Consider the following 52,733-nt stretch of genomic DNA (forward strand, 5'->3'; position numbering starts at 1 on the left):
ACCATAGTTAATAAGTGCTCTGGTCTCTCTCATTAAATAGATTAAAAATATGGGGGGTGAGGGGTGGTGCACACAGCTAAGCACACATGTTACCATACACAGCAACCCAAGTTCAAGCCCCCAGTCCCCACCTGCAGGGGGGAGGGTTCAGGAGTGTGAAGCAGTGTTGCAGATAATCTCTCCCTCTCTCTCCTTCTCCTCAATTTCTCTCTGTTCTGTCAAAGAAAACAAAGTTTAAAAAAAAGACTACAATAAGCACAACAACAAGGGCAATAAAATGGGGAAAATGGCCTCCAGGAGCAGCGGATTCATAGTGTAGGCACTGAGTCCAGCGATAACCCTAGAGGCAAAAATAAATAAATAAATAAATACCCAGCCTACCTCTAAGATCCTTTGAGAACTGTGATGGTTATCATGGAGGGAGGGCTGTTTGGTGCAGTGTGCAACTGCACCCCTGTAATCTGAATTGTAGGTCATTATTAATTCACTAGTATAATTTAAAACACACAAGTTGGTGGGGGTCGGGCAGTGGCACAGTGGGTTAAGCACAGGTGGCACGAAGCACAAAGACAGGCATAAGGATCCGGGTTCGAGCCCCCAGGTCTACACCTTCAAGGGAGTTGCTTCACAAGCGGTGAAGCAGGTCTGCAGGTGTCTCTCTTTCTCTCCCCCACTCTATCTTCCCTTTCTCTCTCAATTTCTCTCTGTCCTATCCAATACAAAAAAAGAAAGAGAGAAAGAAAGAAATTATCACTTAAAAATCATCAAGAAGGTCTGGTGAACTAGCTCACTTGCATAGTGTGCTTTTTTTTTTTTTGGACCTGTATACAACCCAAGTTTGAGCCCAGCCCCCACCACATAAAAAAAAGTTTCAGTGCTAGACTGTAGATACACAGTCTCTCTCTCTCTCTCTCTCTCACACACACACACATACACCCTGTTTCTGTTAAAATGAAACTAAAATCAGCAAGGATACAATAAAATACAACCCTGTAGTTTAAAAAAGATGATACTGTCATTTGAAAGAAAAACTAACAGAACTGGTGACTATGCTCAGCTAGTAAGAACTGAAAGTTCAAGATAATAGTCCTTATATAACCAAAGCGGACAAATTTACAACAAAAAGATAACCACACAGAAGACCCTGCCCCAGACCTCTGGAACACAGAGCCCACCCAAATGCCCAGCTGTACTTCTCACCCATGTGCCCCGGAAGTAGTGTATAGAAATTAGTGCCAACGGCTTGTACCAGGCTCCTTCATGACACTTGTAAATCCTAAACCTAACCCTTCTTCCTCCTAGTGTTTGTAGAAGTCCTGACAGATTTAAAGCCAGCTTCTGGTGTTTGTAAAAGTCCTGACAGCCTCTGCCCATCTCTTGGTCCTTGTATGCATAATGTGAATCTTTTTTGTCAACCTTTCTTTCTGTATAAAAGGAAAACCTTACTGGACACCAGGGCTCAGACTTGTTTTAACATGAGCTGACTCAGTACCACGAGAATAAAAATCTGTTTTCCAGCGTTCTAGGTGTCCTGTACTTTGGTTCACAGTCCTCAGTTTAGGCCCCCACCAGGGATCTCCACCCCTCCACAAAGCAAAAAGCAGCTCCAGAGGGCTCTCCTGACCCAGAAATCCACCCAGAGCCTGACTGACCTGCTGGTGCGCGTGGTCTCAAGGCTGTAGACAAGTCAGAAAGCACCGAGTCTAAATCACTCAGTTCAGTCTCGCAGCTCACAGATCCTCCGAAGCAGAGATGGTGGCAAATTTGCCCCATGCCTGTGTCTGTGGCCCGGCAGCGGTGTTTTCTGGGGGTCAGCCATTTCAAAGCCTGCTGCCCTAACGCAGACCAAGCCTTGCTTGCCTCTCTCGGGAAAGCCTTCAAACTTCAGTCAGAACAGCCCCACTCACTACCAATTGCAAACACCTGGACTCCGGGCTGAGCCTTTACAGTGTCCACGGGGGCGGAGGCGAGCGTGAAGCAGGGAGGCTGGGCTCGCCTTCCTCAGTGTGCAGCTGCTCAGAAGCCGGCGGCTGCCTCCCCTTCACACAGGTTCCCGTGTGGGGGCTGGGGCGGGAATTTGACTCTCTTTTTCTCCTTCTCTTCCACTCCCTCCTCCTTTTTCTCTTTTCACCAGAAGCTGCTCAGCTCAGGTTTATGGTTGGGCTGAAAACTGAAGCTGGGCTTCAGAGCCTCAGACATGGAAGCCTTCTGCACACACTATGCAGCCCCCACAGCCCTCTGACTGGTCCTCATTCACATTCACTCCTGTGCAGCTTCACCTCTACTTGCCATTAGCAATAGCCGCTCAATGGGTCTTATTGCAGATTGTTAGTTTTCATCTTACCAGTTTAACTTGGGTCTTTCTATATATGTATGTATGTATGTATGTATGTATGTAGTATGTATGTATTTTTATTTTATTTTCAGCCAGAGCTCTGCTCAGCTCTGGCTTCTAGTAGTGCTGGGGGAGGGGTGCAGCTTGAACCTGACACTCTGAAACCCCAGGCAGGAGAGTCTCTTTGCATAACCATTATGCTAACTCTCCACCCTAAATAAATCTTGAAAAGAAAGGCCAGTAAAATATCTCACCTGGAAATGCACTGCTTTACCCTGTTAGACCCTGGGCCCCCCACCTCACTGAAGGAAGCTTTGGTGTTGTTGCAGCTCTCATTCTCTCTGCCTCTTTGCCTCTGTCTATATCAAAATTAAATAAATAAGGAGAAATCATCACAGAGACTCAGGGGAGATCTGTGGTGCAACAGGAAATGCGGTGTTGCATCTTCAGGACAAAAATGGATGAAGCTGGAGGTGACCCACCCTCTCCTGGAGCTTTCACGTGTGTCTGTCTGCCATTCACCGTCCCCATCCACGACCAGTGAATTTCTCTACACTGACAACTGCAGTTATTATTATTACCACTATTATTATTTTCCCCAGAGCCCTGCTCAGCTCTAGCTAGTGGTGGTGCTAGGCATGGAACCAGGGACAGCAGAGGCTCAGGCAGGAAAGTCTTTTTGCAGAGCCATTATATTGTCTCCCCAACCTTCTTCTTATTACTATTATTATTACTAACATTATTATTATTTCCCCCCAGAGCTCTGCTCAGCTCTAGCTGATGGTGCTGGGGATTGAACCTGGGGCCTCAGAGCCTCGGGCAGGAGCATCTTTTTGCAGAACCACTGTGCTCTCTCCCTCAGCATCATTTGCTACAAATCCTCGGGGCCAGAAGTCTTGCAAAGCAGCATGTCCTTACGAGGAAACAATTACAAAAAATAATCCACAGGAGGTTGGTGCAAGAGGCAGAGACAGCAGAAGCAGCTGAGCTGGGGCGGTGAGGGCAGAGGGAGACGACCATTCTGCCCCAAACAGTTCTGGGCCAGAGCGCCAGGGAGGGAGCAGGACATGGAGGTGGGGGGTCAGCCTGAGCAGGTGGCAGCCTTGCCTTTTGGCTGTATCCCCATATAGATGACACACAAGGGGAGGGGTGCTGGGGACGGCAGATGGCAGAGAACAGGGCCCCGCTCCACCACTCCACCATCCACGGAGCCACCCCAGTTACACTGGGCACTCCCACAGGGCTTGAACCCAGGGCCTCTAGTATGATGAGGCATGCCCCCCCCACACACACACACACACACTGTGGGAGCTGTCTCCAGGTCCCCAGCAGGGTGTGTGTCAGCAGGCCTCTTACCTGCGGCTTCCTGTGACCCGGCCCTCTACACCTGCAGTGCTGTCTCCCCTGACCGTCTTCATTTGCATCTGGAGGGTCAGCTTTCTGGAGCGGCGTGGGGCCCAGCAGCCCAAGGAGCACGTTTTCCTCAGGAACGGTGATGAGATTGGCCAGAAAGGCCATGGTCAGCACGTCCATGCCATAGTCTTTCAGCTGCTTGTCCCCGTGGGTCCTGGCGGTGTCCAGAGCCACAGAGCCAGTGGTGGCCTTGGCGCCGGCCCAGCTGCAACCAGCCTGGAAGGCCAGGACCAGCGTGCAGAGCTCCCCAGAGCCAGGCAGCCCCAGCCGCAGGCTGCCAAGCACACCCAGCACTGCCAACCCCAGGGCCAGGCCCGCCCATTTCCACATCATGGCCCCAAGATACATTAGTAACAGACACTGCAGCAATTAAGGAGTTCTATGGAGTGTTTTGTTGTTTGTTTTTTTGTTTGTTTGTTTTGTTTTGTTTTTTCTTGACTTCAGAATAAAGAATGAGCAGGTCACATTGAAAGGGCTGCTAGAACTTTGCTGCCAGGATGATGTACAAGTCACTTAGTTACTCAGTTTGGATAGACCTGTGTGACCAATGGTTCCAGGAGCCTCTCCACTACTAAAGTCTGTATTTCCAAGCTTTTGATGTTGCTGAAGTCATGCTTCCCCGGGGTGGTAGGACACATGTCACCTTCTCCTCAGGGGCAGCAGGTGGCCTCAGTGTGCGGGGACACAGGACACCCGGGGATGGCTCTGGCGATGGCTGGGATGCAGCCAGGGAGGGAGCCACCTGTCTGTCTCCACCTTCCTCACTGACTCCTTTCTCTCCTCCTCCTCCTCCTTATCCTCCTCTTCCTCCTCCTTCTTCTTCTTCTCCTTCTTATCCTCCTCCTCCTCCTCCTTCATGTTTCAGAGAGAGGAGCATTTACTGGGAGAAAGTAAGGACAGACAAGAAGAAGGTACACGCCACACAGGCATGTAGACCCCTGGAAAAGAGAGATACGAAGGACATTTACTTTTTTATTTGTTCATTTTTATAGAAGTGAGAGACAGAGAGAGGAAGAAACCTCCAGCACAGCTCCGTCACTGGGGAAGTGTTCCCCTTGCAGGCGGGGCCTGGTGCCTTGAACCAGCATCCTCCTGGATGGTGACACAGGTGCTCTACCAGCTGAGCCAGCCCCGGCCCCAGAGCACTGTCACTCTTGAAGGCTGAACATCGAGAAGCAGGAAAGCCATGATCGTTCTCTGGGTGCTGACCTGAATTCAGACTTTAGATGCTTTAAAGGTCATTTTAGGAAGTGACAAAACCCGGGGACTTGAGGGCTGTGCTTCTGTTTAATCTCCTTAGTCTTCTGCTGTTTGTTAGCTTCAAAATAGGCCAGAGCAGCCGCTGGCTGGGAGAGCCTCTGCTGACCTCAGGTAACACCCAGCCAGAGCTCTGAGCTCTTACCTCTGAGAGCAAATGAAAGCCCCTAATCAGCCAGCATGATGCCCACCACATGCCCACCGCCCGCTGTGCCTGCAAGACCACCCGGCACTACTCCAGCCAAGCAGAGCTGCGGGTTCCCAGTTCAGAGCGGCAGCTCCTGGAGACCCCAGACCACACCTTCTCTCCCACTTCACTTCAGTCTCAGAAGTGCCTCTCTAGAACGGCATCTCTCTCTCTTTTAAATTTGTGTTTATAAAATGGAATTATTGACAAGGATAAGAGGGGTGCAGGCCCACACAGTTCCCACCACCAGAACTACATATCCCATAATCTCCCTTGAAAGCTTTCCTGTTCTTTATCCCTCTGGGATATGGATTTTTTTTTTTTTTTTTTTTGTCTCCAGGGTTATTGCTGGGGCTCGATGCCTGCACTACGAATCCACTGCTCCTGGAGGCCCTTTTTTCCCCCTTTTGTTGCCCCTGTTGTTTATCGTTGTTATTATTATTGTTGTTATTGCTGTCATTGTTGTTGGATAAGACAAAGAGAAGTGGAGAGAGGGGAGCAAAGAGGGGGAGAGAAAGATAGACACCTGCAGATCTGCTTCAGCGCTTGTGAGGTGTCCCTGCAGGTGGGGAGCCAGGGGCTTGAACTGGGATCTTATGCCAGCCAGTCTTTGCGTTTTGTGCCATGTGCGCTCAACACCCCTTTTTTAAAAAATATTTTTATTATTGGATAGAGACAGAGAAGACTTGAGAGGGAAGGGGAGATAGAGAAGTAGAGAGATAGAGAGATAACTGTAGACCTGCTTCACCACTCATGAAGTTTTCTCCCTGCAGGTGGGGATCAGGGGCTTGAACCTTTAATGTGTGAGCTTAACCAGATGCACCACCACCTGGCTATAGCACTGTATTCCTTCCTTCCTTTCTTTTTTTTTTAATTAACTATTTTTTTATTTAATAGTTTCCAGTACAATCTTTGACACATAAGCACAATCTATGTGGGGGCCTTGAACCCAGGTCCTTGTGCATTGTAACATGTGTGCTCAACCAGGTGCGCCTCCATCTGACCCTGTTGTTGTTATTTTAACATAGAGTGAGAGAGAGAGAAAGAGAGGGAGAGGGAGAAGGAGAGAGATGGAGAGAGAGAGAGGCTGAAGCTTCCTTCACTGTGGTGGGGGCCAGGCTCAAATCTGGGTGTCCACATGACAAAGCAGAGCACTAGCCCAGTGAGCTATTTCAGCAGCCCTTAGCTGTCTTTTTCTTTATTATCTTTATGTATTGGGTAGAGACAGCCAGAAATCAAGAGAGAAGAGAGAGATAGAGAAGGAGAGGGACAGAAAGACACCTGCAGCACTGCTTCACCACTTTCAAAGCTTTCCACTTGCAGGTGGGGACCGGGGATTCAAACCCAGGTCCTTGCACACTGTAACATGTGCACCCAACCAGGTGCGCCACCACCCGCCCCCCCCCCCTTGCCATCTTTTCTCGCTGAATCCAATGTGTCCACTTGTTTATCTCTTTGCCATCTTTTAACTTGAAAGAACTGAAGAGAAATTCAAAATTGTCTCTGTCACTTGTCTTCTCCATTCAGAAGTTGCAAGATACATTTTAAACACGCCTGATTTTCATGACAAATACAAAAGTCTGTCCAGAACTCTTGATTTATGACCATGATTTTGTAAATGCAGCTCCATGTCTCACACATGCCTGTGAGATACCACTGTTGAATACTTTCCCCACTTATTCATTCTTATTTTTATTGAAAGAAAAATGAAGAAGTCAAAAGAGAGGAAACACCATAGCACCATTCCACCAACCACGGCCCTCCCCTGGTGCAGTCCGGTGCTCCCATGTGGTGTCAGGGCTCCAGCCCAGGGTTCTGCACAGGGTAAGGCAACTATCTCCAGCCCCCCAAAGCTCTGTCCAAAATATCACCCACAGACATGGGCAACTATGGCCTCAGAGCCTTCATTCTGTGGCAGAAGCTGTGTGGCACCCAGCGTGCCTCTGCTGTGACTACTCAGTGACAGTGTTCCAGTCTGGAAGCTCCACTTCTGTCAGTACAAGTCCTCTGAGAGTCCACACTTGGCCTAGAACAGAGCAGCAACTTTTCAGAGTCATCCCTGTGCCTTCGCGTCCAGAGCTCCCCTAGACTCTGAGATCGGGGGGACAGGGTCTCAAACTGAACGTAGGTCTCTTTGGCCAGGTCGTCATCCCACAAGGAATCCGACTTACACTGCAGACTGCAGACTTTGTACAGCAGGAGAAAAATCAAAAGCAGAAGGAGGACACAGGCCGTGCCACCCACCGCGACCAGCAAGGAGCCCGCTCCACCTCCCTCGGTAGAGAAGGTGACACACTGGCCCTGCCGGGGAGGGACTCCTTTCGGACACACGCAGGCCACGTACTGCTGGCCGGGCTCCAAGCCTGCGATGGTGACTTGCTCCTGGCTGGAGTGTGCGGGCAGCAGCAGCGGGTCCTGGTCGCCGGGCCTGAAGTACTGCACGGTGAGCTCCTGGCTCTGCGTGGAGTTGGCCACATCCCACATCAGGGTCACACTGTCCCGGGTCCGGCTGAACACCCTGAGATTCCCCACTGTGCCACTGGTCTCCAAGGGCTTCACTCGATCCTGTAACTCCAGCCCTTCCTTCTTACTGGCTCTGGAGGAGGGAAGCTTATTTCCAGCCGGCTCCACCACCTTCACAGGGCCTTTCCCATCCTGCTGGCTGGCGGGGGGGCTGCTGGTTGGCCTTCTGGCTCTTAGAGTCGCTGCTGAAGGAGTAGTGGAGGAGAAGGAAGGAGAAGAGGAGAGTGAAGCAGTCGAGGCAGGAGAAGAGTTAAAAGCAGAAAGGGTGGGGGAGGTCGGGGAAGAAGGAGGCCAGGAAGATGCCAGGAAAGCCAGAATGGCCGTGGAGTTTCTAGATTCCGGCGGGAGCTGCGCGGGGGGCTCTTCAGCTCCTCTGGAAGTGTCTGACGACTCAGTAGTTGTGACAGCGCTCACCACCATCACCGTAACCACAGCCTCGGACGTCCCAGCCAGATTTTTAGCCTGGCATTTATAGTCCCCGGCATGCTTGTGAGAAATGCTTGTCAAGCTGATGATGGACCATCTGACTCCTTCCTCCGGAGATTCCTGGATGACTAAAAGGAAACAAAGCAATACTCAGCGAGAAAAGCAGAGACTCATGCAACACGCCAACGGGAAAGGAAGCCCCTGTCTGATCACACCATCGCCTGGCCCACAGCCAAGAGGGCAACAGATGGTACTCGGAGAGTACACCAGGCGCTGGTGGTGGCTGGTGGTTCTGAAAGATGGTTCTCCATCTTCCACGTACATGAAGGTCTAGGCCACACAGGGGCCATGGGGTCTGTAAGGGGACCAGCATCTTTTACAAATAGGGCTGAGAAATAGATTGGGATGCCTAGGTAGTATGTGATTTTAGACACAACACAATCCATGACTTTAAGCCTGTCTCCAAAGTTTTTAATTTTATTTTCTATTTTATTAGCGATTTCCAAGCTTATACCATAATAAGGGGATGACTCCACACCACTCCCACCATGAAAGTTCTGTGCCTCCTCCCCAACCATCATTGTTGTTCCAATGTCATAGTTACGGGTTTTTTCTTTTTTCAAGATCATGTGTTTCAATCCTCATATTCCACTTATGAATGTGATCATCCTATAGTTGTCCTTGCTTTTTCCTCTTTCCTCTCAGATAAGAGAAGCAGCACCTGACTTCCTCAGGTGTTCTCCAGAATCCCTTCCCTCTCACTGATGGTCTAAAAAACCAAAGGTTCCTTGTTACAAAAGTTCCAGAACCCAGTGAAACTAGGGTTCAGAGCCCTCTGGTCATCTTTCCCTAACACTTTACTTTCAGGACCAAATTTCTTCTTGGTGTGTAGAAAAAAAAAAAGTAGTTCTGGCTTCCATAGTTGCCAATATCCATGTCCAGCAGAGGAGCAATCACTAACCTCTCCCATGTGGTTCCTTCCATGATCAGTGTACTCTAGGGCCATCTTTTTGTCTGGTCGATGTTTCAGCTCCAGAAGCTCTGATTTTGTTCTTAAATGTGTATTATTAGTAATATAACAGCCTTCTACAAAACTGAAAGAGTTCAGAGGTGCAGTTTCACTCTCCTACACCGGAGTTCTCACAAAGTCTGGTCATCCTCTCTTTCCTTCTCGGCTGCAGAATGTCTCCCGGGCTCCTGTTTCCTTTCTCTCTTTCTTTTCCACCGTATTTTGCCCCCGCTCATTCAGTTGGGTTCCTGAATTCATGACATTGTTTCGCTGAGTTTCCCTGTCACCAGCTGAGTTTCTTCAGGACAGTTCTTATGAATTAATTCTGGGTCACTCAGATCCAAACCTGCTGAGACTTTGTTTGGCTTCTGGAAGGTGGCCATTTTCTGTTGGTGACACCACACCACTGTGCCTTTTTGTTGTCGTTGTTTTTGTTGTCGCTGTGTTTGACACACTGGTTTCCTGTGGCTTTAAGACTGTCCGCCAGCCACTGCTCTGCCAGGAGTCTGGGCGTCCTGCTGCTTTAGGAGTTACCGCAGCAGTTACTGAGGTCCTGGGTGCTGCCAGAGGGGTGGGGAGGGGAAGACCTCCGCCGCTGCTGCCCTCACAGCATCTCTTAGGGTTCCCTTCGGGGCTGGGGGGAGCCGAGATTGTCAGCATATGGCAAGCCCCACACCTCCACTACTGTCGGCTTAGCTAAGACTAATGGCTTGAGCCGCAGGTTGGCTTGTGGAGACCTGAATTGCTGCTTTAAACACCTCTGCCTCCACGAGTCCTAGCCACCCACCTTCTTCAGACACTCAGAGGTGTGGCTATCTCTCTCCAGCAACACTGTGATGAGCTGAGGCACCTGCTGGGTGCAGACTGAAGAGGAGAAGCCCAAAGCTTATGCTACCACTCTGCCTTCACCAGGAACATTTCCCTCCTGAAGGGCTGGTACTGCCTGGATCCTCAGTGTGAAACACCTGAGCTGATCCTCTCCTCAAGATATCCAGCATTTCTGATAACCAGACACTTGGCCTCACAGTGAGACCTGGATGTAAAGGTTATTATGTAAATGATGACTCAAAAAATGAGAAACTTGATTAACAAGTCCCCTCGGGAAAACTGGAATGGTGGTAAATGTTGCCGTGAGTTGTAGCCAAGCCTGACTAAGACAAAGGCCTTGTTTGCAACCATCTGCCCACTGTATCATATTGCTTTCAAGAAAAAAAAAAGGGTGGTCTGATTTCATCTTTACAGTTAATCAAATGAGCTGCGGAAGACATTAACCAATCATGTTTCTGGTTTCTTGCACCCAACAGTCTTGACAGACTCCACTAGAATTAGCCAGGTAATTTCAGATCACACAAAAGTATGAGATGAAGTTCAGTCATTTGAAAACTCCTGTCTCAAGGCCTGTGTGCAGAACCTACCTGTGGAATTAACCGGCAGGCTATCCGCTCTGGTCCATGTGAGCTGTGGGGTGGGAGCCCCGGTGGCGTCACACCGCAACAGGACGTTGCTGCCCAGGACCGATGTGATCTGGGTGGCTGAGGTCATCACCGACAGCTTCTGACACTGCTCCAGCTCGGCCCGCTGAAAGGTGATCCCTGCCAGGCGTTCCGGCTCACTACAGACCATCAGCGGGTCCAGGAGCACCACAGTGGGGTCGGCCACTTTGGACAGCTCAATCACTTTGGAAATGTGGCAATCACACAACCAAGGATTGTCCTGCAGACCTAGAGCAGAGGGGAGACAAGCTGGGAAAAGGGTTCTCTGATGATGTCGGCGTGCATCACAGCCCCATGGGGCATCAGATAATCTACACTTCCCTGAAACAGAAGTGCTCCTGGGGGGTAGGGGTGAGGAGGGATGAAATGGAGTCATTTCATCCCACTATCTAAGTGGACCTGTCCTGCCAGCCCAGATCACTAATGATCACAGCTAACAGTTATCAGGCATTTGCTTTACACTGGACTTGAAGCACTTGTCTGTATTATTTCATTTAATCTCCCCAAATTCTACAAGGAAGTATTTTCATCCCCAACTTAAAAATAAGTCATGGCATAAGCCAGATAACTTTGACACATGGCCAGTCAGTGTGAGAACCAATATTTGAAGCCAGTTATCACGGAATGTTAAATTCAGTGATAGAGGCATTTCTCAGGTACTACAAAAGTTCTTACATCATCATGTGGGTCACACATATGTCAAGGTTTTGTATGATTTTACGATGCATCAGGGCACTAGAAGGTTCGCTCCACTGTGGGGGCCCTAGCAGTTCTGAGTTACAAAAGTGTAGGATAAAATGCAGGCGGTGTCAGGAGGTAAGACTGAAAAGGTTGGTACAGACAGACACGGCTTGCCATTAATGTCACATCTGGTGGCCATGGGGATAAAGTGTTGAAATTTCCCTTCAAGAAAGGACCAGCAGAAAGAAAGAAAGAGAGAGAGAAAATCTGCTGTCAGTGTTCAGTTCCAAGTTCCTGCAAGGTCAGCCTCAGTTTTCAAAACTCTTAGCCAGAGGGTCATGACCTTCGAGTAGGATAGTAAAAAAATGTCACAGAGCATTGAAACTGCTGTCTCTTCTCTACTTACAGTAAATCGGAAAGAAGAAATGGCAGCTAAAGGAACAAATGTTAAGCTACCGGAGTCCACATGTGCTGGGCTGAGCAATAAAATTGTTTTCTATTTCAAGCTTCTCTTCAAGTTCAGAAGAAAGATTAAATCCAGGACGGATGTTACTCTAAAAGCAAGGTTACATGGTGACGGACAGTCAGAATTTGAACCAGTGTGTTCTGATCTTAAAGGCCTCATTATTTAATGCAAATGAGAAACCATCTCACACCTGAGAGAATTATTTACATCAACAACCAGGAAATGACAGATTGTGGAGAGAGGGAACTCTGCTTCACTGCTGCTGGAAATGCTAACTGGTATAGCCCCTTTGGAAGATGGTATGGAGAATACTTAAACACATAAAAATGGAATTGCCTTATGATTGAGCAGTACCACTCTTAGGCATTTACCCAGTGGGCACTCAAACACTAAACACTAATTAGAAGGGACATATGCACTCCTATGTTCATAGCTGCATTATTCAAAATAGCCAGAGTAGAAGCAGCCTAAATGCCCATTGACAGATAACTAGATAAAGAATTTATGGGATATATATTTCATGGAATACTACCCTGCAATAAAAAAGATGATAGTGTGTCTTTTGGGATAAAATGGATGGAGTCAGAGTTAATGATGGAAATAAGCGAAATAAGCAAAAAGATGAAAGACTACCAGATTATCTCACTCATATGTGGAATCTAGAGATGTGATTTATATGAACTTGCCAAAAAAAAAATCCAAACAAAACAGAAGTAAGCAAAGTATAAGACTTGTGAGAACTCTAGTGATTATCTTTGCGAGGATGGAGATACAGAACTCTGGTGGTGGGTGTGGTGTCGAGCTATACATTGTAGTCTTACAGTCTTGTAACATGCTACTCATAACAAATAAAACTTGTATTTAAAAAGGTCTCATTCTCTGCCTCTATGTGCTGTCTAATAATACTGAACTCAGGAAGCTAGTGTGAGTCTCCCAATGTCAGGATCAAAATAGACATGCTGATCATGGGCTACAAGACCAACTCCAGGAGGAAACCCACAAGGGGCCAGTAAAATAACTGGTGTCACCATCATTTCCTTTCAAATTAAGTTGAAAGCTATCATTTTTTTATCATAGCCAGGAACTTGCCACTAGTTTTTCAGACAGAGCCAGAAGAAGAAAAGAAAAGACACCACAGCCCTGAAGCTTCCTCCAGTGTGTTGTTGGTGGTGGGGACTCAAAAGTGCACAGGAGCAGATGGCAAAGCAGGTGTATCACCCAGGTGACCTATCTTGCCAGCCCAGCAGCTGCTCCGAACTAATGAAGCTGCTGCTGCCTGTAAAGATTCTGCTGCGCCCTGCACTCCTGAGGAGCACCACGAAAGCTTGAAGAGAGGTTGAAAAGAGGACTGAGCAAAAGTGTGACTAAGCCAAGTAGGGACTGTTAGTTTACGCACAGAATCAGGGCAGGTGGGTGAATTCCCTCACTCAGCCGTGGCCTGACCAGAGCTATTTAATCTCTTTGTATATGGGCCCAGCTGTAACACACACGCACACACACATGCACACACGCACACGCACACACACACACGCACTCGCACACACACACACACACACACTCGCACACACACACACACACTCGCACACACACACACATGCACGCGCACACACACACGCACGCACGCACACACACGCGCACACACTCACAGGGTGCTGGATAAACTGCTGTCACTCTATCAAACGCCATCTTAAATACAAGTATGGAGTAAGAACCCAAATTCAAGAGACATGAAGACAGGACACCTGAAGGCAGTAAAACAAAGAGAGGAGCAGGAAGCAGACACACTCACCCAGAGAGATCCGCGTGCACCGATGTTCATAGCCGCACAATGTGTGACAGCCAAAACCTGGAAGCAACCCAGGTGTCCAACAACAGACGAGTGGCTGAGTAGGCTGTGTACACAGTGAAATACTACTGCACACACAGCTCTCAACTGCTGGCGTGAACAGATTTCACAGGGAAGGACCAGTGAGGAACTTACTCTGTGCTAAGCCACAGTGACTGTGCCCTGTTGCTATGGCGACTCCTGCCAAGGTTTTAGGCAGAGGAGCAAAAGGAGAGATGGCAGCCTTTGATGCCAGCCTGCACACATCACATCTGAGCTCTATCTCTTGTCACTTGGGAGTGATGGGTAGACTGCAGGTAACCCCAGGGATTTTGTGAAGATTTATGTAAGCTGATACATTCAAATTGCTTAGAACTCAGCAGCAAATGCTGGGGAGTTTGTGGGGTCAAAGGAACCCTCCTGTACTGCTGGTGGGAATGTCAATAGGTCCAACCTCTGTGGAGAACAATCTGAAGAACTTTCAGAAGGCTAGAAATGGACCTACCCTATGATCCTGGGGATCATATCCTAAGGAACCCAACACACCCATCCAAAAAGATCTGTTCATAACACATATGTTCATAGCAGCATAATTTGTAATAGCCAAAACCTGGAAGAAACCCAGGTGTGCAACAACAGATGAGTGGCTGAGCAAGTTGTGGTCTATATACACAATGGAATACTACTCAGCTATTAAAAATGGTGACTTCACCGTTTTCAGCCCATCTTGGATGGGCCTTGAAAAAATCATGTTACGTCAAACAAGTCAGAAACAGAAGGATGAATATGAGATGATCTCACTCTCAGGCAGAAGTTGAAAAACAAGACCAGAAGAGAAAACACAAGTAGAACCTGAACTGGAGTTGGTGTATTAAACCAAAGTAAAAGACTCTGGGGTGGGTTTGGGGGAGAAGACCTAGTGGGGATTGTATTGTTATATGGAAAACTGGGAAACGTTATGCATGTACAAACTACTGTATTTACTGTTGAATGTAAAACATTAAATCCCTAATAAAGAAATTTAAAAAATTGCTTAGAACTGTGCCTGAAACAGAGAAACTACTGAATAAATACTGGCTGTGACTATTACAGTCAGAATTTCTCTCCCTGAGAGGAAACAGTCAAAATGCCCGTCAACAGATGAGTGGATGAAAAGGTTATGGAACATATACTCAACAGAGTATTATACAGCAATACCAAAAGATGATGTTGTGGCCTTTAGGATAAAGTGGATGGAACTGGAGAAGATTATGCTTTAAAAAAATATATTTTCTTTTATTATCTTCATTTACTTATTGGATAGATACAACCAGAAATCAAGAGGGAATGGGAATGATAGGGAGGGAGAGAGATAGTGAGGCACCTGCAGCACTGCTTCACCATTCGCAAAGCTTCCCCCTTGCAGGTGGGGACTGGGGGCTCGAGCCCAGGTCCTTGGGCTTTGTAACATGTGCGCTCAACCAGATGTTCCACCACCCGGCCCCACAGAAGATGACGCTTACTGAAGCAAGTAAGGAGGTAAAGGACAACTGCAGAAAGGTTTCACTTCTTCTTTTTCTAGCGTTTGCCCTTCTTCCGTAGCTAGTCAACAGCGTCAGGTGGAGCCTGATGTAAAGTTTCGAGACCACCTTTGAATCTGGAGAGGCGGCAGTCGTTGACTATGTGGGTCATAGTCTGTCTGGAGCCGCAGGGGCAGTTCGGGTCATCTCTGGCTCCCCAGCAATGCAACATAGCGGTGCACCGGCCATGGCCTGTTCGATAGCGATTGAGGAGGGCCCAATCATAACGTGCTAGGTCAAAGCCGGGTTGACGCTTGCAGGGGTCTGTGTTTGTTCTTTACCTCAGCTGACTGCCAACTCTGTTTCCAAGAGACTGGAACAGAGAAGTTCAGTGTAGGCGTAGGAGACCAGATTGGGTGACGAGACGTCAAGCGTTGGACAGGGTGGGCGAAGATATCCGCGTATATTGGCAGGTCCGGTCGAGCGTAGACGTGGGAAATGAACTTAGATGATGCCGCATCCCGACGAATATCTGGCGGGGCGATGTCGCTAAGAACTGGCAGCCATGGAACCGGGGTGGAACGGATGGTTCCAGAAATTATCCTCATGGAGGAATATAATTTGGAATCGACCAAGTGGACATGGGGGCTACGGAACCATACTGGGGCACAGTATTCTGCAGTGGAATAGCATAATGCCAGAGATGATGATCGTAGTGTGGAAGCGCTCGTGCCCCATGAGGAGCTGGCCAGTCTTGCAATGATGTGATTCCTCGCGCCCACCTTTGCTGCAGTTTTTATGAGATGTTCGTGAAATGACGGAGTGCGATCGAGAGTAACGCCAAGATACACTGGCTGGGCTTCATGCTGGATTCTCATATCGTCAAGCTGCACATTAAGCTCACGCGAGGCCGAGGCATGGCGTAGATGGAAAACAGATGATACCGTTTTTTGCAGTGCTAGGGATTAGTCGCCATTTTTTACAGTAATCAGATATCAGAGACATGTCTTTCATGAGTGTTTCCTTGAGGATGTCGAACTTGGATGCCTGAGTTGCACAACAGATGTCATCGGCATAGATGAACTTCCTTGAAGAAGTTTCTGGGAGGTCATTGATGTAAATATTAAATAGCGTAGGAGCCAGAACAGAGCCCTGGGGGAGGCCACTTGAGACAAGTCTCCATCTACTAGACTTGTCACCCAGATGCACCCGGAATCTTCTGTTTTGGAGAAGAAACGATATAGTGTTGGCCACCCATGGAGGCAGGCATCTTGAGATCTTGACTAGGAGACCACGGTGCCAGACCGTGTCATAGGCTGCTGTGAGATCAACAAAGACAGCACCCGTCTTTAAATTCTTCTGGAATCCATTTTCAATGTAAGTTGAGAGGGCCAGGACTTGTTCGCAGGGAGATCTTCCTGGGTGGAAACCAGCTTGGGCGGGTGATAGGAATTTCTCTGTAAGAGGAGAAATTCGTGACAGAAGCAGCCTCTCGAGGAGTTTGTAACACACGGAGAGGAGAGAAATTGGTCTATAGCTGGCGGCCAGTGTTGGGTCTTTCTTTGGTTTCAAAACTGCTATAATCTTCGCACGACGCCATATTTTGGGCATAGATTCGGATTCCAAGATGTGGGACACGAATGTAGTGAGCCACTTCTTTGCCGCAGGGCCCAAGTTAAGAATGAGTTCTGGGGTAATGTTATCATAGCCAGCAGCCGTTCCTGGTTTAACCCTCTTCAAAGCGTCTTCCAGTTCAGACAGTGTAAAGGGAGAGAGTTTTGGAGATGGACAAGATAAACGGAAGTGGGATGACCACTCATAGGAAATTTCTCTTTTCCAGACTGGGTCGATCTTAGCACGTCCAACTTGAGTTAGGTGACTGGCCACTGAGTTTAGAGATATGGGAGGATGGGAGACGGGAGAGGGTTGGCTACTGGCACCCAGACTATGAAGAAGCTTCCAGGCCTTCCTACTTGAGTGGGTGAAGTTCAGACTTTCCGTGAGTTGTTGCCAGCGGGCTTGGCGTGCTGCATCCAGGGAGGCAATGAGATGGTCGGCCACATCTGGGTCGCCCGACTCATCATACTGCTTTAGTAGTTGCTCACATTCAGCATCAAGACAAGGCGTATAGTTAGCACGTCTCCCACGAGGAATAGCTTGGTAAGCTGCTTTGAAGATGGCTTGGCGGAAGCACCTGTAGGAATCTTCAGAGGGGATAGAGTTAATTGGAATTGCAGGAACAGATTTGTTGGTAAGGTCACTGAACAGACGCCAGTTTGCTTTCCGATAGTTCCATCTTAGTTTCTCCGAGCACACAGAATCAGTGGGAGCTGGAGACCAATGTGGATGATAGGTTTCACTCATATGCAGAATATAGAGAACATACAAATGTGAAAAAAAAACTCAACCTATATCTAAGACTGGGAGAGTTATAGTGGTTATCTGTGGGCATGGGGATGGGGACACAGAGCTTTGGTGATGGGAGTGGTGAAGGAAAAATAAAAATGAAGTCACTGTTTTCACCTCATCTTGGACAGAGCTTGAAGGAATCATGTGAAGTGAGATCAGTCAGAAAGAGCAGGATGAATATGGGATGAAGATAGAAAGGAGAAACACAAAGCAGAACTTGGACTGGGTTTGGTGTACTGCACCAAAGCAAAGGACTCTGGGGAGAACTGGGGCAGGGGGGGGAGGAGCAGTGCTTTCAGGTCCTGGTGCCTGATGATGGAGGAAGCTCTAGGCTGGAGGTGAGAGTGTTTTGCAGAAAACTGAGAACTGTTACACATGCATCAACCACTTACTGTTGACTGTAAGCCATTAATCCCCCCAATAAAATAAATAAATAAATAAATAACTGGGCAAAGGACATTAAAAAATAAGGAGAGGAGCCCAAGGAACTGCAAGGCTTGTGAGCTTACCCAGAATAGCTCTGCGAGGGAGGTCCCGGCTTCTAGGCAGTGGTACTGAGTGGGCCCAGCTCTCCAGGAAGTCTGGCGGCAGGGTGGCCAGTCTGTTGCTTGATAAGTCCAGGTAGGCGAGGCTCTTGAGGTACCCGGTGGCCTCGAGGGGCACGCTGGCTATGCGGTTGTTGTGCAGATCCAGGCTTCTCAGCTGGGGCATGTCCCGCAGAGCTGCCCAGGGGAAGGCGGTCAGGGCGTTCCCAGCCAGGCGCAGCTCGTGAAGCTGCTTCAGGTTGTAAAAGCTGCTGGTGTCCAGGCTGCCCAGGGTGTTGTACGTCACCCAGAGGAACTGGAGCTCCACCAGGTAATAGAAGGCCTCAGCCGGCAGCTGGCGGACGGCCGTCTTCTCTATGCGGAGCTTCACTGTGTCCACAGGGAGGTTGGTGGGGACCTCAGTCATATCCAGGTCGTCACATAGCACCACCCTGGTGTCAGAGCAAAGCAAGGAGGGAAACCACTCTTTCAGAGTCATCTGAAAAAATCATGGACTGGGTGGTGGTCGGGGGGAGACAGAGATAACGTAATGGTTATGAAAAGAGACTCGTGAAGTCTCTTTTTGGAGCCCTGAGGTTCCGAAGTCCCAGATTCTATCACCCACAGTGCTCTGGTAAAAAAAAAAAAAATGGGGAAAAAATAAGAGAAAAGAAATAAATAAAACAGAAAAGCGAAAAAAAGGAAAGGAAAGGAAAAGAAAAGAAAAGAAAAGAAAAGAAAAGAAAAAAGAAAAGAAGGGAGAAGAGAATCATGGAAAGCTTTCATTTCCCACCTGCAGGGGGCAGATATCTTTCTCTCTTCATGTCTCTCTCCCTCTCCTCTCTAAATAGGAACAATGGCCACCAGGGGCAGTGGATTCATTGTGCAGGTACTGAGCCCCAGGCATAACCCTGGTGGCAATAACCAATCAATCAAACCTGGAGAGAGCTAGGCAGGCTGAGCACATGCTTTATACCATGTGTGGGTCCCTGGGTTTAAGAGAGAGAGATAAGAGAGAGAAAGAGACCATCCCAGCATCAAAACTTCCTGGGTGGGTGTCAGGCTCACCCTAAGTGGTACACATGGAGAAGCAGTGTATAATCCAGCCAGCCCTCAAGGGGCCTATTTTAAAAGAACCCTCCCGATCCCCGACTCCCCCAAACTATAAACAGATCCTTTCAAAGAGGATCACTTAAAAAAAAAAAAGTGTTCCCAGCAGGTATGTTCAAAGTAGCTTTATCTAATCTTGATAGGACAGACAGGAATTGAGAGAGAAGGGTGATAGAGAAGGAGAAAGAGAGACAGAGAGATACCTGCAGCACTACTTCACCACTTGTGAAGCTTTCCTCCTGCAGGTGGGGACTGGGGTTTGAACCCAGGTCCTCATGCATGATAATATGTGCACTTAACCAGGTGTGCTAGCACCCAGCCCCCTGCTGCTTATCTTTTGACAAGTAGATCTTTAATTTGTTAGTCTTCTCCTCTTCTGTAATCACATAGTGATTAACTCAGTGAGATACCAAAACTTGATTTAAGTAGTGCTTATACAAGACAATCTTCTCAAAATTATGTTCTTCTTATTTGTTTAATGTAAGGTAAAATTGGGTGATTCTTTTAATTAATTAAGAGACTCACTGTTGACTTCAACCAAGTCCCACACAGAAAATCTAATCTTTTTATTATATATACACTTTTAAGTACCAAATGATCTCACTGAGAGTTGGAACTGAAGAATCAAGGACAGTCAGGGAGGACATGAGGTGAAACTTGGATTGATTGCGGCATATTGCACCAAAGCAAAGGACTCCAGGGAAAGGAGGAAAGAGACAGGATGAAGGGACATAGGGGTCCTGGTGTGTCCCCAAGATACCAGTCAAGGGGAGATGAGAGGCTGTGCCTATGTGTTAAAGACTAGACTCTAAACTATTAACCCCCAATAAAAAATATTTTTAAGTCTACTACAGTGTTCTATTTGCTATGCAACTCTGTCTGAAATGACCCTGCATATCATAACTGCTCCCACTTCCCAGACAGATGTTAAGGACCTCAGAGGTTAAGTAACGTCTAGGAAGCCCCAAGATGTCTCAACAGATGGGGTCGGCCTATCTTTCAAAGTCATTGTAAACCTCAATATCTTAAAAATGAAAATTTCTAATTATGAACCTCCCTGACTTTACTCTTGCGATCTCCCTTCCTGCTTCCTATGCTCTATATCCACTTGAAATAAACAATCTTCAAAATGAAATGGAAAACCCTGGAAGCTGGTGGACCGGCATGCCAGACTCCTGACAGCCCTGCTCTCTTGTGCTCTCTATAATCAGCCACATATGTTTCTAAGTCAGCCACATACATTTCAGTGGCTTCGCTGTCTCAGAGTGTTCTGTGAAGCTGAGTGCAAGGAATACTTTTGTAGTCCAGAGTATGTTTGGGTACCTCAAGAGACTTGAGGGCCTTTTAAGAATTTGAGGGGCTGTGGGCCAGGAGGTGGTGCAGTGGATAAAGTGTCCGAGTCTCAGGTATGAAATTTGGTATTTGATCTCCTGCATCTCGCGTGCCAGAGTGGTGCTCTGGTTCTCACACCCCCAAGTCTCTCAATATAAGGTAAAAAAAAAAAAACTTTGATTGCTCATAACTGAAAGCTATGAAGGAATGGTCAACCAACGCTAACACAGTGAAGTTAGCACCTTTGTAATGAAACCTTCTGTCCTTTGATTTTTAAGCAACAGTCTGCTGTCAAAACAAGGCTGCCTGAGGGCTGGGGGGCTAGCTCTGCCAGTCAGGGCACCATCTTGCATGCAGAAATAAGGCTTACCTGCTTTCGAGTCCTTTCTCTCAGAATGATGCGACTGATTAGAAACAAGAAAGGCGTACCTTGACCCCGAGTCGTCACTCCTTCCGTGGTGTTCGCAGGAGCACTGTGAAGGACACATAACACGAACTCCTTCCAGAAAACTCAGCGTAACACATAGGTGTGCCAAGAGGCGCATCACTCTCTCCACAGGGTGCTTGAACAAAAGGGAAAAGCCAAACCTTAGGCATTCAGAAAGCAGTGTGCCAAGAATACAGACGGCCATGGAGCGGCAGATTACACCGGATTAGCTGAGAGCTGTAGCTACTTAGCCTTCAAGTGTATGTTGTATCTTACAGGGGATCAATGTAGTTTCAGCAGAGTAACATCAGTTTCCTCTCTCAGCTGTCTCCCTTCTGTTTTATACTGTGGAATTTGCAAGGCATTTTCTGTGCCTACACCTAAGAGGAAATGACCGGAAAAGAGTTTTTAAGCACCATCTTCATCCATAGCTAACTAGAGGTAGTTAGGTGTGTGTGTCTTCTTTAATACTTTTTTTTTCAATTATATTTTTTTAATTGCCACCAGGGATGGCAGGAATACCTACAAGATAAGTCTACCACCCTGGAGCCCATTTTCTTCCTTTTTTTTTAAAATAGAGGCAGAGAAACTGAGGGAAAAGAGCAAGACAGAAAAGAAGTGAAGCTTCCCCTCTGCAGGTGGAGACTGGGGGCTTGGACTTGGGTCCTTGCACATGGTAACGTGTGTGCTCTACACGGTGTACCACCACCCAGCCCCGATTTTTATTCTTCAGATAGGTAAATTCAACTGAAAAAAAAAAAATGCTTTTGCCAGTACTTTTTTTTTTTCCCCTCCAGAGGGCTTGGTGCTCCTGGAGCCCATTTCCCCCAATTTATTGGCTAGGACATAGAAAAACTGAGAGAGGAGGGAGAGATAGAGAAGGAGAGAAAGAGAGACACCTGCAGGCCTGCTTCATCACTCATGAAGTGTCCCCACTGTAGGTGAGGAGCCGGAGTCTAGAACCCAGATCCCAGGTCCCTGTGATTAGTACTATGTGTGCTTAACTGGGTGCACCACTGTCCAGCCCCAGCTCACCCATAGTTCAAAACATGTCAATAACACAGCACTATTGGCAATGGAAGGGGCACTACACATGACTAATGGCAGTGAAATAATCCAGCCATCCCAGAAAACAAGCAACATACAGTATTGCAATACCATCTTTTATATTTATGTCACCTATTACACAATGTTAGATGAAGACAATAATTCAAGTTGGAAGGAACACTCAAAGAGAAAAGGTACTTGTACTAAAATATGTCCAGTATACAGCCATGAAACTAAATATGAAGGCGATTAATTGCCCGTTCTTTACGCACTGGCATATCATCATGTGCAGCTTACAGACCACTGTGCATGGCCAATAGGGGTTCTATAAACACACTACTCAAGAATTATTATCATTATTTATTTTTACCAGAGCACTGCTCAATTCTGGCTCATGGTGATGTAGGGGGATTGAACCTGGGACTTTGGAACCTCAGGCATGAGAGTCTCTTAGCATAACCATTATGCTATCTACCCCCGGGCTCAAGAATTAATTTTTAATGTCTTCTCAGGGATTATGGTCAACCAAATAGAGGGTGTATTACTGTATTGAAGTTACAAACTAGGAGGACAGTAATTTCGTTTTTGACCTTAATGGGGTCATATTTAGATCACTGCAAAACAAACAAACAAACTGATCAAGTGTCTTTTCTCTTATTTCAGTTTCTTCTAGAATCCAGTCACTTTTGAGGTATGTCCATTGGTAAAGTATTCGTCACAGGCATTGCTTGGTGAGTCTGACATTTGAACATAGCAAACATTGCCCTCCGAAACCTAGAATAGAGAGAGAAAAAAAAAACCTGACTTTCTCCTGAAATGACCTGGGACTTTCAAAGCACTTTCACCATGGCTGAGATGCCACGGTTGCTGCTGACTGGTCTCTCCAAATACGTGTGGGCCTCCAACTGCAGCAGCTCCTGTTAGGACCTTAGTGGATGTATCAAATATGTGGTATAGTGAAAGAGTAGTTTGCACTCTTGGCCACTGACATTGAAGACTTTTAATAGAATTCAGTATTTTAATAGAAATTTTTAATAGAATTCAGTAGTTATGTATATGTAGAAGAATTCTTCCTATGTGAGGGGTAGTGACTTTTTCTATACAATAGAACAGAGAGAGACTGAAAGAGGGAGGGGAGATTTGAGAGGAGAGAAGAGAGACACCAGGGGCACCCAGCTAAGTGTTGATAATACTAGGCACAAGAACCCACTCAAGGATCCAGGTTTGAGCCCCTGGCTCACCATCTGCAGCGAGGACTCCTCATGAATGGTAAACAGGTCTGTGGGTGTCTCTCTCCCTCTATCTCTCCCCCTCTCCTCTCAATTTCTCTGTCCTATCCAATAAAATGGGGAAAATGGCTGCCAGCAGCAGTGGGTTTGTGGTGCAGGCACCAAACCCCAGCAATAACCTTGGAAGCAAGAGACAGTGAGAGAGAGAGAGAGATACAGCACCCTGCAGACAGGGACTGGGGGCTTGCAGCCTTTGTCCTTGAGCGTCACTGTGCCCTGCACTGGGTCAGTCACCAGCCAGCCCACCAACTCTTTCCCTATCTGAGCTAAAGATGTGAGTTTCATGCTTCTATTCTTCTAAATAAACAGGAGCTGAAATTAAGAGGTGAGACTGACTGATCTTTCTGAAAGAACTACCAATTGACTGAATTTAAAGTATGTCACATTCTTCTTGTATATTTTGTTCAGTCTTAGATGTTTCGTTTGATTTGTTTTTTAAAGGATTTATTTATTTATTTTTAATCATTTTATTTTCCTTTACTTTATTATTGGATAGATAGAGAAGTTGAGAGGGGAAGAGGAGATACAGAAGGAAAGAGACAAAGAGACACTTGCAGCCCTGCTTCACCATTTGTGAAGCTTTCCCCCCAAAGGTGGGGACCAGGGACTTAAACCTGAGTCCTTGAGCACTGTAATGTGAACATTCAACCAGGTGCACCACCGCCTAGCCCTGAAATTTGTTTTGTTTTGTTTATAACATGCCTATATCTAAAGTTGTCTCCCGAACCTACACTGACACATTTGGCCACCATTCCCAGTGGTGTCTCTGTGTTTTTTTTTTTTTTTTCCTCTTGATAGTGAGAGGCAGAAGGGAAATAGGAGGAGAGAGATGGAAAGAAGCACGGTTCCACAGCACCACTCCACTGCTCTTCAAACTTCTCCCCCTGCAGGCACTCACATGTGGTAGCCTGAGGCTTGAACCCAGGTCCTAGTTCTGGGCAACCAGTGCTCAGAGTGAACTATCTGCCAGTCCCCAACCTCTATCCTATCATTTACTGGAAGCAGTAATGACATTCATTGGGGGTTGTCAGGAAAATTCATTTCTACGCATATTTGCATAGAAAAACATAGACTCTTTTGGCAACTAAGAGGACCAAATTCCTTAACTTCCATAGACATTGTGGTCAGACATCTAAGCACACCAAACCGGTTCTTTCCACATTTCATCAGATAGTCTGGTGAGGAGGCAAGAGAGAAGAGAAATCTTCTTGAGGGTTCCCACAGAGTCCGAAGGGAAGGAAGGGTTCTTTATTATCCTGAACTATCATCCCCTCCTAACCACCCCCCCCCTTTTAACCAAGCACTGCTTATTCCAGGTTGATGGTATGTGGTGTAGGGGATTGAACCTGGGACTTTGGAATCTCAAGCATGAAAGTTTCTTTGCATAACCATTATGCTATATGCCCCCTTAACACTGTATTTTCCTCTTGTGTTTGAATGACAGTCTTTTTTTTTTTGTTCTAGTTAATATGTAATTATGCCACCCATTTAGGGAGCCCAACATTGCCTTATCCTGGTCCACTGTCTGATAATAGAACAACTTTCTGCTTTGGAAGACCAATCCCATGTGTTCTGGGTGGGGTAACCGCCAAGTTACCTTGACCTCCCAGGGGCTTTCCTGCCAGAGTCATCCGAGATGGAACTCACTTGTTGGATGTCTAGTGGGTAGGACTTTGATTAGCATAGGTCTGAGCATCTCACACTGTGGAAGAAGATGCTGCAGACTGGGAGCTCCAGGCAGTGATGGGGGGAGAGAAAGTGTGTGATGAGAAACACCAACTACTCCAAAGCTTCCCTCAGTGATGCAGGGGCCCAGTCCACGCTTGGGTAGCACAGATGGCAACGCAGGTGCCTGCCTCCCCAGGTGAGTTACCTCATTGGCCCAACGCGACTTACTTTTTGTTAGCAAGTACATAGATGCAGGGATTGTAGAATGTTGATGACTTGGCAAACAGTGGCGCCATGATGGCCATGGAGGGAGGGATCTTCTTTGGATCACCGAAAGAAGCCCATAAGCACACAACGGAGTACGGGGACCACGCCACCAGGAACATGAGTATCATTATCACAGACATCTGTAAAGGAAGTCAGTTCAGCACACCTGGCACCTAGGATGTCTACATAGCTGCTGGATCTGAAATAGCATTGGCAGCAAGAGACTAGAGGTTGAATACGTTTCTATTGTCAAGGAAATAAAGGAGAAACTTAAGTTTGACTCTCACTGAATTTTGCTTTCTTTCCGTAATTTTTTTCACTTAAAAAATCTTATTTACTTATGATTGAATAGAGACAGATAGAAATCAAGAAGGGAGGGGGAGATAGAGAGGGAGAGAAGCAGACAGACAGCTGCAGCCCTGCTTCACCACTCATGAAGCATTCCCCCTGCAGATGGGGACCAAGGGCTTGAACCTGGGTCCTTGCACACTGTAATGTGAGCCGTAAACCAGGTGCGCCACAGCCTGGCCCCCTGATTCCCTAAAATTAAAACTAGTTGGTTTCCTGTAGGTAGACGTGCATCTCCCTCACTGCTATCTACTGAAAGTCCGCCTTTAATACAAGGAAGGAACAACAACAACAACAAAATCCATTCAGGCAGAAATTGTAAAACAAGCTCAGAAGAGGGAAAAAAAAGCAGAACCTGAACTGGAATTGGCGTATTGCACCGAAGTAAAAGACTCTGGGGTGGGTGGTGGGGGAGAATACAGGTCCAAAAAGGATGACAGAGGATCTAGTGGGGGTTGTATTATTATGTGGAAAATTGAGAAATGTTATGCATGTACAAACTATTGTATATACTGTCAAATGTAAAACATTAATCCCCCCAAAAAAACATCCAAAAAGAAGAGAGAACCAAAAGAAAAAAGACATTCAAGTGATCTGAACCCGGGAGGGAGAACAAAAGCAACTTCCCAACTTTTTCCACCTGAGAGGCAGACTCTGTGGTATAAGCTTCGTGGGCAGCTGTGTGGACAACAGCCAGAGAGATCCGAGGGTGCTAGGAAAGTCACCACAAGACACAGGCACAGTCAGCTCTGTCTTTGATGTGTTTGAAATACTCAGAGGAGATTAATGCTTCTGTTGACTTTAGACATGAAATAGTGCAGGTACACAGAACAGTCATCAAGCAAAATGAGAGAGAGAGAGAAAGAGAGAGAGAGAGAGGAAGTGAGGTGAGGGAGGGATGAAGAGGAAATGTGCAAATTATTTATTAACTTCAGGGGGGAGGTTTGTATTTAAAATGCTGTACAAATTATATCAATATGTAGTCAATAACACTTAGCCCCTGTGGGGGTTGTATTGTTTTGTGGAAAACTGGGAAATGTTGTACAGGTACAAACTATTGTATCTTCTGTCAACTGCAAAACATTAATCCCCCAAAAAAGAAATTTAAAAAAACCCACTTCGATGCTGACCGTAATATAAAATGAATTTTGTCTCACTAAATGTCATAAACATTCTATCAAGGAGGGGAAAACAAGATTGAGGAGAAGGGATGGGGAAGTTGGTATTATGAAAGAGTCAAATTCTCCATGTCCAGACTAGGAAATTAAGCCACAGCAGCAAATAAGAGAGGAGATAAAAGAAGGAGCAAAACAAACAAACTGGAGATAAAGAAAGCTCACCACAGAAATACAGAAGCAAACTTCAAAGAGAGTTGGAGAGGAAGAAACAGTATATGAGAGAGGAGACTATAGGGGCCAGGGAAAAAGAGAGAGAGAGAGAGCGAGAAAGGGGGGGAGAAGACACTCCAGTATCGCTTCGTTGTTTGTGAATCTTCCCCCGTGCTGGTGCTCCCATGTGATCCCCAAGGGCTTGAACCCTGGTCCTCACAAAGGGTAAAGTGTGCACTCTACCATGTGAGCTATCTCCCAGCCTCCCCCATTTAGGACATGACTGTCTTACCTTTGTCACGTCGACCTGATCTGACCAGTCTCCGTGGACGTACTCAGCACAGCTGCGAGCAGTGTGACATTTCATGGATCGCGTGACGTGATAGTAGCAGTAGAGCATCACTGCCAAGGGCACCATGAAATTGATCGCGATCACAGTCATCGTGTAAGAAACAAAAGACCTGGAAAGAAGGAAAGAGAGCTGTGAGCATGACTGTCATCATTCTATGTCAGGGAAGGAGAGTGGGAGAATAACTGGAAACAGCCTTGTGTGCGGCAGTCCACTCATGATGAACTAGTTCACAAAACGTTGGTGGACTGAGGCCGATCGAGGAAGGCCAGTGGTTGCCTGTCTTTGTAAACAAGTTTTACTGGGATCGGACTCTTTTACGTGCCATTTAAAGTGCTTTCACATGCAGAACCAAACATCTATAACAGAGACACTCTGGTTTCACATTAAAATTGAGAAGTTGAGGGGAGGATAGATAGCAAAATGATTATGCAAAAATGATGTTTATGCCCAAGGCACCAAAGGTCACAGGTTCAGTCCTCAGCACAAATGTAAGCCAGAGCTGAGCAGTGAGTGCTCTGGTAAAAACAAAAAAAAATTTTTTTTGAGAAGTTGGGCCAGGGAAATAGCTGAGTCTGTTAAAGTGCCAACTTGTATGACTGAGGTCCCAGAGGTCCCAGGTTCACTCTCCAGTACCACCCAGAGCTGCAGTGCTCTAGTCATTCCCATGGTCCCACTTCCTTCATTAATTCTGTCTCTCTCACAATCATAAGTAAATAAATCTTTTAAAGAAAGAAAGAAAGGAAGGAAGGAAGGAAGGAAGGAAGGAAGGAAGGAAGGAAGAAAGAAAGAAAGAAAGAAAGAAAGAAAGAAAGAAAGGGAAGTTGAGAAGCCAGGGCCAGGTGGTGGTGCCCCTAGTTAAATGCACATGTTACAACGCACAAGGACCAGGGTTCAAACCCCTAGTCCTCCCCCCTCCCCTGCCCTGCAGGGGGAAAGCCTTGCCAGTGGTGAAGTAGTGTTGCAGGTGTCTCTCTGTCTCTCTTCCTCTCTATCTCCCCCTTCCCTCTCAATTTCTGGCTGTCTCTATCTAATAAATTAGTAAAGATAATAATCTTTTTAAAAGAGAGTAACTTAAATAAAGAAATTGAGAAGCTTTGATTCATTTTTATGAGTAGCTGTTATTTAATGAACAAAATTACCTTCTTCAGCTGACAGATAGAGGAATCCCCCCTAACTAGCAAGCAAGACCTTGCAGTGACTCTGCTTTGGCTGCAGAAGTCTCAGAAGAAGCTTTCTCACCCAGTCATCTTGAAAAGAGAGCAGAGAGCTGGCCCCAGAGTTGACAGAGGTGCACGTCATCTGTGGGGTTTACTCTCAATTTCCATTAGCAGTGGTGAGACCATGTCCACAGCAGAAGCACGCACTTAGAAAATGTAATAGCAAAGCATCTCTTACCCATCATTTTCCCTCCAGTTTATGGTACAAGTAGCTCCAGTAGGGTCCGGGGCATAACCAGCCCAGCCTGAGATGGGCATCAGAGCCCAGAAGAGGCCATTGAGCCAGGCCCCCAGGATCATGGCAATGTAGGAGTTGGCACTCATGCTTCTTCCTAGGAACAGACATAGAAAATCAGTCATTTTCAATAGAGTCTCATATCTTTTTATAATAAAGAATTACTTTTAATTTTTAAAAAACTATATTTATTTATTGGATAGAGACAGCCAGAAATCATGAGGGAAAGTGTGAGAGAGAGAGAGAGAGAGAGAGAGAGAGAGAGAGAGAGGGACCTGCAGCCCTGCTTCACCACTCATAATGCTCTGCAGGTGCAGACTGGGGTCTTGAACCTGGGTCCTTGCATACTGTAACATGTGCGCTCAACCAGGTGTGCCACCACCTGTCTCTGGTCTCCTATCTTCACTTTAACTGATTATTCAAAGTTGCTTTCAAGTAGATTCCTAAGAAAGTATGTGAGTTCACTCTAACATTAGTTCAAGTTCTACAAAAATAAAGAAGACACTTAAGCTGAAAAGAGAATTATAAATGGATAGGCCAGAGGGTAGACATTTTCCAGGCCTAGGGAAACAACAGTTATAAAGACCTCAAAGTGGGAAAGGTGTTTGTTGCTTCTTTTTTTTAATTTTTTCATTAGTGATTTAATATTGGTTTACAAAATTATGAGACAACAGGGTTATAATTCCACACCATTCCTACCACTTGAGTTCTGTTGTCTCCACTCCCTCCATTGGAAATTGCAGTAATTCTCCCAAAGCCATAGAAATTGACTATTATTTCTATTAATTATTAATTATCTATCTGTATATTTATATATTTGCCCATTTTTTCTTATGGTCCTGCATTCTTTTCCTTTCTAAGTCACACCTACAGCTATGACTACTTCCGAATGTCCCTCCTTTTTTCCTCTTCTCCTTTGGTCCTGATGGAGTTGGAGTTCAGAGCCCTCTGGTCATCTTCCCCTAACATTTCTCCCCCTCTGGGAGTCTGGACCAAACTTCTTGATGGGGTGCAGAAGGTGGGAGTTATGGTTTTTATAATTGCTTCTCTGCTGGACATGGACATTGACATACCCCCCAGCCTGTTTCTATCTTTCCCTAGTGGGACTAGTAGACTCTGGAGAGGTGAGGTTCCAGGACACATTGGTGAGGTCGTCTGCCCAGGGAAGTCAGGATGGCATCATGATAGTGTCTGCAACTTGGTGACTGAAAGGCCGATATAAAGGTAAGATATAAAGCAGGACAAAATGTGTCATGTGTAGACACAGAGCAGATGACAATAGGGATTTTAGGGTGGAAAGAAGCTAGAAAGTCTATTTTAGATGTGTTCTTAGGGGCCCATGACTGTGGTAATTTTTTCTTAAGCTTAATAGCTAACCTGGAGGTGGACTAAAAATATTGTCTGGGAAGATGGTGTCAGAGTTAAGAACAGAACTAGAAAGCTGTATCAGTGCAAATGAATTGAAGTGTTCACCCCATTGATCTGACCCGGGACCCATATATATGGAGAATGGTTTCTTTCTTTTTTTTTTTCCCTTGCCAAGCATGCAGGCTTTTAAAAAATATTATTTATTTATTTATTGAATAGAGACAGCCAGTAATGAAGAGGAAAGGGAGTGACAGAGAGAGAGAGAGAGAGAGACGTGTAGATGTGCTTCATTACTTGTTAGGGACTGGGGCTTGAATCTGGGGAAGAGTTTATTTAGGATCCTGAGACCTACCCTGCCTCATCAAAGGCAAGGAGGCAGGTAGCCAGGAGGTCAGACCCAGAAGTGCCTTAGAGGGTGATAAAATTCCAATTTTATCCTAAAATTGAACCATTGAAACTTTTGGACAGAGATTGCCAACAAGGTAAAACTGAAAAACTGATTGCAAGCAAAATTGCAGGGGGCATTATTATTGTTAATGATTTACAGTACAATTGTTGACACATGGGGAAAATTTCTCATCTCACCATGATAAGTGTCTGAAAAACATTCACCCAAGCCTAGGTCCTCCTCCATCATCATGCACCAGGACCTGAAAGTGCCCCCGCCCCCCCCCACACACACACTAGAGTTACTTTGGTGCAAGACACCAAGCCCAGTCCAAGTTCTGCTTTGTGTCTCCCCTTCTGTTCTTTTTCAACTTCTGTCTATGAGTGAGAGCACCCCATATTCCTTCTTCTCTTCCTTTTTTAATATGACTCATTTTTATTATTTAATTTTTTATGATTTTATTATTTTTTAATCTTTATTTTTATTTATTGGATAGAGACAGAAATCGAGAGGGAATGGGGAGATAGAGAGGGAGAGAGACAGAGAGACACCTGCAGCCCTGCTTCACCACTTGTGAAGTTTTCCCCCTGCAGGTGGGGGCTGGGGTTCAAACCTGGGTCCTTATGGATTGTAACATAGGCACTCAACCAGGTAAACCACCACCCAGCCCCCTTACTTAAATTTTTATCTTTATTTATTTATTGGATAGAGACAGCCAGAAATCAAGAAAGAGGTGATAGAGAGGGAGAGAGAGACAGAGAGACACCTGCAGCACTGCTTCACCACTTGCAAAGTTTTCCCCCTGAAGGTAGAGACCAGGGAATCCAACCTGGGTCCTTGAGCACTGTAACGTGTGCTCAACCAGGTGCACCACCACCTGGCCCTTTCTTCCTCCTCTGTCTGCCTTATTTCACTTCACGTGATTCCTTCAAGCTCCATCCAAGATGAGGTGAAGAATGTGACTTCATTATTCTTAATAGCTGAGTAGTAGTATTTCACTGTGTAGATAGACCACAACTTTTTCAGCCACTCATCTGTTGCTGGACACTGAGGCTGCTTCCAGGTTTGGTCTATCACAGATTGCATTTGTATTTTAAAGTGAATGTATGTCAAGTGGTGTTGAGGCGGCAGACTCTGTCCTGCCTGTGGGGAAAGCTGAGGAGAATGTACCTGTGTGGGGGCGGCAGACTCCAGCCTGTGGGGAAAGCTGAGGAGAATGTACCTGTGTGGGGGCGGCAGATGGTCAGGTAACGATCCACAGCAACCACCGTCAGTAACCCGATGCTAGCCATCCCAAAGAAGATATTCAGTCCGGCATAAATCTGAAAAAGAAAAATGGGACAGAAGCCACCATTCTAGACACTCTTCAGGGAAACCTTTCCATTTTTACAATATATTTAAAATACACTGAACTTTTTTTTTAAGAAAAATTGAGTTTAAGTAACATGCATTTATAAAATGACATAGGTTTCAGATGAGTTTACATATATTTTAAAAGATCTATGTATTTATTTTGTGTGAGAGACTATAACATGGCTGTCCCTGAGAATATGCAGCGGCAGGCATCAAACCAGGGTCTCACACACTCAGGGCACATACTTAACCGCTGAGCTACCTCCCTGACTGTTGGTTTATTGTTTTGTTTTTTATCATTGGGGCTTCACAATTTTTGGTCAACTTTTTCAGAGAAAGAGAGAGAGAGGGAGAGAACTTTCTTCAATTCCTTCCTTCAAACTATAAACAAAGTGCAAAAGCAAGCCAATGAAGGATAAGTATTCAGAACAGAGACAATTCCACAGCAGGGAAAAGAGAGCAGACACACAGGGTTGTCATACAGGAAGAAATGTGAATGTGTATGACAGCAGACAAGATGAGCTTTCCAAAGAAATGCAAAGTTTAATATTTCTTTCTTACCTAATGTGGAAGGAGACACAGAAGAGAACACCTTTGTGGTAGAAAAAAATGGAACAAATGCTCAAACAGCGAGATGAGTGTGTATGTTATAAGGTATCACATAGTAGTTGAACAAGTGATGACAGGCTGGGAGAAAGCATACCCTGTAGAGAGCATGTCTTCTTTGCTCAAGGCCTTGAGTTCGAACCCCAGAACCACATGGGAGAACCATAGGCACCACTCAGGGAGTTCTGTGGATGGTGCAGCAATGTTTTAGTGTCTCTCTCCCTGTCTCTAACACACACACACACACACACACACACACACACACACACACACACACGGGATACAGAATGAAACATGGGCCACAAGGACCCCTCAGTAATAATGAAACCCTGGGCTTCATTCCCCAGAAATACATGAAAAATCAGTAGTGAGAAAGATAGGAGAGAGAAAGAACCAGACATCACTCTGACACATATGCTCATCAAACTCAGGACCTCATGCTTGAAAGTCCAAAGCTTTATCACTAAAACACCTCCCAGACCACTAAATATTTTTATTTATTATAAAAGACAGAAATTGAAAGGGGAGGGAGAGATAGACACCTGCAGACCTGCTTCTCAACCGCAGGTGGGGACCAAGGGCTTGAACCTGTATCCTTGCGCACTATAATGTGTGCACATTCTGCACCGCCTGGCCCGAAAATCATCTTTGTAGACCATTAAGTCAGCTCACCTGTGCCATGAGCCTGATTTGAGCCCAGCCCCCACTGCACTGGACTAAAGTTCAGGCATGCAAGTCCTGCGCTCTGCCTATTGTACTGTTGCCAACCCTCCCCCTGCCCAGCCTCGTCATCAATCCGCCTTGCTTTGCATTGTTCATCCTTTGATGATCACCCATACCTGACATCCAGCATATCCAAACTTCCAGCTTCCGTGCAGGTCAGAGGCAGCAGACATAGGGTACCCAATGCTGCTGACCCCGACGTCCGTGACAGCCAGGTTAATAATAACTGCGTTGGTGGGCGTCCGGAGTTCCTTGTACTTGACAAAGATGCCCAGCACGACGATGTTGCTGAGAGCACTGATTATACCTGAGTGTGTGCACACACACAAACGCACCTCACTTCATTTGAATGTTTAGATGTTGAACCTATAGTGAAATATTTAAGCCTAACCTCACCTGGAACCTCACCTTTCCAGATCTCTACCCCACTAAGGAAAGATTGAAACAGGTTGGGGGTTGGGGGGGGACCAGGTGGTGGTGTACCTGATTGAGTACCCATGTCACAATGTGCAAAGACCCGGGTTCAAGCCCCCAGTCCCTGCCTGCAGGGGGAAAGCTTCATGAGAGGTGAAGCAGGGCTGCAGTTGCCTCTCTGTCTCTCTCCCTATCTCCCCCTTCCTCTTGATTTCTGGCTGTCTCTATCCAATAAATAAAGATGATAAAAAATAAAATAATGGACCGGTGTAAGGATCCCAGTTCGAGCCCCTGGCTCCCCATCTCACTACACAAGCAGTAAAGCAGGCCTACAGGTGTCTTTCTTTCACGCCACCTCTCTGGATTTCTCTTCGGCTTGTCTAAAAACAACAGCAATAACAACAATAACAATAAACAACAACGGCAACAAAACAGAAAAAATGGCCTCCAGGAGCAGTGGATTCATAGTGCAGGCATGGAGCCTCAGCAATAACCCTGAAGGCAAAATAAATAAATAACCTACTTCAGGGGCCTGGATGTGGCGCACCAAGTTAAGTGCACATAGTACTGAAGTGCAAGGACCAATACAAGGATCCAGGTTCGAGACCCCAGACCCCACTCCTCACCTTCAGAGGGATGCTTCACCAGTGTTGAAGCAGGTCTGCAGGCATCTCTCTTTCTCTCTCCCTATCTCCCCCTCCTCTCAATTTCACCAGGAGTAGTGGATTTGTCACCAAGTCCCAGCAATAACCCTGGGGGCAAAATAAACTAAGATAAAATAAATGACTACTCTAGAGGTTAATGAAATTGAAATCTGGGCTAGCTAAAACTCAAGTAAACACAAAAGTAAATTGCTGCCAACCAAGTGTACATGCAAAATAAAGTAATTGTACTTTGGGGCGTGCTTAACTGTGATGAGAGAAAGCGTTAAAAACACATACAACCTCAGCCCTTTCTCTGGTCTCTCTACAGTCAGATCTAAGTTTCTTTCCCCTTATTGCCTGTTGGTGGGAGCAAAATCAGGCCTGCTGTATGGCACAGCCCCAGTAGGCTAGGGCTAACTGCAAAGCTGTTGTTGTGCGCGGGCTGCGGAGAAGAGAGAGAGGAGGGGGTCCGGAGCGAAGAGGAAACACAAATCTTTATTTGCGCTGGCACCTCAGAGTTGGGTGCTAGAGAAGCAGGTTGGGCCATGTGGAGGTAGCGAAAATGACCGCCTCACGCAGTAACCTTTCCTGCGTCTGAACACGCAAGAGTGTGAGGTGCAGAAGATGAAAGGCTTTTATAGGAGCAGCTTTCGTGAGAATGGGAAGGGGGAGGAGTAACCAACTTGATATAGACAATGCCCTGAGGGCACAACATGGCTGAACAGGCACTCAGAGAATGTCCCAACTCTTGCGGGAACTAGCAGTAGCCTGAGGGGATAACATGGCAGATGTGACTGCATCAGCACAATTTCCTAGCACAAAGCAGAAAAGTCCTGGACTAAACTGAAGCTATTTTTCCTTCATTGATAAAATTGATGACATATTGGCTATTGAAAAATACACAAATCATTACCTGAGGACAATGGCAGAGGCAAGTCAGGCCTGTTGTATGGCACAGACCCAGCAGGCTAGGGCTAACTGCAAAGCACAAAGTCCTGAACTAAACTGAAGCTATTTTTCCTTACACTGATCATTTAAAAACCTATTAGCTATATTGGATATGCACAAATAATACCTGGGGACAATAAAAGGAGACCCCTGAGGGAAGTACATTGTGACAACAATTATGACAGTGAGTGTGACAAGACTAAAAATGGCCTAGGAGCAGAAGCTGCTGTATCCATTGGGAGGCTTTCAGAAAAAGAGCTATTTGTCACCATTATAGCTTCTCTATTAGCTGGCCTCAGACCAAAACCCAGAACCATGGGAGGCTTGTAGCATGAGTGACAGACTGTGCTCTCCATCTAAATATAAAGAAGCCCTATTGCTGACCCTCACCCACAAACCCCCTTCTTCCACTTACAGGCATCCATGATGAATATAGAGGATGTGTTGTTAGATAGCTAATGTTAGGATATATGGGTAGAAGTTAGTAAACTTTCATTACCTAAAAGTTAATGAACTTTCATCTATGCAAAGGTTAATCAGAAGAGAGGCCCCATGGTGTATGCTTGCTTTACAGCAGATTTCTTTAGGTGGATAGCTTACTATATTACAAAAAAACTTGGTTTATGATCTAGTTAGACCCATCCAAGAATGGGTTAAGAAGAAAAGCTGTTGGATTTAGTTCCAGGGAAGAAATGTTGATGTATACAGAAGGTCAGAAGAGGGAGATGGTCAAAACACAGATGGTCATTTCAAGGGAACTTTCAAGGGAAAATTTAGACTACTCCAGACCAAGGAAACTTTCAATTTAGGCTACCCCAGACCCAGAAAACTTTCAAGGGAAGATTAGGATGCCCCAGACCTAGGGAACTTTTTAAAGAATGGATACCTATAATAATAACAACGTTGTTTAAGGTTATTCCTGATGTTAATGAAGACAATTAATGATGTCATCTGTATCCTTGACGTTAATGAAAACAATCTTTCATGATGTCAACTATATCTGGGCAAAAAGTGTTTAAAGTAAAGCTTTGCAGAAAGACAGCAGAGACACTTCTCTCCTGCACCTAAAGCAGATGACGTGTCACTCATTCATCTCGCCAACTCCCCCTTTCCTTCAGGGACTCTGAATTACTTTCGCCAGGGCTGGCTCCCGGCAGCCTGTGGCTTTCTGTGAACTCCTTGATGTGTGTCCTTCCTAATCTATGTATAGGTAGTTTTGATAAGGAGATTTTTCCTTTTAGCATATTGGAAAAAAAGTACAAAAGAAAACAAAATTCATCTAGCACTTATACAGGGATATTTGAAGAAAATCATTCACATGCCACTGATATCTATAAAAGTTAACTGAAGAGCTCACAGGCTTTAGCACTGAAGTAGTATTCTTAATTGTGAGCAAAGAATAAAAAAATAAATAAAGTGGGAAGAGGCCAGATGGCACCACATCAGGTTGAGCACACATGTTGCCATGTACAAGGACCGGGATTCAAACTTCCAGTGACCTCCTGCAGTGGGAAAGCTTTGAGTGGTGAAGCAATGTTGCAGGTATCTATCTTCATCTTTATCTCCCCTTCTGTAAAACAGGCCTGCAGGTGTTTTGTCTCTCTCCCTCTTGATTTCTGGCTGTCTTTATCCAATAAATAAAGATAAAGGTGGTGGGAACTGTGCGAAGCTGTTACCCCTCTTATCCTTTGGTTTTGTCAATGTTTCCTTTTTTACAAATAAAAAATTTTTTTTTAAAAAAAAGTGGTTTGGAATGTAGCACAGTGGATAAGGCATTAGACTCTCAAGCATGAGGTCCTGAGTTTGATCCCTGGCAGCACATGTACTAGAGCGGATGTCTAGTTCTTTCTCTCTCTTCCTATCTTTCTCATTAATAAGTAAATAGTTAGTTTAAAAAAAAAAATCAAGTAAAAAATACTCTAAACTTAAAGTATTTTTAATTGGGGGAAACTAATGGTTTATAATAAATTGAGCTGATGGTATATGTGTAAACTTTCTGCTTTTCTGCACTGGAACAAAAATGGACACATTGACAAGTGGAATAGAATTAAGAGCCCAGAAATAAGCTCCCACACCTATGGGCATCTAATTTCTGACTAGGGGCCCCCAAATATTAAATGGTGTTAGGAAAAGTGGGTTTAAACATGCAGAATGAACTAAACCACAGGTGGAGGGTAGATAGCTTAATGGTTATGCAAACATACTCATGCCTGAGGCTCCAAAGACCCAGGTTCAATTCCCCCCCCCATCCCCACACCACCATAAGCCAGAGCTGAACAGTGCTCTAGTAAAAAAAAAAAAAAAAGAAGAAAGAAAAGAAAAGAAAGAAACCAAACCACTACATTTCTCCAGACACAAAAGTAAACTACAAATGGATCAAGGACTTGGGATGTTAGACTAGAAACTACCAAATACTTAAGAGGAAAATACTGGCAGAACTATTTTCTTTTTAATTTTAATTATTTATTGGATAGAGACAGAGAAATGGAAAGTGGGAGACAGAAAGGAAGAGAAGCAGAGACACCTGCAAACTTGCTTCACTGCTCATGAAGCTTGCCCCCTTGCAGGTGGGGCCAGGGGCTTGCACCCAGGTCCTTGTGCATGGTAGCATGTGCACTCTACCAAGGATGCCATAGCCAGGCCCCCTGGCAGAACTCTTTTCTAAGTTGTATAGGTATTTTCAATGACACAAGTCCAACTGCATGGAAGATAAAAACAAAACTAACATATCTACAAATTGAAAAGCTTCTGCACAATAAAAAAATTTAAAAAACCCACCCACCATCCAGAGAGACTTCTCACAAATAGTAAAATATGCTTTTTTCTACTTGTGAAGCAGACTCTTGGGATTCATTCCTGTAACAACTTTGCTTTCTGTTGTACACAGCATTCCCAGTATTAGCTTATAGCTAGAGGTGTGTGCCTTTGGACTATCTTCCTCCTGTCCCCTCACAGCCTCAGCCACCTTCTCTTAATCCAAAATTTGTGTCAGTGAACACGTGCAGAGAAAGACAGTTTTTGTCTACCACCTAATGCATGTAGTTAGTTATGTCATTTAATTTTACTCTTCACAAGAATCAAAAGGTAGCTTACTCTTATCCCAATTTTAACAACAATGGAAGAACAAAGAGGTGAAAGATTTTGGTCCCAGTTGCAAAAAGGTAAGAAGATAAAATCCGAAGCTCAAAAGCTTTTCACCAACCTTAGGAAGAAAAAAAAAAAAAGTAATTTGTCAGTGTAATACATTTATTCCACTATAACATGGCTGATTTTTATGAAAGGTTATTTATTTGACCTATAGAAAACTCCTTCCCATTTCACTCTTATCATACTGACATGGAGACATAAACCACCATTAACAATGATTTCATTTGTTCCTCCATTACAGTATCTTATCTTTATAGCTGGGAGCAGACCAAGCAAGTACATCATCTTTATTTACTACATAAACACTACCAGCTCAGAACATTTACGAAACTTGCCAAGGTTACCCAGCAACTGGTCCCATCCCTTTTCAACTGCCCTGTCCTGAAACTTTTGCTTTCTTTCCCCCCACTGTAAAGTAATATAACTGAAATGGAGTAGTTAAGCATCCATACCTGCCACAATCAAGTAAGCTGCAACAATATTGTGTTCAGTCTGTGAAAACACAGAGCCATCTTCGTTTTCAGAGTCTGAACCATTCCCTAAATTATTCTCCAGCATTTTCGAAGGGAAGCAGTTGAGAGCGTCTTTATAAGCCTTCAGTAACTACTGTATGAAATGTTTTAAGAGCCATCAAGAATTTTTACAACTAATCCTTTCTGCTTAAAGCTCTCAAAGGACCTTTTTCATAGATGCCCCTCCCCACCCCACCCCCCCAAAAAAATGGGTTAAAAGGAAGGCTTTCAATTTCAAGAACAAGGGATAAGCTTATTAGTAAAATAAAGAGGAAAAACCAAGTATCACATTTTTGTTGCTGTTACTGGGGCTTAACACTTCAGGCACTCTTTCAGATATAGAATAAAAATAAAATAAAACTCTGCCACCATCTTCTCAGATACTTTTAGTATACCTTCACGTTAGCTATCAGGCTCAGGCAGCAATTACTGAAGTCATGGACCCTTTGAAGTATACCTAACAGACTTCCTAGCTTCTTTCTACCTGAAGACCCCTAGTTTCACCTCATCTATTACCTTTGGGTTCCTGTGTATTAAACAATTTGTCCTGCTTTGTATCTTACTGCCTTTCACACACCAAGTCGCAAAGTTGCTGATTCCATCCTGACTTCCTTGGGCAGATGACCTCACCAATGTGTCCTGGAACTTCACCTCTCAGAGCCCTGTCCCACTAGGGAAAGACAAAAACAGGCTGGGGGTATGGAATGATCTGCCAATGCCCATGACCAGTGGACAAACAATTACCAGGGGCTAGGTGGTGGTGCACCTGGTTGACCGCATGTTATAATGCACAAGGACCCAGGTTCAAGCCCCGCAGGGGGAAACCTTTGCTCAGTGGTGAAGCAGGGCTGCAGGTGTCTCTCTGTCTCTCACCCTAACTCCCTTTCCTTTTGATTTCTGGCTGTCTCAATCCAACAAATAGATAATAATTTTTTTTAAGTCTTTAAAATATTTAGAGAAGCCAGACCTTCCACTTTCTGCACCCCATAAAGAATTTTGGTCCATATTCTCAGAGGGATTAATAATAGGGAAGCTTCCAATAGAGATGATGGAACATAGAGCTCTGGTGGTGGGAACTCTATGGAATACTGTATATATACCTGTTATCTTACAATCTTGTTAATCATTATTAAGTCACTAATATAACAATTCCTTTTAGTAAAGAATATGGAGGCAAGCCAACCTAAAAAATTTTAAATAAAATAAACTGAGCACAGAAACACCTCCAGTGCTTTAATTGCCATGTGGTAGAGGGTGGAACTGAACCTGATGCTGGGGACTGACCCTTTTGGGGCAGACAGACAGTGATCAGAACACACTGGCATAAGCAGGGCCAAGGACTGATCCACAAACTCCCTGCTGTAAAAGGTAAACATGTTGAAGGAGGAGCTAATTTAAAGAGTACTGCTCAACATCTTTTTTCCGTGTCTGTTTTTTTAACTGGGAGATCAATAGTTTACAGTACAGGTGTTGGCTTATCTTTTGAAGATCATCTATGTATAGAAATGGGTATTTTTTTTTTTCCTAAGTGCAATCCACTGGGTTCTAACCTTTTATCTCTAAATATATCTCTGGTTCAATAAATACAACTCTAAATAACTTAAAGAATAAAGTATTTTATTAAAGAAAACTCAAATATGCTTCAAATGTTTTAAAACTATCATTAAACACCCAGAGTTCTAGGTATACAAAACATGAGTACACTTGTGTCTGCTCTTTTAGAGCAAAATGGCCTATTCTGTTGTGCCTACTTTTTGCACAATGTTGACTTTTTTTTTCTTTTCCGCTGCCATAAATGGACCATTCTTCCAGACTTGCTGAAGAAACAAGCCTCCAATCCATAGAAGCACACCGTTTTACTAGTGCAGGAGCCGACTGCAGTTTCTGTCCACTGTTATGCTTAATGTCCTCTCCCTGATTAAGAGAAAACAAAAGTTGTAAGGGCACAGAAAGAGGAATGATTTTTGTTGTCATTGACACTGTGCTTATACTTTTTCATATTAATAACACAGCTAAAGAACATAAATGGTGCTCTGCAGACTTGACAACAAATAGGAAGTAAAATTAAAACAGGAAAATGGTAGATACCAATTCTAGAAATTCATTTAGTAAAGGAATTTCTTCACTCACCTCTGAAACCACCCCCTCTTCCTCCTCTGAAGCCTCCGCCTCCTCTTCCTCCTCTAAAACCACCTAAAAAGAATGACAGCATTAAGTAACTGTAACCTACAAACACCAGTGGTTCCCACGTGCAAAAAATAAATGCAGACCCACTTATTTTATATTGCCTAATTTCTTAAAAAAGACAAAAATGGATAAAAGCAATAGTTTCCCAACTGAGCACCAGGCTGGAACTACAGATCACCAGTTTTTAAACAGGACTGATTTTAATGAATCAGAAAAGATCTATGACTTCAAAGTTCAATTTAGGGGGCCAGGTGACAGTGCATCTGGTTGAGCACTTATGCTACCATGTGTAAGGAAGGACCTTGGTCCCCACTACAGGGGGGAAGCTTCCCAAGTGATGAAGCAGTGCTGCAGGTCTCTGAAAAGAAGGAAAAATGGCCTCTGGGAGCATCCTGCAAGTGAGCCCAAGCAACAACCCTGGTGGCAACAGTAAAAGAAAATAAAGTTCAATTCAGCCTGATGTTAAATGTACAATGACTTCAACATATACTTCTCATGATTTTTATTCAGCTAAGGCTAATTTTTAGGCTAAGAACAAAGAATTGAAGATGTGACTGACTTCACACTGAGGGTTCTAAAATACTTAGGGTTAAAAGAATTAACATTATGTGGTCCAGTGGATAAAGTGTTAAGACTCTAAATCACGAGGTCCTGAGTAAACTATGCATGAAAGTTAAAAAAAAATATTTCCTAGCTTCCCAACGCTAAGGAATAATGAATTTTAATACAGAAACACATAATTCTAAAATGCTGCTATAAAAATACAAAAACTTTAAGAAATAAATCTACAGGGAGTCAGGCGGTAGCGCAGCGGGTTAAGCGCATGTGGCACGAAGCACAAGGACCAGCGTAAGGATCCCGGTCCGAGCCCCTGGCTCCCCACCTGCAGGGGGGTCGCTTCACAGGCGGTGAAGCAGGTCTACAGGTGTCTTTCACTCCCCCTCTGTCTTCCCTTCCTCTCTATTTCTCTCTGTCCTATCCAACAATGATGACAATAACTATAACCATAAAACAAGAGCAACAAAAGGGAAGGAATAAATAAATATTTTTTAAAAAGGAAAGAAATCTATAGCTGTGAATTTTATTTAATGTTACGAGACTGAGAATAAGGGATTATCTATCTCCATTCTTTAGTCTGTTCCAGGTTCAATCCCTGGCACCTCCACAAACCACAGCTGAGTAGTACTAGAGAAAAATAATCAGTTAACAATGATGTAAAAAGATTTCATGCCTGAAGCACCAGGGTCCCAGTTTCAATCCTGCCTAAAAGCTAGAGCTAAGCAGTTTCAAAAACCAGCTAATAAAATTGTGGTCCAGGAGACAGCACAGTGGATAAAACATTGGATTCTAAACCATGAGGTCCCGAGTTCAATCCCCAGTAGCACATATACCAGAGTGATGTCTGGTTCTTTCTCTCCTCCTATCTTTCTCATGAATAAATAATTAAATAGAATGCTAAAAAAAAAAAAAAAAAAAAACAGCTAGTAAAAGAAAAAGAAAATCAAATAGTCCCAAAAATATTTAATGAAGATGTTTAGGTCTCTGAAGAAATGATCTCCTACCTGTCTATATCTATTAATAACAGTCTTTAACATGACATCGGAAGATGTAAGTTTTATTTCAGGGTTGTTTGATTAGGCCAAATAAACTTTTGTTTTTTCACTGCCACTGGGTTACTGCTAAGGGCTTGGTGCCAGCACTATGAATCCACCACTTCCAGATACCATTTTTTCCTCCTATCTTTCTATTCTGCTTGATAGAACAGAGAGAAGTTGAGAGAAAAGGGGGAAGATAGGGAGAATGAAAGGCATCTGCAGACTTAGTTCACCACTTGTGAAGCATCTCCCCCCAACACACACCGCAGGTGGGGACCAAAGGCTTAAACCCTGGTCCCTGTGCGTAGTAACAGGTGCACCATTTTTCTAAGTCTCCCTTTCACACCCATAAATTAAGGGTACCACCTGTCTCGCAAGGTTTTGCTGAATATTAAAAGAATACACATCACTATTGAAGTCTATGTGACTAGCATACAAAGAGTGACATTAACTAAAAAATGAAATTCAATTAGTACATTATTCTTTTTTTGAAGTTCTTTTATTATCTTTATTTATTTATTGAATACACGCAGCCTGAAATTGAGAGGCAGGGGGAAGAAGAGAGAGAGACCTACAGTACTGCTTCACCACTTGTGAAGCTTTCCCCCTGCAAATGGGGGCCAGAGGCTTGAACCCGGGTCCTTGGGCATTGCAACACATGCACTCAACCAGGTATGCCATCACCCAGCCTCAATATATCATTCTTATATAAAATATTGGCAACAAACATGAATAACCCAAATTGACAAGAATCCTGCAGAATTATACTTTGTTAATGCAGGTTTTCTTTCTTTCTCCCTAATCATCCCACTGAGGCCTCATGCCTACATGATTCAACTCCTCCCAGTGACCTCTCCTTTTGATCCTTTCAGTTTCAGATAGAGTCAGCAAGGAGGAGAGAGAATTCACAGGACTGCTCCACCAGCAGTGTGCCCTCTCGGTGCTGTGCAAGGTGCTCCCATTCGGTGCTGGGAGCTCAAACCTGGGTTCATGTGCACAGCAGTGTCCACTCCACCAGGTGAGTTATCTCCTAGACCCCTAGATCTTTTCTTTTTAAACAAGTCACTGAACCTATTATTACAGAAAAAAAAAAAAAAACACTAAAACTTAAGAATAGCTTTACTAAAAAGCAAACAAAAATACCACAAGGCTTTCTACCTGTACACAAAATTAAATTCTTCTACACAAGTTGGCTATAAATTTGAGATCTCATTAGAAATGCCCCCCCCAAAAAAAAAAAAAAAAACATAACTCACCGCCTCTCCCGCCTCTGGTACCTCCTCGGCCTCCTCCTCCTCCTCGTCCTCCTCCTCTGCCTCCTCTTCCTCCCCCTCTAGGTGGTGCCTTCTCACCTGGTGGTCGAGGTAAAAACCTCTGCAGTGGCAAGAGCTTATAGGGGTCTATGTAAAACTAAAACATAACAGAAATGACCAGCATGGTTAGTTGGGTGTAATATACTGTAATCTTGAAGAACCTACAAGCTCAATTCAAAACTGCCTGGATTCATGATGTCACTCTAGGCAAGGACTTTAATGTTCACAGAACACTTAAAATGTTGACACATAATAAGTACTACATAGACGTACTGATGTATCTCTTTTCTCTTTAAATATAGATGCCTTCCAAAATCTTACTGCATTTTCACCTTACATCAGATGAAATTCGTAAATCTAGCATTGAAATTCAAAATAAAGCATTGACATACTAGCTAAGACGCTAAGAAAGAATTCAATCAGTAACTATTTACTGAACATCCAAAGAGAACAGATGAAGAAGCTAAGCCCATGCTGTATCTGGGGTGATTTTTCACAGTATTATAGGATACGTTGCAATGTTCTACAAGTCAGGCCCAGGGGGCTTCTACTAAAATGTATTATTCACAATATGATTTCTGAACTGCAATTTAGAAATCGTCCCGTTGCGTCCCCTTTCCCAATCCATGTTCTCAAATATGTTGTCCAAGATGACAGTCACTAGTCGCACGGACAGTATAGCTATGTGTGACTGTAGACTGCTCTCCTGGGGAGGACTAACCACCATTACAGAAAGTCTGACTGGACAGACACTACCACAATAACCCAAGCTGGGAGGACTTGAACAATGGCTTACATCTGTGATTACCAAAAGAAAACAAAAACAAAACAACAACTGGACCAGGAAGACAGCATAATGGTTGTATAATAAGACTTAATATGTCTGAGGCTGCTAGGTCCCAATTTCAATCTCCAGCACCACCCGAAGACAGAATTGAGCATTGCTCTGGTTACAAATAAACAATAAATTCTCCCGGATGGTATCATAAGCTTAACTTACCTTCTGTAGTTTTTTGAAAGAAGATGCTTTCATGTTTTCTGACAGCTTAACTGAAAAGTACTGTTGATTTCATTAAGGAAGAAGAGCAAAGTGCCAAACCCTGAATTCATTTGTAATTTTTGAAATAACAAAGTTAGAATAAAAAAAGGAAATTTAGGGAAAGAAATGACTTTCTAAGATAAAATGAAGTCTCTGGTTTTGTTCTAACCAGCTAGTCCCACCATTACGTCCAAAGCAGAGCACCTCAGTCCTATAGTACTTTTGGGAAAAAGTCACCTTTGTAGAGCTTGTCTCACTGCACATGGAAACAGATTCTCTGGATCCTTCTTATGTGCCAATCTTCCAATGCTGCCCAATTTAATGAACCAGTAACTTTAATGTAATCAGTAATTAGCCTTAGAAAGACCAAATTACCTCTGAATGGGATCATTGGTAGGTGTCCTCATCTTTTAAAAGGATACAAAATCTCTAAGTTGTCCAAATATTTCATCCACTTTTCCAATTTGTTCCTTGTTTTCTAAGTAAACTGGAGCGTTGAAGTAAGGCACTTTATTTTCCTCTGTTGTACATTTACAAACTATGTCATCTTCACAGGGATGCATGAACTCTCCTAACACTGAACGAGAAAAGTGTTAGATTATACACCTATTTCACGTGACATGGCCCAACCTCTTCTGGCAACTGTCTTCTTGGCTACCCTGACTTTCAGCTTCTCTGTTCTCTGGACAGGACAGCTCCCCTGCTGTCAGCGTAACGACTTTATACCCGAACTCTAGGAGCGATCCCTGGGTCAAGGACTGACTGCACCACGTCGCTGTCTCAGGATCCTCAACTTGAACATGGAGCTAATGGTTCAGACACCTCACACAGAGCATTTTGAAGACTGAGTGCAATGATCAAAATCAAGGGCCTAGAAAAGTACCTGGGACACTGATGCCACTTAACCCATAGCAGTGAATTCATTCTATTATCACGTAGTAACTGCTATGCTTCATTCTACCACTTCTTCCTTCTCCCAACCCCTACCTGGAACCCAATTGGTTTGCTTCTTTTCCCTCCTTTTAAACATACATTCCCACTATGACCTCCTCAATGACTTAGGTCTCCTTCAAGTCTGGCATCTCAAACTGCCTTCCTTCTCTCCTTCCTTCCTCCAATTGCCACCAGGGTTATTGCTGGGCTTGCCGCCAGCACCACGAATGCGTCACTATCAAGGACTGTCTTCCTCCCTTTCTTTTCTCCTCTTGTACTGTATTTGGGAGGACAGGTAAAGCAAGTGAAAAAGAGACACACCTTGTGGTCTGGGAGGTGGCACAGTGGATAAAGTACTGGACTCTCAGGTCCTGAGGTCCTGAGTTTGATCCCCAGCAGCACATGTACCAGAGTGACGTCTGGTTCTTTCTCTCTCTCCTCCTATCTTTCTCATCAATAAGATAAATAAAAATTTTTTTTTAAAAAAAGAGGGGAGTCAGGTGGTAGCACAGTGGGTTAAGTGCACCTGGCGTAAGGATCCCGGGTAGAGCCCCCGGCTCCCCACCTGCAGGGGAGTCGCTTCACAGGCGGTGAAGCAGGTCTGCAGGTGTCTAGCTTTCTCTCCTCCTTCTGTCCTCCAATTCTCTGTCCTATCCAACAACAATAAAAAGGCAACAAAAGGGAAAACAAATACAAAAAAAAAAAAGAAGAAAAAAGAAAAAGGTAAGAGAGAGACACTTGCAGCCCTGCCTCACCTCGGTAAAGTGTCCTCCTCCCTGCAGGAGGGGATCAGGACTTGGGATGAGCGGGGTGCACCACCTCTCAGCACCCTCAAACTACCTTTACTTCCAACTGTCACCTCAATCTAAAACACGCATCATATTCTTGCAAAACCAGCTCTCCACCCGTCACTTCAAGCTCAGGCCCACAATTCATTACAGCCAGCACTGACTTCGCTTCCTCTGACACCCCTCTCCTGCTCTCAAGCCTCACTCCCGGCGCCGCTTCTGCAATGGCGACTCTAGCCAGCGCCTTCTCCACGCCTCCTCGCACGGGCACAGCTCTGTTCACCCTCCTCTGTGACACTTCTTCCATCCAATCGTGCTGTCTTGACTTCCCTCGCCATTCTCCTTGGGGAATCACTCTGAAACGGCTCTACTTTGGTCTTTTCTTTCTTTCTTTTTTTTCTTTCCCTCTCATCCCCTTTGCATCACTTCTTGTTGCCTCCCTCCCATGCAAAAATGTCTTCATCTCCTCTTAGTTTTATGAGTGCAGAACACACTTAACTGGTAGACTTACTTCTCAGACGGATCGCCTGTCACCAACTACCAACCTAGCCCAAGGGACCACTCGGGATCTGTTTTCTAATTTGTAAAATGAGCAGAGGGGTGCAGGCAACATTACCGAACGATGCCTGCCTGCCTTCCTGTCACTTCTCTCGCCTTTATTTGTTTATTGTGGACCATTGCACCGGTTAGCCGTGGCTGCTGGGGTGGTGTTGGGGGCTGAACCTGGGCTTGCAAATGCCAGGCGGGTGCTCGGCTTCCTGCAGCTTCCCCGGGCTGCAAAGCCCGTTTACAGCAGCATCTCCGCCGACGGGGCCCGGCCACCCCCCGGCCCCCACCAGCCCCATCAAGCAGCCGCCGCCCCCCGTAAACGCCGCGGGCCCCGCTCTTTGCACCGATCGCCCGCCCGCCCCGCGGCCGACTGGGCTCGGCAGACCACGTACACACGACGTGCTCCGGGGGCCCGAAGTCCTGGCCTTTGCTGAAGCCCCCGCGGCCACCCCCTCGTCCGAATCCGCCTCGGCCACCGCCGCCGCCGCCTCCCCTGAAGCCGCCGCCGCCGCCGCCGCCCCTGAAGCCGCCGCCGCCGCCTCGGAAATGGTTGTTGTTGCTGCCGCCGCGATGGAAGCCGCCGCCGCCACCTCGGTTATTAAATCCGCCGCGACCGCCGCCTCGGAAAGACATGCTGGCTCCGACCCGCAGAGAGAGCGCGGCTCACGCTCCCCGAACCCCCCCCCAGATCCCGGCTGCCCTCAGCAGACACTCGCCGGCGCCACGTGCGCCCACCGGAAGGCGGAGCACGCCCACCCGCCCGGCGCTTCTGCCGCCCTGAGCCTACGCGGCCTCCGTTACCGGCTCGACGCGAAACTCCCGCGACCGGTTCTGCAACGCTTCCCGCTGAAGCCTCAGGGTCGCGGGGTCATCATCAGCCAATCGCGCTGTGAAACGTATCTAGCCTCGCGACAACCGGAAGTGACCTATCCGAGGCGTCCTGTACGTCGTGGCGTCATGCTACGGCGTCGCTCGTTGAGCTTGCTTGGCCTTCTCGAGTGGCTTCTCTCCTGCGCCGGGTGGAACGAGATCGGGGTTGTGGCCTTTGCTTTTCAGGTTGCGGAATTAGCCCTCTGGACATCAGTGAGACGCCGAGTCCGGCCGCTGCGCCTCCCGAACCTCTTAGGTGTACTCCGCTCACTGGAGAGCCTGGCTGCCGGAAGTGCGTCATCCACTGCGATGGCTCGTCAGTCGCTGTTGTCTTCCGGGTTGCGGGTGTTCCGCGTGGCCCAGCGCGCTTTTGCTCGGTCCTGTCGAGCTATGACCTCACCAACTAAAGGGGGCGAAACGCGCGTGTGCGATTTACCCTCCTTTTTTTTTTTTTTCTTTTGAGACACCCACTTTCCGTTAAGACCCCCTCCTCACTTGTCCCCACCCTTCCTTCTTCTCCCAGGTCCCCTCCGTTCTGCCCGTCCTCTGGCTTGTTTTTGTAGAGTGCATCCAGTTATCTCCAGATTCCTTATCTTCCATATAAAGGTGACAACATTCAGTGTTAGTTTTTGTTCTTCAGCTAATTGTGCTTCGCTTATTCTCCCGGTTCCTTCCATTTTGCCGCAAACAACGGAGGTTTCCCCTCCCCTCCTTTATTATGACTGATGATTACCCGTTGTATGTACACACATCAGCCTACAGTCTTTTTGTTTTGATATATATTATGTCTGAATCGCATGCATACATATGTTTTAAAGACCGGGAAGAATGGAAGAGACCATAACATCCATGCTTCCCTTCAGTGAGGTCGGGGCAGTGCTCGAACCTGGGTTGAGCACATGGCGAAGCAACGCATTCTCCAGTCTTCATGGAAAGATGCTTAGATTTGCTTCCATATCGTAGCTATTTAAACAGAGCTGTAATAAATAACTGAGTTGTAATCTATATATATATTCAACCAGAGCACTGTTCAGCTCTGGCTTATGGCGATGCAGGGAAGTGAACCTGGGACTTTGGAGCCTCAAGCATAAGAGTCTCTTGGCATAACCATTCTACATTAGACTGCGTGGATATAACCATCAATATGACACAACTGTTTATCCTGTACGCATAAATAATGTGCATATTCTCAGAGCCAGCGTCAGTATCAGTCTCTGCAACAAACTCCTTCCCACTATTGCTATTTTTTAATTAAGTAGGACAGAGAAATTGAGAAAAGAGGGAGACAAAAAGACACCTGCAGACTTAACTTCACAACTCATCAATTAGCCTCCCTGCAGGTGGGAGGCAGGAAACCCAAGTCCTTACCTGGGGTAGCATGTGCGCCCAGCCTGTTAGCCCTTGATAATCTGACTATAGCTTCTACTAAAGCTACTCACCCCAAAGAAAGCTACTGATTTGCTTATTCAATGTAGTCCTGTTTGACACTCAAATACGGGATTTTTGCATTGACATTTGGTACAGTCTCTCCTTTGAAAGAAAGGGAGGACTGGTAGCTATGTCCACGGACTCCCATTTGCTTTAGCAGCCAATCTAAAGTGTAATCCTGCCACCAACGAGGCTTTCAATACCATTAATTTTATTACTTGAGTTAATTTGTTTCTGTTGTGTGTCTACATCATCTCTGCCTCATCAAACCAGTATTTCCCTGCTTCTCTTTCACTTTTCTCTGGAGAAAGCCTTGACATAATTTTCTTGTTTCAAGAACCCCTGAAAAAAAGTCTGCCTATACATATGCATGTATGATACATATTTTCCACCTAGATGTTGACTTATTGATCCAGTCATCGTCAATGCTTTGTTGGTACAGTGAATATACATTACAAACACAGCCACCTTAGTCATTTTCCCCTTTATTGGAATTAATGGTTTACAGTCAACAGTAAAATACAGTTGTTGATACATGTGTAAAATTTCTCGTTTTCCACATAACATTCTCACCCCCAGGTCCTCCCCACCCCACAGTCCTTTACTTCAGTGCAACGTAAGTCGTTTTTTAAATGTATGACTCAGCAGCCTGGGAAGTAGCTCAATGGATAAAGCCGTGGACTCAATCCACTGGCATCTCATGTACCAGGGTGATACTCATGTTCTCTCTCTGTCACAAATAAATAAAATCTTATACGTCTGGTTAATGATTCACTTTGTTGTGCAATTCATTACTCTTGAGTAGAGATTAATTTTTGTCTGTGAATCTGCTCTCCACTAATGCTGCCACACCACAGGTCTGCCAGATTCCTGTAAGCTTCCAGATTCCTGGAAGCTACAACTATGGCTTCTCAACGCATAGTAATTGCCCTCTGAGCCGAAAAGTGCTCACTGGCCTTTGTGAAAGGGATAGCAAGATGAAATAATTCACCTTTTGCTTTAGAGGATATGTCCGTGAACGTTCCTGAGTACTCCTTTCCAAGAAATTACATAATATTCACTGATGTGCTTGCTGGGTCTTAGCTCCTGCCCTCTGATAAGTATATATGTATCTTTAAAAAATTATGTTCATGAGAGAAAGGGCGGGAAAGAGAATGCAAAGGCTATGCAAACTTAGACTCTAAGGTGCAAGTTTCAGTCCCCTGCATCACCCACCATAAGCCAAAGTTGAGCAGGGCTCTGGTGTTTCTCTGTAGCTAGCTCTCTGTCATTAAAATACAACAAAATATTAAAAGATAAATATATCAGAACACTGCTCAGCTCTGGCTGATAGTGGTGCTTGGGATTGAACTAGAGACTTGAGAATCTCAGACATGTAAGTTTTTTGCAGGACCATTATGCTGTCTCCCCAGCCCAAAGTATAAGTATCTTATCAAAGTATTCATGCTCGCTACCTTTCCCATATCTGTCTGATCAAAGTAGTATCATCAATACAACAGAACAAAGTTATGTGTTAAAGGAAGTCTAGAGTGGAAGGCATAGCATGTTAGTTATACAAAAAGACATATGCCTGAGGCTACAAAGTTCCAGGTTCAATCCCCTGCACCACCACAAGCCAGAGTTGAACAGTGTTCTGGTTGAAACAGAAGGAGTAGAAGAAAAGAGGAAGTCCAGATGGTATAGATCTCTTCAGACTTTATTATGCTAGGAGATGGGAGATAGACTTGGGGGGGGGGACTATTTCTGTCCATCTCCTGTGATTGTGAACTCCTTCTAACCTGTTCTTAAAATCTTTATGTTGGACATCAGCGCAGTGGGTTAAGTGCACGTGGCGCAAAGCGCAAGGACCGGCTTAAGAATCCCCGCAACTAAGCCTTGGTTAGGTGGTGAAATTTCCAAGTTTAGAAACAATAGAAGAAAACAAAACTCTACTCCAAGGAAACAGGATATCGATAGTGCATGGGAGATGCTCAGTCCCTTCCACCACCAATAGCCAGAGCTGAGTGGTGTTGTGGTTAAAAAGAAAAATGAGAAAGAAAGGGAAAGAAAAAGAAGAGAAGGAACCTCAAAAAGAAAGGTAGTCATATGTTTCAAAGTACACTGGAAATAACAAAACAAAACAAAACAAAAAAAAAAACGAAGCATACAACTTAGGAAACTAAAAAAAAAAACAGAGTGATAGAAAAGAAATGCATAAAACACAAGCTATAGAAAATATGCCAGAAAGTTAAAAGGGGTCAGGCGGTGGCACACCTGGCTGAGTGCATATGTTACAATGCACAAGCATCCAGGTTCAAGCCCCAGTCCCCACCTGCAAGGGGAATGCTTAATGAGTGGTGGAGCAGGGCTGCACATGTCTTCCTCTCTCCTTCTCTATCTCCCCTTCCCTCTGAATTTCTTTTCTTTATAATTGGATAGAGACAGAGTAATTGAGAGGGGAGGTGGAGATAGAAAGGGAGAGAGACAGACACCCACAGGCCTGATTCATGAATTGTGGAGCTTTCCCCCTGCAGGTGGGGACTGGGGGCTTGAACCTGGGTCCTTGGCAACTGTAATGTGTGCGCTTAACCAGGTGCACCACCGCCTGGCCCTTCCCTCTGGATTTCTTTCTTTCTCTATCCAATAGATAAAATTTTTTAAAAAATTAAAAAAGAAAGTTAAAAGGCTTGGGTGGAGAGGAAGGGAGTACTGATAAATAGAACAAGTCATTTTAATAAATTTTACAAGTTAATAAGCTACCAAACTGACGTTTTTATGAGCTTGGCAACATTCATTACAATTCATAATAGGTTCCTGATTTTCTTTGTGAAGTTCTCTTGCTTCTATTATGGGTTGTTTTGGTGGAAGAATAACTCTAGGTACCATTTCCAAACTTGAAGTCCAGAACCCAGCCTCTTTCCATTCCTTTTGGTTAGCCCAGGGACTGACCAAAATCTCTCACTCACTAGTTTCTAAGTCTATTTACCATAGCAACAGCACAAAGACTGACTGCAATAAGATATCTTCTGCTGTAAGATAATCTTTTTGAGTCTCCCTTTGGTCATCTTGAGTGTTCTTAGTTGAGTCTAGTTCTTCAGCCTTCTGTCCATACTGTAAATATTCTATTACCTTCCACATGACTTTTCTGCTATTGTAGACAGCCAAAGTTGTTTTAGTCATTTGTCATGCTGAGCCTTAAGTGGGAAAAAAAAAATGTGTAACTCCAGTACCTGGCGGTAGCGCTGCAAGTTAAGCACACATGGCACGAAGCATAGGGAGTAA

General features: G+C 45.1%; 3 protein-coding genes across 4 annotated transcripts; all 3 read right to left on the reverse strand.

Moving 5' to 3' along the window:
* Positions 1-6,702: 6,702 nt before the first annotated feature.
* LRIT3 (leucine rich repeat, Ig-like and transmembrane domains 3) lies at positions 6,703-21,049 on the reverse strand. 2 transcript variants are annotated; one of them, XM_060186259.1, is made up of 5 exons: positions 20,919-21,049; positions 18,033-18,499; positions 10,566-10,871; positions 7,364-8,269; positions 6,703-7,218 (listed from the first exon to the last, which is right to left on the reverse strand). In XM_060186259.1, exons 1-5 carry the CDS (start codon positions 21,032-21,034, stop codon positions 7,145-7,147), a joined length of 1,869 nt encoding a protein of 622 aa, XP_060042242.1. In that variant the 5' UTR covers positions 21,035-21,049; the 3' UTR covers positions 6,703-7,144. The 2 variants fall into 2 exon arrangements, with proteins under 2 accessions (XP_060042242.1, XP_060042241.1); XM_060186258.1 differs by having other exon boundaries at positions 6,703-8,269.
* A 1,013-nt stretch (positions 21,050-22,062) lies between these two features.
* Positions 22,063-40,283, reverse strand: RRH (retinal pigment epithelium-derived rhodopsin homolog). The gene is made up of 7 exons (XM_007534492.3): positions 38,711-40,283; positions 33,222-33,412; positions 31,646-31,745; positions 28,611-28,764; positions 27,156-27,324; positions 25,149-25,327; positions 22,063-22,737 (listed from the first exon to the last, which is right to left on the reverse strand). Exons 1-7 carry the CDS (start codon positions 38,814-38,816, stop codon positions 22,644-22,646), a joined length of 993 nt encoding a protein of 330 aa, XP_007534554.1. The 5' UTR covers positions 38,817-40,283; the 3' UTR covers positions 22,063-22,643.
* Positions 40,284-40,366: 83 nt separating this feature from the next.
* Positions 40,367-47,969, reverse strand: GAR1 (GAR1 ribonucleoprotein). The gene is made up of 6 exons (XM_007534493.3): positions 47,567-47,969; positions 45,327-45,481; positions 44,866-44,925; positions 43,809-43,962; positions 40,901-40,963; positions 40,367-40,684 (listed from the first exon to the last, which is right to left on the reverse strand). Exons 1-6 carry the CDS (start codon positions 47,805-47,807, stop codon positions 40,671-40,673), a joined length of 687 nt encoding a protein of 228 aa, XP_007534555.2. The 5' UTR covers positions 47,808-47,969; the 3' UTR covers positions 40,367-40,670.
* Positions 47,970-52,733: the final 4,764 nt, after the last annotated feature.

The sequence above is a fragment of the Erinaceus europaeus genome, chromosome 2 (genome assembly GCF_950295315.1).
Source record: "Erinaceus europaeus chromosome 2, mEriEur2.1, whole genome shotgun sequence".
Lineage (NCBI taxonomy): Eukaryota > Metazoa > Chordata > Mammalia > Eulipotyphla > Erinaceidae > Erinaceus > Erinaceus europaeus.

Coding starts and splice junctions, on each gene's coding strand:
- LRIT3 (XM_060186258.1), bottom strand. CDS start 21,034: ATGCGCCTCTTGGCACACCTATGTGTTACGCTGAGTTTTCTGGAAGGA. Junction 18,500..20,918: donor AGTGACGACTCGGGGTCAAG/GTACGCCTTTCT, acceptor CTCTGACACCAG/GGTGGTGCTATGTGACGACC. Junction 8,270..10,565: donor CCTGCCGGTTAATTCCACAG/GTAGGTTCTGCA, acceptor GTTTCCTTTTAG/TCATCCAGGAATCTCCGGAG.
- RRH (XM_007534492.3), bottom strand. CDS start 38,816: ATGCTGGAGAATAATTTAGGGAATGGTTCAGACTCTGAAAACGAAGAT. Junction 33,413..38,710: donor AGCTTACTTGATTGTGGCAG/GTATGGATGCTT, acceptor GCACACACTCAG/GTATAATCAGTGCTCTCAGC. Junction 22,738..25,148: donor TATGTACTTGCTAACAAAAA/GTAAGTCGCGTT, acceptor TCTCTATTCTAG/GTTTCGGAGGGCAATGTTTG.
- GAR1 (XM_007534493.3), bottom strand. CDS start 47,807: ATGTCTTTCCGAGGCGGCGGTCGCGGCGGATTTAATAACCGAGGTGGC. Junction 45,482..47,566: donor GCCCCCGGAGCACGTCGTGT/GTACGTGGTCTG, acceptor TTTCTCGTTCAG/TGTTAGGAGAGTTCATGCAT. Junction 43,963..44,865: donor CTTTCAAAAAACTACAGAAG/GTAAGTTAAGCT, acceptor GTTATGTTTTAG/TTTTACATAGACCCCTATAA.